Source organism: Vespula vulgaris, chromosome 10 (genome assembly GCF_905475345.1).
Source record: "Vespula vulgaris chromosome 10, iyVesVulg1.1, whole genome shotgun sequence".
Lineage (NCBI taxonomy): Eukaryota > Metazoa > Arthropoda > Insecta > Hymenoptera > Vespidae > Vespula > Vespula vulgaris.
Window position 1 is genome coordinate 3765 of NC_066595.1, and position 71576 is coordinate 75340.

Consider the following 71576-nt stretch of genomic DNA (forward strand, 5'->3'; position numbering starts at 1 on the left):
AGACGCAACCCAGACGCAACCCAGACGCAACCCAGACGCAACCCAGACGCAACCCAGACGCAACCCAGACGCAACCCAGACGCAACCCAGACGCAACCCAGACGCAACCCAGACGCAACCCAGACGCAACCCAGACGCAACCCAGACGCAACCCAGACGCAACCCAGACGCAACCCAGACGCAACCCAGACGCAACCCAGACGCAACCCAGACGCAACCCAGACGCAACCCAGACGCAACCCAGACGCAACCCAGACGCAACCCAGACGCAACCCAGACGCAACCCAGACGCAACCCAGACGCAACCCAGACGCAACCCAGACGCAACCCAGACGCAACCCAGACGCAACCCAGACGCAACCCAGACGCAACCCAGACGCAACCCAGACGCAACCCAGACGCAACCCAGACGCAACCCAGACGCAACCCAGACGCAACCCAGACGCAACCCAGACGCAACCCAGACGCAACCCAGACGCAACCCAGACGCAACCCAGACGCAACCCAGACGCAACCCAGACGCAACCCAGACGCAACCCAGACGCAACCCAGACGCAACCCAGACGCAACCCAGACGCAACCCAGACGCAACCTCGGACACAACTTTCAGACACAACCTTCAGACACAACCCCGGACACAACCTTTAGACACAACCTCGGACACAACCTTCAGACACAACCTCGGACTCAACCTTCAGACACAACCTGCAGACACAACCTTCAGACGCAACCTCGGACACAACCTTCAGACACAACCTGCAGACACAACCTTCAGACGCAACCTCAGACACAACCTTCGGACGCAACCTTCGGACACAACCTTCAGACGCAACCTCAGACCCAACCTTCAGACACTACCTTCAGACACAACCTGCAGACACAACCTCAGACCCAACCTTCGGACGCAACCTTCGGACACAACCTTCAGACGCAACCTCAGACCCAACCTTCAGACACTACCTTCAGACACAACCTGCAGACACAACCTCAGACCCAACCTTCAAACACAACCTTCAGACACAACCTCAGACACAACCTCAGACACAACCTTCAGATAATACTTTTTCTACAACTTTTATAGAATTTTCTCACAAGTTGTACGCACCTTTTATGTAAGTCTCACACAACTTTTACACACATTTTGGACATCTCACACAACTTTTGCACAACTCTCATACAGTTCTTAGACGTCTCTTTTACAATCTTTCCACAGCTTATGCCGCATAATTTAACATGAAACAAAAGGAAGTCTGATAGAATACTGAACGCAAATCAGACGTACTTCAGGCGGAATGTCATCGAAGCTCAGTCGTGTCTCTTATTCAATAAAGACGCAAGCTTGATGTAACCGTTTTCTTTTTAGACGATTATTCAAAGGCGTCGTATAAATGATCAATCACAAACATTCAAATTCTGATGTCTACTTATAGTTTCTCCTCTGTTTAATATTATATAATAAAATCACACAAATATCATGCAATAAAATTAAACAAATAGTATATATTAAAATGAGACAAATATTATACAATAAAATCAGGCAAATAGTATACAATAAAATGAAACAAATATTAGACACTAAAATCAGTCTGAGAGTGATTACACGGATATTACGGAGGCCTGCTACCTGTTTTAGAAAATGGCCGGTAGAGGCACTCTACGCTCTCATTCGTACGTACACACTTACGTTCACACCCATATGGCGGTGCCCCTGGGATTATGCAAATATGTTGTCATTTATCGATTCTACGTAATATTTAGAAAAATAAGCTGGGCATTACAGATAAACAGGAAAAACCAATCGATTACCTAAGAGAGAGGAACATAAGAAAAATAATTACTTCATATCACTGGATGGTTTTTATGCGATTACTGTGGAATTACGTCGAACCACTCTAAACCACCATAATACGTACTAGAATTTTTGCAAAATTTGTAAGGCTTACATAGAAACGAGCTTTATGGAAATGCTGGTGGTTACGCCGATTTTTCGATAATAACGCAAACGCCCCACGGACTATGCTAATTGCTGTTTATTAAATAACTACGTTAATATCTAGGATTAGTAAGTTGGTGGATGAAGATACCGTGGAAATTACACGGACATTTAGGAATTATGCAAAATCGACAAGCATTTTGACAAGCATTAGGTAAAAACAAATTTATTCGCTTATGCGGACACTATGACGTTACGCCTGACGCTCGGAGGACACCTAAATACGTTCTAGGATTGACGACAAATCTATGAGGATATACAGAAATGCTGCATTTTATGAAGACGCTGGTCGTTACTTGATTCGTAGGAAATAACGAATATGCCCCTGGGATTATGCAACGATGTTGTCGTTTAAGTAACCTCTCTAGAATCTAGGGAAATAAGATGGGTACTACGGATAACCTAGAAATTACGTCGGTATATTAGTAATTATTGAAGACAGATATTACATAAGAATAAAAAATAAAGCACAAATACTTACTTCAAATCGCCAGTCGGATAAGCCAAAATCTGTAAGGGTTACCCAGAAACGATGAGCTTTATAAAGATGCTGGTAGTTCGTATAGTCTACGTAAATAATGCAACCGCCTCAGGGACTATTCAAAAATGCTATCGACTAAATAACCTCGTTAATATCTAGAATTAATAAGCTGATCGTTACAGATATCCTGGAAATTACACGATCATCTAGGAGTTAGGAAAAATCGACATCCATTACGGAAAAACAATATACTTGAGCGAAATCACGAGATGGTTATGCGGAAAAAAATGAGATTACGGAGAAAGCTCGGAGGCCAAAAATGTCGTTTAAGTAACCTCGCTAGTATCTAAGAAAATAACCTGGGTATTGCTGATAAACCTAGGAACTACGTCGGTACGTTAGGAATTATTGAAAAACCGAGGGATTACCTAAAAAGAAAACGGACAAATACTTCTAATCACCGGATGGTAAAGCGAAGACAGTGGGGTTATGTCCCACGCTGTAGATTGCGTACTTAGATTTTTGTAAAATCTGTAGGTTACGCAGAAATGCCGGACTTTATGAAAATGCTAGTAGTTACGCAAATTCGTCGGATATAACGAGTGCCCCGCGGATTATGCAAAAAAAAAATGCAGTCGATAAAATAACCTCGGTAATATCTTCGATTAATAAGCCGACAGTTGTAAATACACGGGAACTACACGGTCATCTACGAGTTATCGAAAACCGACAGGAATTTACACAAGTATTACGTACAAAGGCAAGTACTTACGCGAAATCACAGGGTGGTAATGCGGAAAGAATCAGATTACGCCGCATTCTCGGAGGCCACCTAAATACGCCCTATTACCGACGCCAAATCTACAAGGATTACACAGAAACGCTGCATTTCCTGAAAACCCTAGTATTTACGCAGATTCGTCGGAAATAACGCGAGTGCCCCTCAGATTATGCAAAAAAAAAAAAATGCAGTCGATCATATAACATCGGTAATATCTTCGATTAATAAGCCGACAGTTGTAAATACACGGGAACTACACGGTCATCTACGAGTTATCGAAAACCGACAGGAATTTACACAAGTATTACGTACAAAGGCAAGTACTTACGCGAAATCACAGGGTGGTAATGCGGAAACAATCGGATTACGCCGCATTCTCCGAGGCTACCTAAATACGCCCTATTACCGACGCCAAATCTACAAGGATTACACAGAAACGCTGCATTTCCTGAAAACCCTAGTATTTACGCAGATTCTTCGGAAATAACGCGAGTGCCCCACAGATTATGCAAAAAAAATGCAGTCGATCATATAACCTCGGTAATATCTTCGATTAATAAGCCGACAGTTGTAAATACACGGGAACTACACGGTCATCCACGAGTTATCGAAAACCGACAGGAATTTACACAAGTATTACGTATAAATGCAAGTACTTACGCGAAATCACAGGGTGGTAACGCGGAAACAATCGGATTACGCCGCATTCTCGGAGGCTACCTAAATACGCCCTATTACCGACGCCAAATCTACAAGGATTACACAGAAACGCTGCATTTCCTGAAAACCCTAGTATTTACGCAGATTCTTCGGAAATAACGCGAGTGCCCCACAGATTATGCAAAAAAAAAATGCAGTCGATCATATAACCTCGGTAATATCTTCGATTAACAAGCCGACAGTTGTAAATACACGGGAACTACACGGTCATCCACGAGTTATCGAAAACCGACAGGAATTTACACAAGTATTACGTATAAATGCAAGTACTTACGCGAAATCACAGGGTGGTAACGCGGAAACAATCGGATTACGCCGCATTCTCGGAGGCTACCTAAATACGCCCTATTACCGACGCCAAATCTACAAGGATTACACAGAAACGCTGCATTTCCTGAAAACCCTAGTATTTACGCAGATTCTTCGGAAATAACGCGAGTGCCCCACAGATTACGCAAAATAAATGCAGTCGATCATATAACCTCGGTAATATCCTCGATTAATAAGCTGATAGTTGCAGATACACATGAAAGTACACGGTCATCTACGAGTAAAACCCTAGTATTTACGCAGATTCGTCGGATCTAACGAGTGCCCTACGAATTATAAAAAAGAAAAAAGAAAAATGCTGTCGTTTCAATAACCTAGCTAGTATCTACGAAAATAAGCTGCTTAGAGTATTCTACGAATAACGCAGCTGTTAAGAATGTCAAAAAGAAAAACCTCCGACAAGCATTATGAAAAAAGAAAAAAGTACTTTCGACAAATCTCGGGATCGTTATGTAAAAATACGTTACGCTACGTTACACTAGGGCTTTCAAATCGTGCAAAGGTTTCGCAAAATCGCTTGGCGTTGTAAAGAAGTTGGACATTGCAACGATTCATCGGAAGTACCCCTGGGACTATGCAAATATTCTGTCGCGTAAGTAACCCATCCAGTATCATGGAAAATAAGCTAGGGCTCTAAATACCCTCCAAATTACTATATACGCGAAGAATTACGGGACGAATAGAGATCACGTTAAAAAAAAAAAAATATGGTCGATAACTAAGTGATAATGTGGAAACGTTAGAGTTAAGTAGACACGCTAAAACGAAGCTAAATACACGCCATGGTTTACACAGAGACGTTAGGCTATATAAAAACGCGGATTCTTCGGATAAAACGAAAATATCCCGAACTATGAAAAAAAAAATGCCGCAGTTTAAATAACTTCGCTGGTACCTAGGAAAATGAGCTGCGGGTTGCAGATACTATGCAATTTACGCAACACGCGTAGAATTACGGAACGAACATAAAGGCATTAAGTGAGAAAAATACTTACTGCAAATCGTTGGGTCGCGTCTGGATTACACCGAAGTTAGACCACAGAAGTTCGGCTGAATACACGCAAAGGTTTACACAAAATTTGTAAGGATTATATAGATACGGTGGGCTTCATACAAAAAAAAAAAGAAACTACTGAAGACGCAACCCAGACGCAACCCAGACGCAATGCCCTTAACATTATGCAAAAAAAATACCATCGCTTCAGTAATCTCGATAGTATGTAGGTAAATAAATAACTCCGAGGTTGCAGATAACCTGAAAAAGACAAAACTCTGGGTGTCCACGTCGGACGTTGCGAAAAATCGATAGGACTTACGTGTAAAAAAAAACCATACCTTGCCAAATGGATACTTACGCCAAACCACGTAGTGGGCGAAATCGCTGCGTTGCGTCTGGCAGAGCCAGAGAATTTACCTAAATAAGGGTTAGGGGTTTACGCAATATTTCTAAGGGTTACGCCAATCTGTTCGGAATTACGCAACACGCTTAATTACGCACGAATGGATTCACGGTAGTTGAAACGCTCTACCATGCCCTAAAATTTCCGGTACACGCGTTGGACCGCGTTGAACCGCGCTAAACCTAGATCATTTTTATTTTTTGTCGTTTTACAATCATTTAAGCAATGTACGCTACATATGTACGCTCGGTAGTATCAAACTAATATTTACAGAATACAACCCCGCCGCTCAAGCTTTATACCGCTCGTAGTACGTAGAAAATAATTTTAATCGAACGTTTCGCAGAACAGAAATCTGCTTACATACTGCCTTCCTTTTTTTTCGACGCTTTCTTATTACAATGATAAAAATATTTTTTCTTTTTTAGTATATGAGCATTTCAATTATTCGCGAAGCTGGGGTCACGCGATATCCTAAGAATTGTCTAAAAAGATGTTTGTTGTTACGGATAAATACTGGACGACGGTTTTCGATACGCCCAACGGTGGTCTAAAATTCTCTTAACGCATCAAATTTATGTATGCTTTCTATCACTTTACAATTATTTAAACAATTTTACAATATACGTTTGTTCGGTATAAAATTATAATTAAACGATAATTCTCTCAACGCATCAGAATTTATGTATACTTTCTATTAGTTTAACTAATTATTTGAACATTCTATACTATACGTTTACTCGAGTTAAAATTATATTTAAATATTTTTCTCAACGCACCATTGTTTATATACGCTTCTTATCACTATACAATTATTTAAACGGTTTACAATATACGTTTGTTCGATATAAAATTATACTTAAATAATAGTTTTCTTAACGCACCCAAGTTTATGTATGCTTTCTATCACTTTACAATTATTTAAAGAATCTATAATATACGATTGGTCGATATAAAATAAGATTTAAACAATAATACAACCGCTTAAACGTTGCACCGCACGTAATATCTTGTGAAGTATAAAACAATTTTATGTTAACATTCCGGAAAGAAAAAATCAACTGATGTACTACCTTCCAATTGAAGTTTCATTTTTTCAACGCTCTATAAACTCCAACAATATTATAACAATGATTCTAACAAATTTGTTTCTATCTTGTAATTTTTCGTAAAACATCGCAATTATGCGCAAGACTAAAGCAGGGGAATCGTTTGAAATGCTGGTGGTTACGCAAAACGCTGAGAATTGAACAGAATACGACGTTAGGGATTGCACAGGTACGCTGAGGGTGTCGCAGAAACGCTCAGGGTATCATGCAAGATCGCTTAGGGTATCCAAGGTACGCTCAAGGTAGTGTCGCAGAAACGCTCGGGGTGTCGCAGAAACGCTCGGGGTGTCGCAGAAACGCTCGGGGTGTCGCAGAAACGCTCGGGGTGTCGCAGAAACGCTCGGGGTGTCGCAGAAACGCTCGGGGTGTCGCAGAAACGCTCAGGGTGTCGCAGAAACGCTCAGGGTGTCGCAGAAACGCTCAGGGTATCGCAGAAATGCTCAGGGTATCGCAGGATCGCTTAGGGTGTCACGCAGAAACGCTTAGGGGTGCGCAAAATCGCCGAGAATTACGTAGAACGTTGGAGCTTAAGCAGATTTAAAGAAGCAATACGCACGAAGGAGAGGCGAGTCTTCTTTCGGTTCGGTAAAATGAAGGAAGCGTTGTTTTCTTGCTGATTTTAACCCAATGGAAGATTCTTCAAGATTCCATCCTTCGTTATTGCTTCCATCGCATCTTCCTGGCTCCTTTTCTTTCCTCTCTCATCTTCATATTCATGATAGATCCTAGAGGAAGGAGGCTTTCCTATTTTAGGAAAATAATAAAAATGCAGTATTGAGACCTATAATAAAGTACATGGCGATAAAAAATACTAAAATATCATTAAACAATGCTAACCGTGAGTCGCAATTTTACAAAGACCATTTCCAACTAGAGCGTTGAATTGTTCTTTTATCCGTATCCAAACAGTAGAACGAAATTACAACATAGGCTTCCTAAAAGAAAAAAAAAAAAATTAACAAAGTTAATAAAAATAGTGTTATAATAAAAATATCAAAATGTTAAGTATTCCTCATCAGACAAGAGAATAAAGAACCATCTTGCTCTAACGAGCGTGATACTTCGGAACTGCTATCCGGGAATCCACGACCCAATTAACACATATATTTCGATTTAAGCAGTGTTCGTTCTGTCGTATACTATCGACGAAAAGCCTATCGTTTCTATTTCGCAGCGATATTTCAAGAGAGACCATATGATTCGTTGAAATAGTGTTATTTAAGACGCGTTCGCTTACATAGATTTTTTCATCGATTAAAGGAATGAAGTTACGATAACGTTATCCAACTTGAATAAACTTTGAATTATCAGCTACTCGATGTATATTAAATGAAAAATGTAATCGGAAGAAAAATATACTCCGATGTAAAAGTATCGTTAATAGAACACTGTTTAATCGAAGAATGAATGTGTAAACAGATGTCAATTCTGTTCGACTGTAACTAAATTCACCATGCTTATTTCAAGGAACACGGGCCACGATGCATTGTTAACAATAACGGACGAAATCGCAATGCCTATACCCTGAAAAAATAAATGTAGAATTAGCTAAACGTTATCGTAAAGGGTAACGTGAAAATAAATAATAATATATGTCAACTATTGCTTATCAGTTGTCGTCCTGTGTCCAATACCATTGCTTATCATAGATAAGTAAAACTGATGACGAAAATTTTGAACTTTATACTTCTTTCTTTCTATCATCGAAAATAATGATTCCTTAGCTGGTTGTTAGATCAAGGAACGCTTCCTTCCACGATTTAAGTAGCGTTCGTACTGTCAAGATGTCAATTCTGTTCGAATGTAACTAAATTCATCTTGCTTATTTTTAAGAAAACTAGCCACGATGTAATGTCAACAATAACGAAAGAAATCACGTCTACATCCTGAAAAAGTAGATATAGAATTAAGTAAACGTTCTCGAAAATATTATAGTGACAATAAATAACTATTTTTTTCAACTAACGCTTACCAGTCGTTGTTGTGTGTCGAACACCATTTATTATTGTAAATAAGTAAAATTGATGACGAAAATCTGGACGTCCTACCTCTTCCATTCTATAATTGAAAGTAACGATGACTTAGATGGTTATGTTACGTTAAGGAACGTAGTAAAATATGTTATATTTCGTAATTGAGCGTGATCGATGTTAATAAATTTACCAGCGAAAATTGTTTTCGATATTCTAGCGGTATATAACATAGGAGTGTACGTTAAATAAAATATTCTAATTACCTGCAATCAACGAGGATTCTGAGGCAGTAAGGGGGCTGTGGACCGCCGCGCTTGCGCATTACGTCACCTTTGCAATGGCTTCCCCACGTGCTTGTAACATTTCGATCCATTTGTACGAAAATATCGGAATATTAAAAATATGATATAAATTTTTCAATTTAATATCTCTCAAAATAAAGCTCCTAAGCGTGAAAACTATATTTTTAAGGAAAATGTACATAAGCCTGCATGCAATTACATATTTCTCCTAGATCATTTCTATATAATATCTTGTAGAATTTCTTCTAAGATCATATCTAAGTAGAACGCAGGTCTGCACTATTAATGGTCGAAAAAAAGAAAAAAAGAAAAAAAAAAGAATGAAATCAAGAAGATCGGTTTTCTGAGAAACCCACAATAAAATAAACTGCAGAATACAAAACGAAATATAGCTGCAGTAAAAGTATGAATAATTCAAAAATATCTTACGGCTAAAGAACTGTCAACCGCATTACAGCAATCAGGAAACGATCCGTCGAATGATACATCCACTCCGTGATTTAAGCAGTATTCGTTCTGTCATGTACTATCAACGAAAAGTCTACAATTTTTATTTCGCAGTGATATTCCAAGACGGACGACGACTCGTTAAAATAATGTAGATTAAGCGCGTTCGCGTACATAGATTTTCCCATCGATCGTCCTCGACGTGAGATCAATTAACGACATCTGAAGCAGGTCTAAAAAATAAGGAGGAGAGTAGAATGTCCTCGGTTATTTTATAATGCTGGACGAAGGCAGAGCAACCAGCGTAAATGCACAGAAAATGGTACGAGACAAATCTCGACCATAAACAAGTGCTCGATAAAAAGTGGGTTGCGTCTAGAAAGATTCAACTGCGCGGTGACGACCGTGCACAACTCCTCCCTATCCTGATGATGTCGATTATTAATCACATGACGACGATGAAGGTTGAAAGAATCCATGTAGAATCCACTAATGTAAAATTAAAGAAATAATGTTACATCAACGTTAATCAATTTGAATGAATTCCGAATTATCAACTATTCCACGTATATAAAACGCACTTCCCAAAAAATGTACAATCGAACAAAAAATATACTCTGACGGCAAATTACTAAAAGAAGTTTCGCTGAAAGAACACTGCTTAATCGAAGAATGAATGTATAAACTTAAACGGAAGACGTCTACTCTGTTGAACTCTAGCCAAATCAATCTTGCTTCTTTCTAGGAACATGGGCCACACTGTGTTGTTAACGCTGACGAACAAATTTACAGAATCTACGCCCTGAAAAGGTAAATATAGAATTAACTAAACGTTCCCAAAAAGATTACAGTGACAATAGCAATATTTTTTAACTACTGCGCACCACTCGTCGTCCTGTATCGAATATCACTTCTTATCGTACGTAAGTAAAATTGATAATCCGAACATCGTACCTCTTCCATCCTATAATCGACAGAACGATGGCTTAGATGATTATGTTAGGTTAAGGAACGCAGTAGAATAAGTTATATTTCGCAATTGAACGTGATCGATGTTAATAAATTCACTTGTGGAAATCGCGTTTTCGACATTCGATCGGTACATAAAATTAGAGCGTACGTTAGATAAAATATTCTAATTACCTGCAAGAAAAAAGCTTCGTCATAACACGTGCCAATCATTATTCAAAATGGTGGATTCTGAGGCAGCAAGGAGGCTGTGGACCGCTGCGCTTGCGCATTACGTCACCTTTGCAATGGCTTCCCCACGTGCTTGTAACATTTCGATCTATTTGTACGAAAATATCGGAACATTAAAAATATGATATACGAATTTAAAAACTATCTAAATTGATATCCGACTACTCCATACTATGAAAATTAATCGTTTCACTTTAATATCTCTCAAAATAAAGCTCCTAAGCGTGAAAACTATATTTTTAAGGAAAATGTACATAAGCCTGCATGCAATTACATATTTCTCCTAGATCATTTCTATATAATATCTTGTAGAATTTCTTCTAAGATCATATCTAAGTAGAGTGCAGGTGTGCACTATTAATGGTTGAAAAAAAGAAAAAAAAAATGAAATTAAGAGATCGGTTTTCTGAGAAACCCACAATAAAATAAACTGCAGAATACAAAACGAAATATAGCTGCAGTAAAAGTATGAATAATTCAAAAATATCTTACGGCTAAAGAACTGTCAACCGCATTACAGCAATCAGGAAACGATCCGTCGAATGATACATCCACTCCGTGATTTAAGCAGTATTCGTTCTGTCATGTACTATCAACGAAAAGTCTACAATTTTTATTTCGCAGTGATATTCCAAGACGGACGACGACTCGTTAAAATAATGTAGATTAAGCGCGTTCGCGTACATAGATTTTCCCATCGATCGTCCTCGACGTGAGATCAATTAACGACATCTGAAGCAGGTCTAAAAAATAAGGAGGAGAGTAGAATGTCCTCGGTTATTTTATAATGCTGGACGAAGGCAGAGCAACCAGCGTAAATGCACAGAAAATGGTACGAGACAAATCTCGACCATAAACAAGTGCTCGATAAAAAGTGGGTTGCGTCTAGAAAGATTCAACTGCGCGGTGACGACCGTGCACAACTCCTCCCTATCCTGATGATGTCGATTATTAATCACATGACGACGATGAAGGTTGAAAGAATCCATGTAGAATCCACTAATGTAAAATTAAAGAAATAATGTTACATCAACGTTAATCAATTTGAATGAATTCCGAATTATCAACTATTCCACGTATATAAAACGCACTTCCCAAAAAATGTACAATCGAACAAAAAATATACTCTGACGGCAAATTACTAAAAGAAGTTTCGCTGAAAGAACACTGCTTAATCGAAGAATGAATGTATAAACTTAAATGGAAGACGTCTACTCTGTTGAACTCTAGCCGAATCCATCTTGCTTCTTTCTAGGAACACAGGGCACACTGTATCGTTAACGCTCACGAACAAATTCACAGAATTTATGTCCTGAAAAGGTAAATATAGAATTAACTAAACTTTCCCGAAAAGATTAGTGACAATAGCAATATTTCTTAACTACTGCGCACCACTCGTCGTCCTGTTTCGAATATCACTTCTTATTGTACGTAAGTAAAATTGATAATCCGGACATCGTACCTCTTCCATTCTATAATCGAAAGAACGATGGCTTAGATGATTATGTTAGGTTAAGGAACGCAGTAGAATAAGTTATATTTCGCAATTGAGCGTGATCGTTATTAATAAATTCACTCGCGGAAATCGCATTTTTGGTATTCGTCGCTATATAAAATCTGAGTGAACGTTAGATAAAATATTCTAATTAACTAATAATTCTAATTAACGAGAGGACGAAGCTCGAGTGCAACGCTTGGCACGAGACAATTTAGAATGGCGGATTAAGCGGCAGGAAGGAAGCTATGGACCGTCGCGCGTACGCGTTACGTCATCATTCCAATGGCTTCCCCGCGTTTGTTGTTTCGATCTATTTGTATGAGAATATCGAAACGTTAAAAATATGATATACGAAATTAAAAACTATCTAAACGGATATCTTGTTACACCAAACTGTAAAAATTATTCGTTTCAATTTGACGCCTGTATAACTAAACGTTCATGTAGAGACTATTGCGACGATAAAAAATAATCTTTTTCAATTAACGCTTACCAGTCGTCGTTGTGTCGTACACCATTTATTATTGTAAATAAGTAAAATTGATGAGGAAAATGCGAACGTCGTAGCTCTTCCGTTGTACGATCGTAAATAATGATTGCTTACATGGTTATGTTAGGTTAAGGAACGCGGTACAATTTACGATTCGCAGTTGGGCGCGACCGATGTTAACAAATTTTATCGGAAAAATCGCGTTTTCGGCATTCGATCGGTATATAAAATAATGGTGCACGTTAAATAAAATATTTTCATTACCTGCAATTAACGAGAGGACGAAGCTTGGTTGGAACACGTGCCACGAACTGATTCAGAATGGCGGATTAAGCGGCAACAAGGAAGCTGTATCGTCGCGCATGCGCGTTACGTCAGCTTTGCAATGGCTTCCCCACGTGCTTGTTGTTTCGATCTATTTGTATAGAAATATCAAAACGTTAAAAATATGATATACGAAGTTAAAAACTATCGAAACGGATATCTTGCTACATAAAATTATGAAAATTAATCGTTACGATTTGATAAAATGTTCGAGTAAGGATTACAGCGATAATAAATAAGAACCTTTTTCGACTAATGCTTACCACTCGTCGTCGTGTGTCCAACACCATTTCTCATTGTAAATAAGTAAAATTGAAGACGAAAATCCAGACGTCGTACCTCTCCCATTCTATAATCAAAAGTAACGATGGCTTGTACGGTTGTTAGGTTAAGGAACGCGGTAGAATAAGTTATATTTCGTAGTCGAGCGTGATCGATGTTAATGAATTTACCCGCGGATATCGCTTTTTCGACGTTCGATCGGTATGTAAAATAATGGTACACGTTGAATAAACTATTCTAATTAACTACAATTAACGAACGGACGAAGCTCTGTTGCGACGCGTGCCACGAAACGATTTGGAATGGCGGATTAGGCGGCAGGAAGGAAGCTATGGACCGTCGCGCGTACGCGTTACGTCATCTTTCCAATGGCTTCCCCGCGTGTTCGTTGTTTCGATCTATTTGTATGAGAATATCGAAACGTTAAAAATATGATATACGAAGTTAAAAACTATCTAAACGGATATCTTGTTACACCAAACTGTAAAAATTATTCGTTTCAATTTGACGCCTGTATAACTAAACGTTCATGTAGCGACTATTGCGACGAGAAATAATAATCTTTTTCAACTAACGCTTACCAGTCGTCGTTATATGTCGAACACCATTTATTATTGTAAATAAGTAAAATTGATGACGAAAATCCGAAAGTCGTAGCTCTTCTATTGTATAACCGCAAAGAACGATTGTTTACACGTTTATGTTAGGTTAAGGAAGGTAGGACGATAATTTACAATTCGCAGTTGAGCGCGATCGGTGTTAACAAATTTTATCCGCTCAAATCGTGTTTTCTGCATTCAATCGCTATATAAAATAATGACGCACGTTAAATAAAATATTCTAATTACCTGCAGTCAACGAGAGGACGAAGCTGGCTTGCGACAAACGCCACGAAATAATTCAGAATGGCGGAGTAAGCGGCAGCAAGAAAGATGTGGACCGTCGTACGTACATATTGCGTCATCTTTCCAATGGCTTCCCCACGTGCTTGTAAAGTTTCGATCTATTTGTATGAAAATATCGGAACGTTAAAAATATGATATACGAAGTTAAAAACTATCTAAACGGATATCTTGCTATACCGTACTGTGAGAATTAATCATTTCGATTTGACGCCTGTATAACTAAACGTTCACGTAAAGATTGCAACGATAATAAATAACAATGTTTTTCAACTAATGCTTACCAGTCGTCGTTGTCGTGTGTCCAATATCATTTCTCATTGTAAATAAGTAAAATTGATGACGAAAATGCGAACGTCGTAGTTCTTCCATTGTATAATCGAAAATAACGATGGCTTGTATGGTTGTTAGGTTAAGGAACGCAGCAGAATATATTTCGTAGTTGAGCGTGATCGATGTTAATAAATTCACCCGTGGAAATAGCGTTTTCGACGTTCGATCGATATACAAAATTAGAGCGTACGTTGGATAAGATATTCTAATTAACTGCAATTAACGAGAGGACGAAGCTCGGTTGCGACGCGTGCCACGAACTAATTCGGAATGGCGGATTAAGCGGCAGGAAGGAAGCTATGGACCGTCCCGCGTACGCGTTACGTCATCTTTACAATGGCTTCCCCACGTGTTTGTTGTTTCGATCTGTTTGTATAATAATATGGAAACGTTAAAAATATGATGTACGAAATTAAAAACTATCTAAACGGATATCTTGCTGCATCAAATCAAATTTCGATTTGATATCTGTAGAAATAAAGCTCGTAAACGTGAAAATATATTTGTAAGGAAAATGTTCGTGCGCCCGCGTATGATTATTTTTCATATAAATGTATATTATTTTCGATGTTAGTATGCGGAAAGTATTAATTTTGAAGATTCTGCTTTTAGAAAGAGAGAGAGATAGTAACCATCCGATTCGTTCAAAGCTCCGTTTTTGTTGACAGTCCATTACTCGTTGTTTTATGTTGGTTTACGCCAACGATAAATACAGGTATAATTTTTTAACGATTTTGACGAACAAGATCGCTTTAAAGATGAATATTCGAGTGAGAATACGATTCTTCCGAACTTTCGAATATGCGCTTCGTTTTGTTTGAAAAAATCGTGTCAAAAAATGATGTTTTCTCGACGATAATTCATGCATAAAAATAAAGGATAAGGTTAATTTTAAAACATTTAAATGATCCTTATTGCAAAGTCTCGTTGCTTACGCACACGTAAATTTGTCTCTTTTTAAATACATAGAATCTTAATAGAAAGAGAAAGATAACATTAATATATAGACAATAGCTTATTGTTTCCAGCAAACAACGAAAGAAAAACTAGTCGAGAATGATGTATTGTTATTACTACGTGTGTATATATTGTATATATACACGTTGTACAATTCGGAGAATTTGGCAAGCTTGTAGGGAAAAGTATTTGTAAATAATCAAAGGACGACGGGAGAGATCGACTTTCCTCCATTCGTTGTCCTTACTAACGCGTCGTTAATACGCAGTATTCGTTCCTCTAAGCAGCTATCTGGACGTGTTTTATCTAGACAACGAATCATTCTAACAACGCTTGCATCGTGTAAGTATTATATTTCTTAAGTATTTCTCATAACTTAATTTACATTGATAATTCAATACTGGATTGTAAATTCAAGTTGCAAGAGACATTCATAACGCTTTAATATGGTTCTTTAAACTTTTCCCAGAGCTTCGGAATAATAATTTTTTTGTTATTGACGAATCTTATGGCGACAAATATATACTGCTGTTTCATATATCATCAAAAATTATAATATTAAAATATAACTATAAAATATGAGACTATAATATTAAAACGTAAAATAATTGTCTGCATATCGATATCCTAGGGCAGTTTTCTGTGTAATAATAAGCTTGATATGATGTAAAACTGCTAAGTATATATATCTATATACAATTATCTTCTCTGATGTTTATCGTTCTTTTTTAGCACGTACAATTTTTGGAAGCGTAAAATTAAGATTAATTAGTGGGACATAAAATTAATTGTGTGTGTTTATATATGGGATAACCTTATACGGAAGTATGAAAGATTGTGTGTGCGTGTATGTGTGTATGAAAATTGAGTATAATACGAAGTACCATATATGAAGTATAATTAATGGCAAATTATTAATTGATACATCGTTAAAAAGTGAAAGAAGTACCGATACCGCAAAAATAGAATAATTTGAAATAGAAAGCATCCACAAGAAACGTCGATTTTATTTTTGCAGATATTTTTAAAACGTAACGATCCCATGACTTGCGAACATTTACGTACGAAAATCGCGTTTTCGACAATCGATTGGTATATAAAATAAGATTGTACCATAGAAAATTCTAATTATCCGCAATTAACGAGACGACAAAGCTTGATTGCAATCTGTACCATAAAATAATTCAAAATGAAGTATTCAACTGCAACAAGGAGACTAAGTGGACCGTCGTGCAGGCTGCATTTAAATTCAATAAAAATTTACCATGTTCTATGATGATCTTTTTCATTTTTTCGTATTGTCCATTTCTTGTGTCTCAATGGAGATATAGATTATTTTATTATTTAATATATTCATTATTATATCTGTTTTGAAATTATATACATATATAAATTATATAAATTATTTCTTCAAAAAGAATTGTGTCATAAAATGTTGTTCTTTTTGAGAATAGTTCATCTATAGAAATAAAAATTTTCTAACAATTTGAGAAGTGATCTCTGTATGATATAGAACTATTATGTATACATACGTGCACATATATATATATATATATATATATATATATATTATGATGATGATGATGATGAATACAAATCCCAGGATAGAACAGAATAAGAAGGTATTAAATCACATTTATGGTGAGAATCCATTTATAAAGTATTACACAAAGTGTTGCAATATACTTCAATTCCATAAAAATGAATAGTTTATACAATAAGTAATTATGCATTTAGTAAATTAAAATTACGATATAAATAAAATTAATTCATGACATTTGTCATCGTTTGCTGTGAAAAGAGTTCCGATTGCACTGCGTTAAGAAACATAGGAACGCTGTGTTGTCTCTGTAAATGACGCTCGATAAAAGTACCAAGAGTCGCGGAGAAGGCAGTTTCCAGTAAGTCAACTCCTTCCTCGCCAACGTGAAAGAAGAGAAAGTCATCCGGCGATTCGGCGTATTGACTGGACAATTTGTAACGTCCTTCTTTAGTTCTATCGACTCTCCAACCAAATAATTGATAACACGCTTGCCTGTACTCTTGAGAAGACGCTTTAAAGGCTTCTTTCAGACGTGCAATCTTTATGTCATGAGTTTGTTTGAGTTCAGCAATTTCTAAATAACAATGTTTATAATGAAATTAAATGATACGTATACGTTTAATAGTAATAATTTATGCAATAATTTATAATACAATAATTACCTTGTATTTGTAATGAGGACGCTATCGTTCCTGCACCGCCTGCAGCGACTTTAGCTCTCAATTCTTCAAGCTCACGTAATAAGGCCTTTTGCTTCTCCTCGGCTTGCTGTTCCGCTATTGCAGCAGGATTCATAGTAAAATGTAATACCCTAGCATTACTGTTAAAATCACCTTTCAAAGTTCGGTGTTCTATTTCTCCTTTTAACCTTTCGATCTCTTCTCTTAACTTGTTGCATTCCTCCTTTTGATTATTACCTTCTACAGATTCCAGATCCGCTTCTAATTTGGCAATCAAATCCCTAATTAATCATAAAAGTAATCATTATTTTAGTTATTCCTAATACACTGCCATTGTACATATTGATAGGATAATTTCGAGTACCTGTATCCTTCGATAGTGCGTTCTAATGCAGGGACTCTCTCAAGCATCGCATTGCTACTGTCTACTGTCATTTCTTTTTCATACAAATCCAATTGTTGTCTATAACTGTCTCTTTCTCTTGTGACAAGCATCATTTTTTTTTGCAATCTGCTAACTAACTTATTTAATTTTTCTTTCGATGATGTCACATCTACGGCCAATTGTTTAGCCTGCTCGTAATTCTTTGACAAATTTTGACACTCCCTTTGTGCTGCATCCAGCTTGGATTTGAGCTGACCTTCTTCTGCCATTAAAACTGCTTCTGCTTGTTGAAGTCGATTTAATTCACGTTTTAACGTAGATGGTCCACCATTAATCCCTATAGATTCGTATTCCGAAAGACGAAGCAATAACTCTGATCGCTTCGTCTCAAGCATCGCAACTTGCTGCTCAATTTTTTCGGTGTGCTCTAACCTGTAATGTACATTAGAAAAAACGTATTAAAGTACATACACCCATACATATACATACATGCGTGTGTATATATATATGTATGATGTATATATAAATTATGTAATATTATTTTCAATAAAATTTACATACAATAACCATTTAAGGTTGATACCTTTTAGTTATGCTAGCCATTTGTTCCTCTAGAAGTAATTTTCCTCTAACCGATTCCCTTAAAACTGTTATTGTATCCCTAGCTACATTCAATTCTTTTTCGAGTTCACTCGCTTTTGCTGCTCTTGCAACTAATTGTTTACCCTCCTCCCAGAGTGCCTTTTCCGACTCTAACTTCTCCATTTTAATCTTCAAATTTTGAAGTTCTACGTTTTGTAACTCGTAGTCTTTCTGAGACGCCCTACATTCCCTTAATTTTTCTTCCAATTGAGTTATTCTGTCTTCGGCAGCTTGTAACTTCAATTGAGCATCCGCTTGAGCTATGTCATCCTTTGGTGGAGTAGTTTTCTCTTGTGCAGGCGCATTTCTAAGATCCTCCAAAAGTTTTGCATTTTCATTTAATAGCGTTACAGTTTTTTGTTCTAAATTTACTTTTACCTAATCATTAGAAATATAGAAAGACAAGGACAACATATATTGTGATTAAATTGAAAAGAATAATGAAGAAAACAAGTATGCTGAACTTTAAATCGACTTTACCTGAAATAGTTCTTTCTCCGACACAGCTTGTGCTTCACGTGCTTCTTGAATGGTTCTTCTAGCAACGTCTAACCGCACTTCTAGTTGTTTAATGGTCTGCTTTTCTTGTTCTACTTGCATTTCTAAAAGACTTTTTTCTTTTTCAAATACTTCTTCCATTTGTCTTCGTATTTTATGAAGTTGCTGAACTGCCGCTTCTTGATGCGACAGTCTTGTTTTTAAAGAAACTACCTAGAAATACATTCCAAACAACGTGTATATTTATTGAAATCAAGTATTATTACTTAATGTATAATTATATGACTGATATTCTTTATTATAATTACTTCTCCTTTTAATCTTCTCCATTCCCATGGACTACCAGGCATAGGATCATTATCGCTTTTATTTGATATGGAATTACTGGCAGCTGTATCGTCCAGTTTTTGACGTTTCGGAGAAATACTGCATGCATCGCTATTATTAAACATTGGTGGATTATATGCTGTACCAGAAAGACGGACGGAAACTCCACTATTCCGGCGATAAGCTTCTGATCCAGATCGAAGGTCCTTTATCATTTTTATTACACTTGTAGGATCTTTGTCATCCATCTACGTACACGTAAATTTAATTAAAAACGATATTTTATTCGTATTTTTCCTTTTCAATTAAAAATATTGCCGATCGCTTTTTCTAACCTAGCTTTAACGGACTATCTTTAGGGAGGCAGAAGAAGGGTAAAGATTTTTATTTCTTACTATGTCAAATTATAAAACGCACAACTTTATGAATGTATAAATACCCGCTATACCGTCATCTGGCGTTGGTTACAACGTTGATGACTTTTGAAAATCAATATATACTTACTATTTTTTTTACAAATTTTTGAGACTTTTGCAAAGCATTATTTTCTATCATCGCAAATAACTTTTCGTGTTGTATAGGTATATTATATACTCACCTTGCGGAACGAATATAGGTTATTCGTATCAACAGATTTAGTTAAAAGTTAAAAAAAAAGCAAAGTAATTTTCTATGTACGTAATGTCAGCCGTCGCTGTAACAATACGCGTAACTATCGCTGCTTTGATATTTCAGAAAAGCAAAATGTACGCGCTTGAGCAGACATTACATGTACGACTCCATTCTCTTTTACGACTGCGCGTGATAAATGTTACAGTATTTTTTATTATTTGCGCCCTCTGTTAACAATATAATATAATAATTATGTAATATACATGAACAAATATTTCAATATTTGTTGAATTTGTGTATCATTAAATTTTCACATTGAAAAATATATTTTCAGAGATGAGTGCAAGTCCCAATAATAAAATATTAAATAGTTGTAAAAATATGCCTATACGTGTTTTTACAAAAATGTATCACACATTGACGCCATCACGATTATGAGGGAGGATGGGGTGCACCATAAAAATTCAAATATTTCACCGCCAAAAATATCGACAATCGATGGAAAATATCGAGCATTCCTTTGATTTTATATTTAAATGACTAAACGTAGAGGGAGCATAGTATGCGTTCTAAATTAAGAAATATTTAAGTGTGCAAAGTATGTACTTATATTTAATACGGAGTAGGAGATAGATCGCTAGCGAATCGGAAAACTTTCAAAGTTGTTGGTCCATGAATACCCATATATTTGTAAACCGCGGACGTATATAGCCGAAATAATGACCCAGCTATTCAGTCTGTTTGTCTTTTTTGTATTCGTAAGAGCAGACACCCATGGATTTACAAACATTTATCCAAAATTGAAGAAATTTGTTCTTGATAAAAATGCAGATGTGGGTGAGCCTCTTTTTCTAACACCACTTATTGAAAGTGGAAAGATCGATGAGGCACGAAAGGAAGCTATTGTTGAACACAAGGAGATAGGTGCGGTTAGCAGCTACGCTGGCTACTTTACAGTGAATAAGGAATACAATTCTAATTTATTCTTCTGGTTTTTCCCTGCACAGGTAAGTTAAACATTTGATAGTAGTAAAACTGGAAAGAAAAGCAATATTTTTAATTTTCACTATTTTTATCGTATTTTAATTTTTAATTTTCACTATATTTATCGTAGCATAATCCGAAGGATGCACCAGTAGTATTGTGGTTACAAGGTGGTCCAGGAGCAACATCCTTGTTTGGTCTTTTCATGGAAAATGGACCATTTTTTGTTACTTCAAACATAACTCTTGCACCGCGTAAATATTCCTGGAGTATTTCTCATAACTTAATTTACATTGATAATCCAGTTGGCACCGGATATAGTTTTACTAAGAATGATAAAGGCTATGCTAGTAATGAAACTCAAGTTGGAAGAGACATTCATAACGTTTTAGTACAGTTCTTTAAACTTTTCCCAGAGCTTCAGAATAATGATTTTTTTGTTACTGGCGAATCTTATGGTGGCAAATATGTACCTGCTGTTTCTCATGCCATCAAAGACTATAATATTAAGGCAGAAACTAAAATAAATTTGAAGGGTTTGGCGATAGGAAATGGATTTACAGATCCCGAACATCAACTTTTATATGGCGATTATTTATATCAACTTGGTATAATAGATTTAAATGGAAAAAATTTGTTCCATCAATATGAGAAAAAAGCACATGATTTAATTGAGCAAAAAAAATATGTAGATGCTTTTGAGTTGTTTAACACATTACTCTCTGGTGATTACGATTCTCCATCTCTCTTTACAAATATAACTGGTTTTAATTATTACTTTAATTATTTACGGACAGAAGATACTAACGAATCTCAATGGATGTCAGAGTGGGTACAGAGAGACGACGTTAGGCGTGCGATACATGTAGGCAATTGTTCCTTTAATCTTGAAACTAAAAATGTTGAAGATCATTTAAAAGGAGATATCATGCAGTCTTTAGCAATACTGGTGTCAGATTTGGTACAACATTATAGGGTACTTATTTATAATGGCCAACTTGATATTATTGTAGCATATCCGCTCACTGTTAATTACTTGCAAAATTTGAAATGGCCTGGTGCAAAGAAATATAAAACTGTTGATCGGAAACAATGGTGGGTTCAAGACGAGTTAGCTGGTTACACAAAATCTGTCGATAATTTAACAGAAGTTCTTGTGCGAAATGCAGGTCATATGGTTCCATACGATCAACCTCGTTGGGCTCTTGATCTTATTACCCGCTTTACACATAACAAAAAATTCAAATAAGTTGCCGAATAAGGGCTTGCAGCGAAATGTATGTGATACTCTTTGTTATAGGCATTGAGGCTATTTTTATCACTTTTCATATAATAATATATAGATTTATATATAGATGTAGAGGAAAAAGTTAAACGAACAAATGTATACAAACTAGAATAAAGTTATGATTACATGAAAAGTGTTAAAAGGTGATAAACTTGAATTATTGTCAGACAATGATGAACAATAATAATAAACTTTTATTATTTCATAGGTTTGTACATAAGCATACTTATCAAAATTTTATATACCTCCAAAAAAAACAAAAAAAAAAAAAGAAAAAAAAAGAGAAAAAGAAAATCGAAGTTCAGAATTGTCAACGACATGCGAGCTTCAACAAATTGTTTAAGATTTCATAAACTTATATATTCTGTTTTGATCATTACGCTTTACAATATAACAGTGATGTATAAAAAGTACGAGCTTTTATTTATATTGTAATAAAACGTTAAAAATGGCGTATATTTATGATATAGACATTACGCATGAACACAATCAGTCGCGGTGACAAGCACCCTTTACTTAAAGATATTTAAAAATTTTATTAGATCGTTTTTAATTCAGGATCGACTTATTTCGATATTAATAAATGCAGACTTGTAAAAAATTTAATTAATTCTTTGGAAAATATCAATATATCATTTGATAGCTTATTTAATAGTTATACCAATGTAATAGACTATATAAATTGTCATCTATTAATTTAACTTTATTCGCAATATTTTACTTAATCTAAATATGGCAGTAGAAATTCATCTATTATTGATATATTTTTGTGCCATCCATAATGAGGTACTCCTGGCACAGTAATGATATCCAATTTTCCCTGTTTATCTAGAATTTTCAAACCAATGAGATCATCCTGATAAATAGATCTATCGCGCAATTCTAAAACCGTTTCATTTTTGTCATAATATCCAAATTGACTGCTTTGCCATGGAGTAATGACACCATCGTCTGGACCACCGATGAGTATCATACGATTTAATTTTGCAAGACCCGATTTGAAGATAGTTTTATTGGTTTTCTCATTATTCACGTATGGTAAAAATTTACTGTACTTAAAGTATAACTCCTAAAATAATAGTAATAATTTTGATTAGAGATAAAGTATGCAGAAATGTTGAAAAGTAAAGAAAAAAATGAAACCTGATGGTGAGGATCATTCCAGTAATTCCCTACGCTTGTAAGTTGTCCAACTTTTGAATAAAACAATTCATAAGCCGTTTCACATACCAAATTTGGAAAAAACAAATGTAGGAAACGAGCTATAAGAAATATCGGAACGATTAATGTCGCAACAGTTAACATTTGTTACGTTTTTTGAATAATATCATCTGCCTTACTTCCATACTGTCCCGCTTGAGGCGAACTTAAGGAAATAAAATTCCTTACATTATGTTCAGGAAATCTCTGTAAAATGGCTCTGGCAAGTAAACCTCCCTGACTATAGCCTATCAAATGTATTCCCTCGGGAAAAGCTGCACCTATAGATATAACATCCATTCCTATTTCCTCTACTTGACGCCACATAGGTTGTAAACTTTCCCAACCGGCGTACCTAATGGTATTATAAACCTGACTTCCAGGATGCATCTAGGAAGATAATTAAAAAATTTCATTTTATTGTATCATTATAAAAGGTGCGTCGAAAGGTTTTCGAACATTAGATAATGTCAAAAACAACCGTTCACATCCATCGAGCCATCATTTTTCCATGATTATCAACATAGTATAATAGCGACATCTAGATAATTTTTATATTATTTTTTTGTACAACTTACTTCTTCTATTCTGTTACTGATAAGCTCCATGCTATCACTACCTGTAAGTACCCCATGGATTACTACCACGGCGTGATAGGATTTAGCTCCGTTACCGCACAATATTAATGTTGAAAGGAAAATATTGAAGGTCCAGAGATATCGTACAATCGCCATGTTTCGATATATTAAATGATACTTCCTAACCAAGTGAGAATGTACTTTTTGAACTTTCAGTAGCGCCAAATTAAACGAAAAAAACGGTTGAACTGCATAACACGCGTTGGAATTTGATTTGTTTGATGTCGATAACGAGGTGATCCTATTTATCGGTACAGATAAATTATCAACGTCGGATAATTAAGTTGTAACATAAATCGGACGATGATAAGTTAATAAGAGAAATGTTTTGATCAAACTTACCATACTCATTTTTCCTCAAAAGTCGATTTTCCGAAAACGAAAAAAAAAAAAAAATAACTATCTTCTTCTATCAATTCGTTTAACGAGTGAAAGATCCTACATATCTTTTTTATATTATCGAATCTAATAGAAATCGCGTGCGCGAAACCGAATGTTAAACTTACAGAGATTATTATTGCTGTCTGCCCAACTAAGGACATTCTAATCGAGTAAGAAGTACATTTAATCGTATCGAGCGATATGTCAAAGGTGAATCTCCCGTTGACCGTTGTGTCAGAGGCATACCGGATCCGTATGCCTCGGTATGTGAATTGGAGCGCATATCCACTATCAACAACGATCATTGATCGCTTCCGCACGGTTTTCAAGAGTTTACGATGGGAGAGAACAAGGGAAAAAGAGAGAAAGAGAGAGCGCCGACATCCAAAGGAATCCAATTGCATACGGCAGTAGTGCGTTGGCGAATGTAGCGAGTCGCACCCTAATATTGTACTTATGGGAGAGTTTGTATGGTAGGTGGCGGGGCACGTGGCGTTTCCCGTGCTCTGTCTGACCATACATCACTCCGCTCTGACATCAACCCCCGCTTCGGAGAAGCTCGTGCAGGAGTAGCGCGATGTCGAGCGCATTGTTTCGAACGGCGTCATCCACGATTATCAGGCTTTTGCCCCTCGAACAACAACCCCTTTTCTCTCATAATACTCGATCCTCCTTTCACCCTCCTTCGCCACCCTTTCGATCACCCGCCTTTTCATAAACAGGAGAACATTATCAGCTATTTGTAAGAGCATTTCTGTCATTCTGTTATGAGCAAAGATTTTGCGTCAATGAATTTTGTCAATGAATTATTTACACGTGGATTAAACAATCTGCATTCAAGATTTCAAAACTATCGATGCGTCTTGCTATATGAATTCGAGCGAAAAGATGAGAGAGAAAAAGGAGAAGAGATAGAGGAAGGAGTTGAGAGCTAAAAAGCGAGAGAGAGTAGCCAACTAATTCAATTCTATGCTCAAACTCGATCGAAAAAACCACGCGCAGCCACAAGGTAGCGAGCAAGGCTATCGTCGCTCCATGTATCTTCTTTTTTTTGCATTTAATCAAGGATATTCGCGGTCGACTGGTTCGCTATTTTAGTTCACCATGTGCCAACCGAGGCGCACGACCACCGTCCCTGTCTATACCACGGTGATGTGGATGAAAGAATCTTCGTTCCTTAAGCTTCGTACGAGATCTCCCGAGTTTCTTTTCTACACCCTCGTACTAAAGAAATATGTTAGAATCGTGGAAGAGCTACGTCTCGATTGGTCACGCTCGTTCGGAGTTAATTCGTTTCGACGCTCGTCGAGTTCGTTTTACAAAGAAACTTTAATCCCGATCAAATGTAAGCATATTTGGGCATTAATTTTGCGAATTCAAATGTACATCTCGTGCGAACGAACGAGTAACGACGGTAATATTCGCAAAAATATTCAAAAACCTCGAATTATGATTAACCTTTCACCTGTGTGAAATATAATTTTTATTTTTATTTTTTTTTCTTGAATGAGCAAAGAAATTGGCAGAAAGAGTGTAATTAATTAACAATCGGACGTGTCTTAACATGATAGATAACGATTTTTTATTTATCGTTTAGAAATCTACATCTGAACCGAATTCGACATTTCGCTATAAGCATGTGAAAGTAAATTCAGAGATAAAAAAATAATGAATAAGAATAACAAATTAATATGAGTTTGCACATACTACTAAATGATAAATGGAGAGTAACGCTGAGTGCAGAACGTTAAACGCAATTGAAAGTTCGACAGGACAGGAACGTTAACGTCCGTCGTCCGAGGAAAGGATCGACTAACGGAGAGTCCATTTAAGCTACCGTCGTCAGTTCTTTGGTAAGTACAAAGACGCACGATGGCAAAGACGAAGTGGGTGGTACGATGTCGTAGAAACGACCTGGAGATTAGCGTTAATTACAGACTCGAGCCGTTCCGGGGTTGAGACGGGGCGTGAGGTATTTGTCACTCGGCACTGGCGCTCTTGGGTTCCTGCTCCTGCTCCAGCTCCGACTCCTCGTTTTGAATATTAATAACCTCGACGGTCCTTCGCCAGCACCCTTCCTCGCACCTTTCGCGACATCCGATGAATTGTGTGGCAGAAGACGCTACTCATTACGTTGACTGTCTGATTTCATCGTCGTCGTCGTCGTCGTCGTCGTCGTAAAAATTAATCGTCATCGTTATCGACGACAATTATTTCGGAAGATTTTCCATTAAATTTAATAAAAATGTCACGACGAAGCGCGAACTTCGATTATTTCATAGAGATTATTCATTTCGTCGAATCATTCGAGAATTACGTAGAACTCACCGAGTTGAATCATCCATTCAAACAGTCTATCTTTCTATGATTCATATATACGTTCATCTCGTTTCGAGTTATCTTTTCTCGTTGATAGGGGCCAAATAGCTTCATAGAATCTCAGCGAACGAAGCGAGAAACATTTCAGCTCGGTTCGTAGTAATAATAAAGAAAGAAAATACGAGAAAGAGAGAAGGAGAGGGACAGGGGCAGAGAGAGAGAGAGAGAGAGAGAGAGAGAGAACGAAGGAATTCTTTCTCCGTATATGGGGCTCTTATTGCACACATGGAAGTATATATAGGTACATACCATTTTACAAAAAGTTTGAAGAGTATCCCCGTGGTCGCCGTTATCTCGTTCACGAGAAGCGTCGATCAAATCGATATCATCCTCTCGTTCTCTCTCTCTCTCTCTCTCTCCCTCTCTCTCCCTCTTTTTCTCGTTCTCTTCTTTTTTGCAGCCGATCCCTCCGATGGTGGTCCCATTTCCGCGTAAAACGCTAAGATATTCAAAGTCGGGAAATAGTTTATTCATGGCTGGCTTGGAGAATTTAGAAAGATATTGGAAGTGGCCCAGGAGAGAGAGCGAGAGAATCGTGAAGGAGGAGAAGAAGAGCGGAGGTCTTGAGAAGGAGAAAGAGCGAGAGGAACGATATTGGTCGGACGGAAGTGTCCCCTCGGGGAAACGGGAAAACGGGAGGAGCGTCGTCTCTCCCCCCGATCCGATAAAGCGAAAAGAGGGACCCCCTGTGGCATGGCCACCACTCCTGCGCCATGGCATCACGTGACATCGGAGGCCACCAATAAAATTCAAATAAACTCCACCGTGCATACTAAATTATCACATCTTCCATTACCTGACGGCCCATGCCCATTGCCCATCCCCGAACGACTTTCCGTTCCATGGGAAACGCTTACCTATCGAAACTATCATATTTTTGGCTATTTTCCCCTGGCTTAGACGATCGCTTCCTAGGTATGTATGTAGTTCTCGTGACAGTAGTAAGAAAGTAATACCAAAGTATAGATACACCGTTTTAGGGTTTATCTCGCCCTATCGAGATGCCATCGCTTCGCGATCAGACTAGAGTTTGTATTTACAATATGAAATGTTTTTCGATGGTATCGCGTGCGTATAAAGTTTCATTATTTCTTAGATGACGCTACGTATGGTTTGTTTTCAACCACAAAGAAAATCCCAGGGTACGGCCAGCTGCTACGGTTAATAGATTTTATGATCCGTTGGATGATTTCATTCGGCTTACCGTGTTCCTTAGAACGTATGAAACGCGCGTACGCAAACGGAATGGGCTTCCATGGGCGTTAATTAATAACGAGCGTATCTCATGTTTTTGGTTTTTTCGATCGTTTGTTCCTTCGTTCGTTCTCCGTTCAATTAACTAAAGAGAGACGTGGACTCTTAAGTAGTCTTAAGTAAGTATGCTTACTAGCAATGCTTGCTTCTTTATGTTCGACAAAAGGAATTTCTTCTTTCTCGCGTTGATTGATGATCCAGACCAGAACGATCCTCATTTTTCTTAAGACGCGCCAAGGATCTCCGTTCGTTTCTATATAATCGCGCAAGATATTTCGGCAGGTAGGAGATGGTTAGGTCAATCTTTATTGTGTTACGCTCTAATTATGAACGAAAGAATGATAAATGAAATAGAAAGTACAGCGGATAGGTAAAGAGAATGTAATGCTCGACAAGTAGGTATTCTTAACGAAGCATCGTTTACAATACACACTTTGCTCGTACCGTAGTAGTAAACAATGTAAATAATCGATCTCATCGACGGAATCTCATTGCGATAATCGAACGTCGAACATTATTATTCTTGCTGTTTCGATTCGAAATGCAAACGGTAGCTACTCGTTCGAGAGGGTCCAGCGGCAATGATGGAAGGGAGCTGGAGATCAGGTGTCCTTTCCCAGGAACGCCCCAGATTTCAACATTACTCAACGAGGATCAACCTGCCAGAAGAGAGCCCATTGTTCGCTCTTACGCCTCCGGGTTTTCTTCCGCATCGGAGAGTACGCCGTCGTTCCGGTTTGGCCATTCGTGTATGTCGTACGATGTCGCGAGCATTTTTTGTGCTGGCACGTCCATCGTGCTCGTTAAACATCGTCCTTTGAAATATCTTCCAACGACACGACTCTGACGGACGACCCTGAACATACAAGATCTTAGTACGTACGTATACCTACCATCATCGTTATCTCTCGTATGCGAAAGTTACATGCCAAGCGTCATTCGGTATCTCATTCAGTTTCGTCATTCAACGTTCGTCAAACGTTCTTAGAATCAGAAAAGCGAAACAAAAAGGAAAAAAATTTCGTTGCTTTCCTTTTTTTTTCAGCTACACCCGGAAGAACGGAGTTTCTAATTTAAGTCTCATGAATATTGAAGCTCACTGGACTTTTCATTGGAGTAAACGGCTTAAGGCAGAGAAGAGAATCGTCTGAACCTCCGAACGAAGTTGCCGGCATGTAAAACAATTAGTAGCCCGACCGTGCCCTCTACCTTCTCCTCCTCCTCCTCCCATCCCTACCACCCTCTTCTATCAGCTTGTCTACGCCCCGACTATTAGTATAATCGCTGGAGGCTACGACCCTTAGCTACCCTCCAACGGTTCGCTTTAATTCTTACGGAGTTAAAGCGAGCCCTACCCCATCCCTTTTCTATTCGACGACGACGACGACGACGACGACTTTGTACTTTGCTTCGAATCCCTGGTTTCCTGTCGATTTTGCCTCCTTCATCGTCGTGATATAAACGTTATATAAAAGGATTAGATTTTTATTTTCCTGCAACGAAGGAAATCATAGTAAAAGAATATTCCTATTCGTACATCTCCCATATCTATTTTTATTATTGCTTAGAGATGCCGTTAGAGATGTATACGTGGAAACGCACATTTTCTACGGACCAATGAAAGGAAGAGAGCGACAATAAAGTTTCGCATGGTTTATGTTTTTCGATGAATCGTTATTAAATGTAACACCGTTTCGGTGCGTGACTAATTGATTTCGATGACGAGAAAGAGGGTTCGAGGAAATCGGTGCAACGACCGTATCGGGGGTTGCGATATCTACGGAGTACCCCTTTGCATTATGGATGCACCTGATTTTCACACTTGTTCGTTCTCGATACTGTGAACCGCACCACGGATATATCTACGATATACTACGATATACGTATGTAGGTATATTTAAGCTTTTCATCGCGGAGACCTCATAAATGGTCGACAATTTGCCGACCCATTGTAAAGCATTCCCCTTCGTTTCTATTTGCGTGCATAATCGGTCGTTTTATGCAATTCGCTGATGAAGTACTTGACTACATGTACATGCATTTACAAATTATATTTACCCTTAAACGTATCTTCCGTTCTGACTTGTTCGTATTTTTGTTTGTTTGGATAAATCTGGATGCGAGTTCGTCGCGACAGACAGAAGATAACGGCCAAATTGAGATTCACTCCTTTGAGTGGAACATTATTGGCCGGACGTCCGAAATTGGTCGTGTAAGGGGCGCGTAATCCCTGCCACGTGTCGACTACTATAAGTCTTGCGACTCGAGTATCAGTACGCCTAATCGTCCTGCCCGCGTCTCTCCTCCACCTTCTCTTTCTCCACCCTTCCTTCGCTTTCCTAAGCGACCTACGTGCGGCCGCAAAACCCACTTGAGCCGCCCGTTCGTTCGTTACTCGTCATTCAATACCAATTTGTCCATTTACCGAGATTAGAAAGCAACTTGAAAGCGATGCTAATTCGAACGCGGTGCCTTGCACTTTCTAATTTACGATTCACCCCTCCGCCGCGCCGTACCGTCGCTTATTGCTTTATATTCCGCTTTCATAGATTACCATAAGGAATATCAACCGAGTGTTGAACCGTGCCGAGTCTTCAGCAAAGTATTTTATTCTTCAGATATTTCAAGAGATTTAAAGTATCATCGTTTAAGGCTTTCTTCACTTATGTTTGGATCACGCATCGCTTTGCAACTTTTAACCTCAGTTTAGTCATTTCCATTGAACAGATTTCGATTTAATAATATCGTAAACGGGCTGAAAATAAAAAAGAAGGTACTTACCTCATTTATACGTAACAGGTAGTAGTTCTCGTAACTTACAAATATTTTTTTATTTATTTTTATTCATGTAAATTATATAGGTAGTAATAGGTGGTAAAAACTATTCTCGAGATATTTTCAAGTATACATAGGTGTAAATAAAAAATAAAAAAATAAAAAAATAAAAAAAAAGAAATCAATAAATTTTCATCTTAAAAGTGATCGTCCGATTTCTTCGATTAAGCGGCCAAAGGATCTTTGAGTGGAGCTCCCTCGTAACTAGATTCGCGAGTACGCGCGAGCACACCAAAAAGGACATCGGTGGTCTGACATATGGCTGGCAAATTTGCCGGTAGGGTGGTAGTAACAATATTTACAGAAGGCCGCGCCAGCCCCCGGTGTTTTGTTAAGACTACGTAGCGTGCACATCGACGTAGCTTCGGGGGCAAGGGTGTCACTTTACGGCGGGTAATCCCTCGTAATACTCTTTAGCGAATACCATGCCGCGAAGTGATATTAAGTCTCTTACATCCAATTTCTTTCTTTCTTCCTCTTTTTTTTTTTTTCTAGGGACTTACGCCTTGAAGTGATTAGCATTTTGATCGTGGTTTCTTTTTTTTCTTCGTTTCTTTTATGATCTCTACAATTCTAATTAAAAGGAAATTGAAAATTAACGAAGGAATTTATTCGTTTTTTTGTCGAACTATCTAAAGGAGAGAATCACAATTTTATATATCTATACATTGAAATTAACATCAACGAGTAGTATCTGTTGTAGTTAAACTGCAGTCAAGTGTTGTCTTAACATTGGGCCGATTTAGAAAAAGGTTTATGAAAAAAAGTTTTAAAAAAAGATTGTTAAAAGTGATATTATAGTCCACGATGATGTCGATAATTTTCATTCGTTTAACAAATCTGTGAGTTAACGAGTATATATTCGGAAATTCGGGATCGAGATATTGTAAGTATAACTCGTGAAATGCACCGTGAAACGGAGGGTGCGCGGTATAGCGCGGATCTATTTGCTTTAGAGCTTGGCAATCACGTCAGGGTGGTCCAAGCAACGTGGGCCACGGTCAAGATTAGCGGAATCATAATCAACCGATCACCGTTGGGTTGCAAATATATCAACCCTCTCTCTCTCTCTTTCTCCAAGTAGGAGGAAGAGGAAGGGGGGGTGTCAAATGACAGTTCCTATGGGACCAAGGGATCCGAATTGATTTTTTTCGCACATACATCAAGACACTCCTTGATCCTTCTCTCTCTCTCTCTCTTTCTCTCTCCCTCCCTTTCCCTCTTCCTCTATCTTTTTGAGAGCGACACGTGACCCTAACGAGATTATGGACCTGCGACACGGCTCTACAAATTGAATTCTAACGAACAGCTTTTGAATTTTCTAGCAAGAAATTAGGAGATCATCGTTTCTTTATAATATCATATACCATTATTCGATATATGAAAAATTTGACAGGCATTCCAGTTCGAAAAAGGAAAGGTAATTAAAAAATAAAAGTTTGTCTGGAAATTCTTGTGAATTTTGTTAGTAGAAAAGTACAGTAGAATCAAACCGAGCTCGGATAGATAGAAAGAATGAACGGAGGATGCTGAATGCTGTCCGGTCTCGATAGCCGTTTAAGATTTGCGCGAAGCGTGAATGAAAGAGGGCGTGGGAAACGACGAAGTGGCTACGTACGCGGATAGTGTGTGCTGACTTGCGACCGGTCTCTCGTAATTGCTGTAATTTTGCCGAGTGATTCACACATGAGGATCGGCGCTGCCCTTTCCGCAGTAACGTTCTCGTGTGCGTCGTTTGCGTGCATGCGCGAACGAATGCGTGCGGTGCGCGACGTCTCCGCAGCCGCCATTCGCGAGCGAGCAAAACCGAAGCGAGCGTGAGCGCGAGCGCATCTGCGCGGGATTTCGGAAACAATTGCCGACAATTCTCGCCACTTGACTCGCTGCCAGCGATTGACGTGAGAATCCGCTTAGATGCTCATATAAACTCCGCCGCGGAGCGTATGAGGTCATCTTCATTAAATCGTTCTCCGCTTAATGACAGATCTCATTTTTTTCTCTCTTCCCCCTCCCCTATCTTTTTCTTCCTACCTCCCTTACTCGCTTGCTCTTTACTCACCTTTTTTTTCGCCAACTAGCGCTCGCGTAAAGATTCCTTCCCACGTTGATTTCGTTCGAGCAATGAAATATGTATACCACTATACGTAACAGTTATCTGAGAAAGTACACGGAATAGCGGGAGGAATCGTGGTAAATAACGCTTAGGTTTCCACTTTGTGTTTGTACTAACGTCTTTGCTCCTTCGTAGAAGATGGATCGTTCTTTGGACGTTCCGCGAAATCGTTCGAGCGTCCTTCGTCGAACTTTGAAAATCCTTTATAGCAATATTATTGGTATATTATAATGTTTAAATTTAATAAATTCTAATAAGTTTAAAATGTCGTTATGATTAGAAACGAATTGTCGCTTGAATTAGAAGTCGTGTTGAATGCTATGTATGTGTAGCTTCGTGACATATTATTTTGTATCGCATACCATGACGTTTACTACTTTAATTATCTAAATTAAGTTAAACCGGAGTTAAAATGTGAATATACGTCAACTTTTTTATTTATCGAGAGGCTTTGTACCTGATAAGAAAATATGCTTGTCAGATAACATTGCGAGAGAAGTGCATATACATATAAAAATAATCGTGTATCGCGCTTGACAAATGTAAAAATATCTCTCGACATTGCAGACGGCATCGATGTTACTCGAGCTTGTTTGTAATTAACCGCTATTGTTTGTGACAGCGACAGCATTCAATCGATTTTCTTTTTTTTTCGGTTGAAGTGCGTACGCGCAAGTAAAATATACATAGCTGTAACTGATCTACGCCGACCTCCTTCTACGCCGGATTTCAATTCGTGTCATACGATGATTTGTTTGTTAATTTTTTAACTCTGAAGTAGCGTCAAAAAATGTATATACACGATTTAGTACTTAACATTGAGAAGAAAGATCTAAAGTATTTGAATTGATAAAATACAGACCCTTTTTTACAGATAGATAGATAGATAGATAGATAGATAGAGAGAGAGAGAGAGAGAGAGAGAGAGAGAGAGAGAGAGAGAGAGAGAGAGAGAGAGAGAGAGAGACAGACAGACAGACAGAGACAGAAACAGAGACAGAGAGATCGTCTGATTATGCATCTTTCGGTTATATTTGAACTAACAGTATATCGGTATTGCGGCGTACCACCGTGAAATACACGTACGCCGGACGATGCGGTGTGATGCGGATAGCTCGTAAGAGGGTTGATAAGGCTATCGCGCACATCGCCCCGCGCGTTTAGCATACATTTGAATAATGGGCAGGCCGGTAATCCTTTAAACTGGTGTGCCCTCATCCCGTAACTAGGTATCCTTTCATCTCTCGCTTCGAGCTCGTCCGAGAACCAACCTTCCCCTTCTCCCATCTCTGCCTCGCTTTTCTACTCGCTCTTTCAGTAGCATCAACCTCTCTCTCTCTCTCTCTCTCTTTTCCTCTCTTGCCAGAATGACTGGAGGGCTTCCTTCTTTCTCTCCTCTACTGAGTCTCTCTTTCTCTCTCTCTATTTTTCCCTACCATTTTGCATCTTTCTCCCTCCTTCTCCCTCTCTCTCTCTCTCTGTCTCTCTCTCTCCTCTCAGTAACGTTTAAAGATATTTCGTTAAAATAACATTCTCGGCTCAACTCAGTGCCCCCTGCACCCTTATACAACCCAATGGTCGCGGCAAAAAGGGGGTGGCATTTGCAATGCAGAGGTTAAATGGCTGCGGGGGTTGGTCTGGGATGGTCCGCAGGGTAAGAGAGGAGTATGGAGGGATGCCGCACAGCCACTGCACAGACTCGATTGGTTTTTTACTTGCCTCCTCGAAAGCGGGAGATCTTCCTACATCTCCTCTCTCGTTCTTCTCCCGTTTTCTTTCTTCTCCCTTTGCTCTTTTCACTGATCCTATCTCTCTCTTTCTATCTTGCGTGCTCGCTCGTTCGCAAAATCTTTCCTTTTGCGTCCTTTAACAAAAAAATGTTCTTTCTCTATCTCGTTTCATAGCGAATCGGTTGGACTTGTCGTGAAGCGTTCGTGGATAAAGATAGAAAAAGCGATAGCAGAAAGGAAGATGACAAAGGGAGCTGGAGAGATAAGAGCTGAGAAAAAGAGAGAGAGAGAGAGAGAGAGAGAGAGAAAAAGAGTTTCATAGTGCCCGAAGGTGGGCGAGATTAAACATTTATTTAAATGGTAGAAGCTTCCGAGCGCGACTACACACACATCTTCAAGTATGTAGCCACACTTAATATACGTTCTGATGTGTACGCGTGTGTAAGCGTGTTGGTGTACGAGTAGTGCCGTGGAACCCGATGCATTCGTAGAGAAAAGTACGGCGATAGTCGAGAAGAATCGCACGGTATTTGTTCGTAGAGAGGCAAAACACGCGTGCGTGCGAACTCGTGGGCGTGGATATGGATATTATGAGCAAAGCCGAGCGCGCGCAAGAGAGAGAGAGAGAGAGAGAGAGGGAGAGAGGGAGAGAGAGAGGAGATTAGTCTGGTGGTTTTCAATCCCATTTTCATCGCGCTTCTGTGCCACCCTATGCTACGATATCGTCGAAGCTTCATCGGCGCCTGTTATATGCGTAGCGCGTACCTATGTAGATAGGTATGCATGAAAAAAAAATGTGAAAATAAATCAAGGGTAATGGTCCTCCGAAGGCAACGTGACCAGAGATAAAACTCCCCGCAAGTATTTGCACGCGATTCGATAATTAACGGCACTCTCATGATTTTCTTCGAATACTCGGTCTCGCTAGGATCTGTCTATCCCATAAATGTAGCTAGATAAGTCTCGATGTTGGTGCAAAAAATGTATTTTTTTTTTTTTCAAGAAATATAAAAAAAGGATGTGTGTTCGAGTATATCAATCATATTATAAAATAGCTATAAAAGGTACGTAATATCATCCGAGTCGCACACAAGCGTGCGCGTGCACGCACGCACTCGCACATACACTCGATGGATTTTACGTGACTTTCCTCCTGTTACGTTCGACCTTGCCGAGAACGTATAGAAGGAACGTGTGTGCTTTCGTCGAGCAAGCAGAATGCTATCTAATTAGCCGTGGATTATATACGATCAGATTTTAAACAATTAGCTAGGAGAGTGGGTGTGGAGCCGAGAATCCCCTGGGAGAACGCGCGGTCGCGCCCATCTTCAAGTTCGCGCGTAGTCCCTTGAGACAAGCATGACTTTCCACGTGGCCTCGATACTCGCATGCACCACGTGCCTCGTTCGAGCACTGCCGCCGTCGCTTTATGCTCTTCGTCCTTTGTTTCCATTACTACCAAGAGGAAGGTCTCCAAAGACCTTTGGCCACGGTCCGCGTATGTATGCGGAACAAATATCCTTGGACGAACTGCCAACGAACACGCCAGCACCGTTGGTCCAATTCGATTCAATTCCACCTCTTCTTTTCTCTTTTCTCTTTCTAACTCTCTCCATCCATCTATCTATCTATCTTTTCTCCTTTTTCTCTCGGTCTTTCTCTTTTACTCGTTCTATCTCCGACCTGCACGATCCAGTTACTCCCCCGAGAACGATAGATCCTCGGTTGACTTTGCTCGGGGTGGTTTCTCTCAACTCGATCTGTTTTTTTTTTCTTCTTTCATCCGCGAGCACGACAAAGGGCTCCCTACGATCTACCTCCCTCCCTCCATCTATCTCTTTCTCATATAATGCAAACTCGCCGCGTAATTATGACACGACTATATCGTCTTCCTACCGATCATTCTCAAACGTACGAATATCAGTTTTCTTCCAGCCCATATACGAGCTAAAGAGAAGACAAGATTTCATTAACAAATTCCCGGAAATTTCATTACCATTCAATTAACGGATAACGTATAAGAGAGGAAACAGCCGACGATACGTTTGCATGCATCGTCGATAATTCGATCGAGCTCGAAGGGCAGCCGAGCATGGTTACTTGTTTGGACAGCGAGAACCTCGCTCGCAGTATTCACTCTGTTTGAAAGCGTGTTTCGTTCGGATAGTAGATGGTATGGCCGAGACTCCTGCCATCAATCCTTTCGGCAACACGATTCGCGAAAGGTGCGTATTCTATGTTCGCGTTTCCACGCTCAACCAACCGAGTCCCTGGTGTCTCGTTCATCCTGGTCAGTTAATAACCATCGGTGGTATGGGTATCGGGGTACATCGGTGGTAGGTCCAGCGGACGGTTTACGTTCGGCCACCGCTGACCACTCGGCTCGTGTCTGCTCGGGTTTTCCACCGAATTATGGAAACACGCAGTTATACGAGGCACTGGCCCGATGATACCTAAGTGAGCCCCGAGCGCCTCGTTTCTCGTTTTAATTAAGCTCCCCAACCCATCACCTACCTCTGTTTCAAGCCTCGAGGATATCACCTCTTCTACTCGTCGTATAGCTAATAGAGAATCCAGGTCTCCGCGTACCCAGCTTCTACGAGCTTCTTGCGCTTTCGCGCTTTTGCCATCTCATCCGCCGTTCTACCCGGGCTTTCGCCGTATTCGCTCGAGGTTCCAACAGCTTTACTCGCTCGGTTTATGAGCACGCAAAAAGCCTCCAATTCGAATTCCACCGGGGAAACCGTTACATGCTTTCGGATGGACCGACCGAAAGGACTAGCTCGCTCGTGCTCGACCAGCAGAATCGATGCGGCAGTTTGATTCTTCTTTCTCTTAACGAGAGTAAGATAAGCGTGCGAGTTACAACTTTTTCAATTATACAAATTCGATAGGAGTGCTCCTTCATTTTCTTCTTTTTTTTTCTTTTTTACTTTAACAGACAAATCAGTGCAAAGCTCGTCCCTGAATGAGAACAAGAACGGAATCGTATGCGATAAATTCTGTTCTTGTTTCTATCGTAATATTCTATCGAAATATCTTCCATTTTTCTTTCGTTCCACTAACGTTACTTTCTTGCAATTAAAGAAAATATGTAAAACGTTGGTGGACGTAACGCGTCCAATATTATAATAATGTCGTTCTCGCGCATGGATCGTATTTTTTATTACAATCTTCGGTCTCGGTAGCCGGCCAGAGTAATTAGTAAGTGAGAGGGGTTATGCGAAGTAGCGAACGAATCACGATTCGCTTAGGAAACATCTGGAGCGACAGGATGCATGCAGTTCCGTTTATTCCGGTAATTCCGTTTAAATTAGCCGAACGCGAATGTTTTTACGTTGACACCGAACGGTTCACACGTATTTTCCTCTTTCTTTGCGTTCCCGCGAGTAATCAACCAGATTCGTAAATTACTCGGTGGATCCAGTCGCCAGTGTACGCACGCAGAATCCACATTCTCGTTGTGTAAATTGGGTGAAATTTTCAATACGATAGTTGTCGGCCCCGTTCGCACGGAGATCCGTTAAAAATAAGGAATATCTATAGAACGTAGACACGTACGTTTAGAAAAATGCTAATCCTCCTGGACATGACAACTTTGCATTTAAGAAGTTGCCCCGTCAATCAGTGCGCCAGTTTTCCCCTTTATCTTCGAGGTTCTTAGATTATCTCCCTTCGAACCCTCCTTTGTCCAGATGCTAGCTTTTTAATTGGACATCCTTTGTACGCTGGGGAGACATCCGGATGGCGATAAAAAGGTAAGCTGGAAAAGTAAGGTTGAGTAAGGTGTAAGGGCTCGTCAAGCAGCGAATTACCGACCTTATTATTATCGTCCGCGGTTCTAACGCGCCATTTTTTCCTCTTCTTTTTTCTTCGAAAGTTAAAGAGGGAAAGGGAAAAAAGAAAAGAAAGTAGGGAGGAAAAGTACTTGGAATAATAATATTCGAGCCCCTTTTTTTCCGACCCAACAGAATATGTGGCAGTTGGAAAACGTCGGCGTTATTTATCCGGTAGAATTCCTCGTTTTTGGGGAACAATTGTTTTCCACTTACGCTGAGATATTTTTTCTCAGCGATTATTGTCCCCTTATTCTCGACCATCGTTTTCTTTCTGGCCTTTAAACACGGCCGACGTTGTCTGTCCGAAACCATCTTCGAGGCTACTAGTGCTGATCCCAACTAACCTGAGCATTCTGGAAGTACTGATTCGGAGTGTTTATTGGTCTCTGCTCCGAATATCCGATTCATCGTAGTCCAAGTTCCATAGGCTTCGTTCTCTTTATAATACAAGTTTTGCTTAGCATAGGTATACCTAAATTATATTTACATTTAATATTTCTTACCGAACAAGCCATATACATTTATTGTCTCTCATCCGATATCTCCGGTTTATATCGACGCGTTGTGCCGTTTGAAAACGACAAAATTGTTTCAATGTCCGCCTAAACGTACGGAGTTTGATATTTTACGCAATTATGGACCGCGGTACGAACAAGAAATTTAATTAATCTGGGTGAACTAGCGGTGCAAGAAGTGGGAGAACGCACGGATGAATTCCGCTAAGTGGTAACAGAAAGAGAAAGAGAGTTTGTGCGGGGAGAGGGAGGGAGGGAGGGAGAGAGAGAGACGAGAACGCGGGACACGAGCAAAGGCACGAGTTGAAAATATATCCGCTTCCTGTCGGTTAGAACACCCTCTTTCTTCTGAACTAATCAGAGGCCAACGGCTAATTGAATTATCGATCACGAGGAGAGTGCGGATAGGGCAGCGTTAGATGGATAAACGAGCTGTTCTCTCCTCTCTCTCTCTCTCTTCCTCCTCTTCCTCTTTCACCTCCTCCTCCTCCTCCACCTCATTCTCCTCCTGTTCGACTTATTCGTCGTTTCAGCTCGACGATTCGCCCGGAATCCCTGGTGTAACGCTCTATGTACCCCCGATAGGCATAACCGCACCCCTGTTTGCCACTCACTACCCCTGATTAGCTGGACTTCCTGTTCACGAGCCGCCGCTGCAACCGTACACGTATACACCCGCGTAAATATAAATACGTAGATATGTACGTATCTACCATGTAAGAGTAGGTACATTCGTGCCAGAAGAATGCGTATGTAGCTTCATACACACGTAGAAATACGGCCAAGTGTATCATCGCCGCGTACGCCCAGTTTATTCGCACAACGTGTAACGCGGTAACGTTCGATCCCGTCGGGCTTCTATGAACTTAATGATTGGGCTTGATTGCTCGACAAACATGGGCTAGTCTCGAATCACACCCCTTCGACCGTACGCTACGCCGTCAGCCTCGTGATCGTTTCAATTTTATCCGACACGTTCGAATAAATATCGACTATGACGGATATTTCGAACATTGTTGGAATATTGGAAATGCTTATGAAAGACTTTCGTTGTTTACTTTGAGATTTCATTCGCACAACTTGATTTCTATCATTATTTGACCGATTTTATATTTTACGCATTGTTAGAACATATACGAAATGAAAAAAAGTCGTGAAGAATAATTTTTTACCATGTGCAATTTACCATAAGCAAACTTGAAAGGCGGATTAAATTATCGACGAAGATGACGACGCCGCCGCCGCCGACGACGACGACGACGACGACGACGACGACGACGACGACGACGACGACGACAATGACGAGGATGAGTCAGAGTCGAGATTGAGAATAGCGCCGGGGTCAACTGACGAAGGAAGTCCGACTTGACCGGCGTCGTTTGACCCTTAGGATTAGTCGATCGTCCGGCGGCAAGGACCCATTGATCTGCGATCAATCGGATTCATTGACGCGATGATGCGTCGCTACCATTCTCATGATCAACGCCGATCAACAAAAATTTCTTTTCGATACTAATCATCGTTTCCTGCTCTTCGTTGTCATTCACATCTTTACCTGGATCCTTTGAAAAGTTGCATGCTCGAGCGAATTCAATTTCAATAAGTTCGCGCATAATCTCGCAAGAGGACGCTTTGTTATAATAATGGCAAAATAATTAACAAAACGTGGAGAGTACCGACGTTGAATAATAGCCCTATATATGTAAGACCCGCGATGCGTTTATGGATATAAATCGTAGTTCGTTAGCAAGTGCATTGAACTGGCTATGAGTCGAGGCAAAATGTTCTCTATCTTTTTGTCTCTCTTCTTCTCTCGTCCACGAGAATAGGGTGCAAGAGTAAATAGCACGGTGGATGTAAGTATTGACAGATTCATCGATCGATCGAACGATCATCATTTATAAATTCGCCACGTCGAAAGTGCGATCTTCGTCTATGAATCGGGAAAAAGTGGAAAATTTTCGATCGACGTTTCCAATAATCTTATGAATCATTTAACTCATAAATTGGAAGGGACAAAAATCTAAAGAGGATTCTTCCTAAAAGAGGAGGATATTATTTCGTGGTTTTACACGAAGGAGTAAATCTCGATTCTCCGGCTAGCGTTATAGCCGCTTCGGGACCGAAGCTTTTAGCGGCTCAGGTGGCTACGCCATCCGATAATATAACATTATTTTAGCGAAAGCATTCCACCAGGGAAGTGGCAGAGATTGTAATGCCTGATTGTGGACGCGAGTAAAGAGAAGTTCGAATAAAGCGACGATTCTCCAAGCATCTCGGATACTTTGATACATGGACACTGTTATCTCTTTTATGGATTTTACGTTATAACTGTACATGTATAATACACGATGTATATAATATGATGTCGAGGCTTTAGGAGTGATATCGACTTTGTTAGAAATAATACTTATCTTGCCTGAGAATGCATCCATTCGTAGAGAATCTTTCCCAAGGCAAATAACGGTAAGTCATACGTGTGTTATAACGAGAAACCTTTTCGCCGATCGTCCTGAGCCTCCGGCAAAAACTCGCGATCCCGCGACAAAGTCAAAGCGAAGTTCTCGATGACGTTCGTTCAGCCTCGGTGAACTTTTACCCCCGACGAGGGGATATACTGAAATATACGCTCGCAGGATGTCACGGTTCCCACGAGTTTGCGTATTCTCGAAAGGAATAAGAGCAACGTATTTGAATCTGCCGAGCGTGTATCTGTCTCATTCCTATACTTGTCCTTCTCTCTCTTACTCTTACAAAGTGTCTCCCTTTGCGGTCTCTCTCTCTCTCTCTCTTCTCTTTAAATACGTCGAATACGCCACGTTCGAGTTCTCTTGTCGTTGGTGTGCGTGCACAAAATGTGCGTATACGTGGATCGCACACAGCGATATGGGAGTAATGGTGAAAGTAGAGGGTAGTCTTTGATATGCTGACGTCGGTATTATCAATTCAGATGAGGCAGAGAGGTGCGGTCGCTCGGTAAAACTGCGTTTGATCTGTTTCACCCCATGCGTGTACCTATATACGTACGTGTACATACTCGTATATCTATGTGATACGTGCTTCCATGTAGGACGTACGAACGTACGAACGTTGGCTGGAGTTGGTGCCTCGGGCATCTTGACTCTTCCCGAGGAAATTGTGAATTGCTATTGTGAACAAAAATGATATTATTCGTGTTAGGCAAACGCGCTAGGCACAGCGGATATACTAGACACTCGCGTAATCGCCGTGTTACGCCGCGCTAGTCCGCGCCGCTCCGACTAAATATCTTCCAAATGATACTTCTTATTTATCGGACGATAGTCATCGCGCTCATTTCCTCGTTATAGGACTTTTCGGGTTTCTACGGGTTTCCGTTAGTCCGAGTAACGCTTAGAAAAAAAGAGAGAACGCGAGCTCTTATAAAAATTAATCGTTTTGCCCCAATTCTTGCGTCAAGGGAGGGCATTCGACTGCGTTAAATTGGTTTGTATGGGCACTGCTTGGGGCATGGTCCCGCAGTAAAGTGGACTTTTAGGTGGCAGACCGGCACATGCGGGTTTTACTTCTGCCTTCCTATACGGCATTTACCCCCTACCAAGTTCTCTTCTCTCTCCTTCTTCTCCTTCGTTCCCTCCTTTCCTTCTCAACCCATTCGAATGCCCATCGCCAGCTCTTATACGTTCCTCTCCTCCTTCGTGTTCCGACCAGCGCGTATATAACGCAATAATCATTTAATTCTGGCGGTCGTACGCGCAGCGCTTGGCGCCAAGTCAATCTAAGCCAACCGGATATGCCTCTCTCGTCTGCCTCGCTCGGCCACTGACGTAATCCCAAAGTTTAGAGGAGGTAGAGGAAAAAAGTAGAAGACGATTACCCTTTCGAAAGGAATAGCAAACATTTTTTGTTTCTCTTTTTCTTTTCTTTCTTTTCCTTTCTCTTTTATTGGAATAAGAAATAAGAAAAGGAAAGGAAAGAAAGGAATACGTAGAATTAGAGAAGTCTTTAAACACGGCCAGAGTCTTTAATGTCTCTTAATATCTCAATCTGGGCGAGCACTGAAGTAACCTGTACCAAAAGGAAAGTCCATAGATGTCACGTAAGTGGGTTAGAGGGACAAAGGAGTATCCTACAACAACCCTTCGACGAAGGATCATCATCGAGGTCGACAACGTCGAAGGCTGGTTCTAGCTTTCCGGCCGTCCTTCCTTTCCTCCTTCCTCTTCCTGCCTACGGCGCGGAGTTTCATCTGTCGGCGTGAAAGTGCTAATGAATATCGGCCCTAAATATCGGTCCACGGGGATGAAGGGTAGCACTGGGTGGGCTCGTTGGTGCATATGTCTATATATTATGGGGGATTACACGTCCAAGTTCCCTGTCGAAAGTCGTCACGAAAGGCAGACTCCATACGTTCGCGCCCGTGCCACTGTGCCCCACGTTCATGTGAGTACGCGCAAGCTAGACGGGATACGGGAGGCGAGAGTGTTTACGTAGAACGTACGTATGTATGCATGCATGTGTTTCAGGGCCCCGACCCTGGTCACGCTCGTTTGTTCCGCGTTAATTCTCTCTTCTCCGCTCACCCTCTTCTCGGTTTCTCTTTCGGTGGAAACTCTCCGGCGCGCGACACCATATGTCAACTCCCATCGTTTCGGAGTCAAGGCAAACGTTTTGGAGTCTATGGAGATACTGCTGCTTAGTAACGTTACTGTTCTTACCGTTACGTATCATCGATCGAGTTGCGATCGCTGATCGACGGACCACTTTATTTAACATCTCCACAAAATCTTATCGCACGCGTGCTGATTTTTTGCGCGTGATTGTTTTACACAGCGAATACATTTTGAGAGTCTCAACGAACGTCCATCCTCGTAGATTTTCTTATCGTTTTCGAGACGAGGATGCGACTATGACTAAACAATGATTTTGTCTCGCTCGAACCGGAATAACGGCTACCGAAACCAATAAGAGAGCGAGAGCGCTACTCTATTGTCGTCTGATGAAATCAGCCGCGGACTTGCCGGCTTGATCAACGACTCGAACTTCAGTCGATACTCGTACATCCACGTCACCGTCATCTAGATCCATCGATCTTCACGGGATTTAAATCGTACATTTCGACGATCTTGTGACCGATTAGATAAGCTCTCGATGCTTTTCGAGGAAAAAGCAACGATTAGGTTTGTTTTTGTTTTTATTGGTATTAGCCGCAAAGACCATCGCCTTATTGTCGAATTGCGACATTCGTCATAAAAATCCCGCGACGGTCGGAAATGAAATCGAAAAATAATCTAATAAATTGCGATGATCGATCGTCGGTCGAATTTCTTATCGAAGAACCGCGAATGAAACGTCTTGATCGAAAAGTTTGGAAAAAAGGAGAGAGCGGGTTATCATCGACGAAATTTTAACGATCCATTGTAGATCGATAAGTTCACGAGACTCGAGAAATTTTCTTAGATCTCCTCGAGTCAGGCTAATTGTGTTTCATTAAGTTCTCAGATAAGTCATACTCACGATTCGTTCGTTTACCCGCAGGCTTCCAACTGCGTTAGAACCCGTAGCTTCGCACAAGCGTCTCCGCTCCGCTTCAGCGTACGTGTGAAGGATCGTCGCTACGTCGTACGTGTCGCACGATATCGTTTTCTCCGATAACCATCACCCACATCCCCAATTGATAAAGACAATAGCTAATAGGTATGTTTTTTCCTTGATCGAGAGTGACTCACGTTTGTACGTACGTAGATCGTACCGTCTGGCTCGATACGAGAACGACGATCACGAGAATGTCTATACCAGGGTATATCGTCGAAACGGTAATTGTTTGACGGGACAATCAAGTATTAAATTCGTGGCGCCAACGGAAGCTTCGACCGGCGCGGCGCATTCAACTATTATAGTTTATCTAGGTAGACATGACGGATGAATCAAGATCATCGTTACAACGTTCATTTTTTAACCGATCTCGCTGACTTTTCTTATATTCGTAATTATTCGCAATTTTAAATGAGACGTAGTACATATACATCTAGAGAATAAAACTTTATAAATTCATTTTTAAGAAGACAGGAGACAATTATTTGCTTGTAGGCATTATTTTTTTTTAACATTGCGCGTGTGCGCGTGAGAGAGAGAGAGAGAGAGAGAGAGAGAGAGAGAGAGAGCACTTCTCCACTTATGCGTTCGAGTACAATATAAAACAACGATAATTACGTTTATCTATCGATTACAATTTAAGATTAACGATAATTGCGTTCAATCACCGACCCCAGTATCGGATGCTAATGAAGGATCCGAAACCGTTTCTATATCAGCAACAACCCAAGCGCAAACACGATAATGTAAAGCGATATTATTAATGATCATTATGATCGTTGGTAGACGGGCAATTGTGTATTCATTGGATTAAGATATCGTGAGACCTGTAAATCACGTCGTTATATACCATAGTTCTCTGTACAAACACAGTCCATGTGAAACTCTTAAAAGACGACGATCTAATGTCCGTGAGATCTAGCAAATATTGATTTCTCCATATGTAGCCGAAATGAGGGTACTTGTCACGATCGGTACGAGCATGCGATCCGGCAGGTCGCTTTATATCCCTTTAATCGGACTTTTTCGACGAAACAAAATACAAAGCCGGATCCGACGAATGAACAATGTTTCTGTTTTTTATTTATTTCCATTAAAGCCATCTATTTATTTTGTTACAACTTTCGTCGTCGCGGTGTTCTTTCTTAAATCTAAAAGCAGTTGGTGGCTGACTAACCGCATAATTTTCTCAAATCAGCATCCCTCTGATAAGCCAATCTGGGGAGATTTTACGTTCTTGGAATATGGTATGCCGTATTTCGGCATACCGTGAAAACTTTACGCTTCGAATCTAATCTCGAAGGATTATTTTAATATTTTGTTTGACCATGTAAAAAAACCTCCGGTCATAACAGGCTTTATTTTCCTCTACATTAGTCATCGAAGAATTTCTCTTGGAGAGAACGCAAAAGAGATTCTCTCTCGTGAAATAATTGCAAAAGAAACCGTTTCCCCATCTTCTATAATTTCGCACGGGACATTAGGTTCCTCGAAGTATCCTCTTACCCCTCCATCGTCGAGCTTTCACCCCTTATACATCTCCTGCAGCACCGCCATCAGCAGAACCACCACAGGCACAGCTACTACCTTTCTCATCTTCTTTCGGTCGGCATGTACATCCTCGTCTAGCAAACGGGCCACTCGAGAGTGTCGTCCTTGTCCCTCCTCGAGTTTTCCTATTTTCTGCGATAAGAGAGCCAAGCAATCTTCTCCAGCGAAGATAGAACGGCCCTGAGGCCCGCTGCCGGATGCTCCGGGGAACGAACGACGACGCGAGTGAGCGAGAATGATTGATGCGGTTTGTCGCTTTTGCCTGACGTCCAACATCTCGTCTCTACTCTTCGAATCGTGTATCGTCGCGATACACCATACCTACGTACCGCGAATAATCCTCCCCTTAAACTTATGCTCTTTTATTAGATAAATGCAAGTGTCTCGTGGACGACTTTATCGAAAGAAGATATCGGCTTTTGCGTCAAATTCAACATTTGCGATTACCTCAATGAAATCATTCTATGAACTTAATATATTATTTGCTCGTGGATGGATGTACGATTAACGTTGATCTGTTGTTTTTTCCTTTCTATTTAAATTTATCAGAGAAGAAAGGAAGGCGCTAGAATAAAGATGAAGAAAGCACGACGTATACGTGACGAAATATCGTCCGACCGAGGGACATTTTTCATAATCTATTCCACGAAAGTATCACGAGTAATAAAGGGTTAATACGGTAATCGTATAAGACGACAAACGGTTAGATCGGAGAGAATAGATTACGGTCTCGGTTGACGGTGCGTTTCAATTTCGTCGCGAATTAAGCCGGAATAGCGAGTAATTGACGCGGGTCTATGGATTTAAGGGAAATATTTTTCTGGCCATTTCCCAACGATCTTTGACAAGCGGATGTTTTACAACGTCTGCTCGTCGACCAACAGAGAGGGCACAGTAGGGATAGCGAGAGAGAGAGAGAGAGAGAAGAGATAAAAAGAAAATATATTGTGCACGACTGGTAGGTAATTGTCGAATAATTTAATACGCCTTAATCGCGTTGCGAGAAGTCGAGGAAGAATTGCGCATTCCTTTCAAGAAAATCAACACATTCCAGGGAAGTTTACGATCCGCGAGACATCGATAATCTCGTTTCGTTATCACCTACGCCAAAAATATGCTGCGAATTAACACAAAGCGATCGATTCAAAACGCGGCAAGCACACCGTAGGATATCTGCGACGTCATTTTTTTACGTCTTCTTTCAATTCAAACGCAATGAAAGCTTTTCGAATGAAAGCATTTTCAAAAAGTAAATGTCAATGCGTCGATTAGACGAAAATAAAACGTTCGCGTTAAGTCTGTTGTTACTTTGCTCGTGTATTATCGTTCGCGAATGTCGTTGCACCAAAAATTCAACCTTATCTATCGACTCTCGTTATCGCCGATAAATGGAACGGATTTAATTCCTCTTGAAAACACATGATCTCTCTCTCTCTCTCTCTCTCTCTCTCACTTCCTTTTTTTTCCTTATCGCAGTATCTGTAGTAAAGAGATGTGGTGAAAATGTAAGAACCATTATAGAGATTGAAAGACCGTTCGTTCGGCGAAGTCACAAATGAGAAAAAGGCGGTGGATGGTAGTCCAGAAAAATCAAAAAGGTAGTAGAACTTTCTCGTCTTAGCAATCGAAAAACACGCGCGTGAGATCGCGCGTAAAACGCGCGTGTATCGCTGATACACGGTGGATCTCATACGCGTAGTACGTCGGACGTGCGCGCGCGTTTTCTAACTCTCTCTCTCTCTCGTTTGCTCATTCGCTCGCGTGGGAGGGCCGAGCACAAATATCAATCAGTGGAGTCAAGAGAGGAATCAGGGTGGCCGAGTGGTTCCACATAATGCTGGTGAGCGCGGAGAGATGAGAGCGAGCGTGAGAGAGAGAGAGAGAGAGAGAGAGAGAGAGAGAGGGAGGGGGTGGGAGAGAGAAAGGTGAAGAAGGAGCCTCGGTCACGCGTTACTCTACAACGAGAGAGTAAGAGAGAAAGAGACGGAATAGAGATAGATTGAACGTACGTACATTCGAGAAACACACCCAACTGTACCACCCCCGCACAGAGTCTCTCATCCGGGTGAATCGCGAGAATAAGCACGTAGCGAGTAGCTTCAAAGTACTCGAACGTTGCTTGTGGGAGTGCTTCGAGTGCTTGTGTGTGTGTGCGGGGGTGGAGTAGGGAAGAAGGAGGCGTGTCAGGGAGGCGGAGCCAACTTTGAAAATCCCAGCTAGCATCCAACGTTTCTCTCTCTCTCTCTCTCTCTCTCTCTGTGTCTCTCCCCTTTCTCTTTCTTTACTCATTCGTCTCCCACCTCCATTCTCTCTCTAGAGAGAGAAAGATAGATAGATAGATAGATAGATAGATAGATAGAAATATAGATAGATAGATAGAGAGAGAGAGAGAGAGAGAGAGAGAGAGAGGCTGATAAGCCGTAGAGCCGTGTGCGTGAATCCACATTCGCTCTCCCCTCTGAACCGCGTGCGCGCACTTACATATATCCGTCTCACTCTTCGCCGCGACTTTCGTCCATCGTCGTCGCATGGGAGTCCCTCGGCACTATCGGATCCCGTTAACGGCAGTCGCCGTCGAGACACCCGCTATAACGTCTCTCGCATCTCCGACACACACATCAAACCGGTGTGTCCTTATTTCCTCTTGTTCTTTCGCACCTTCTTCATCGGCTACTGTTACAATCAAGGACCCTTGCGATCGACGATCGACGACGCAAAAGATCCTTCTCGACGAATGATTTTACACTTTGTGCTCGCTCGGGAATAATCGTTGTAACATCCGCGAAAATAATTGCGATGACATCGTCTTTCGATTCGATCGAGTTTCGAGGGTGAAAGATTGGAAGGCTCGTTCCGGGTGTTTGTTCTCGTATTTGAGGAAAGAAATGAAAAATTTCGAAGAGGACTCGTATCGAGTAGACATCATGCGGTAAAGATCATTCATCGAAACGGTGCATCAACAACGACTTATCCGCTTTTCATCCGTTCGAAATTACTTGGTCGGATATACCAAAGAAGCCGTCAAGTACGCGGATGTTGGGCGCAGCGAGGAGAAAAAGAAAGTTTCCGTAAGTAGAAGGGAAAGACGAAAAAGTGAATCAGGATGATGGAAGTGCAGCAGCAACACTCGCCTGTTGGGGTCGGTCCGTTGGATTTTTCGCGAAGAGGGGTAGCCGAGACGTCGGCCTTCCGGGTCGTCAAACCGAAACAACCGACCTCGTCGCTCGTGCATCAGCAGGCTGTGTCGTCGCCGGAAACGAATAACAATGAGAATCTTCAGGAGAATTCACAGGTTTCCCTCGAATCCGAAGGTAAGATCTTGCTAGATCTAATTGTAAAAATATGCACTGGAAAATGCACTGGTACGACGTATCGAGACGTTAGGAGAATAATAGACGGTAAACATTCGAGGCCGGTAGGAAATTTCTAAGTACCGTCCGCGTATATCAACGTGGTCGAACGCTTCGGGAGATATTCGCAACATTGTCATCGAGCTATCCGTTAGCTGGCTATTATTTACGGGACGCAATTACGCGCGCGTGTTTCCGTCGTTCTCGCGAAACGTCGATCGCCACGATTGGCCACGTCACGGCTATTGGTTATTCGTACACGAACGCATGCACGCACTTTGATCGTACGCGCGAACGTACAAGCGTGTGCGTTGATGCGTGCAGGTGCGTAAGAGAGTCGAGTCGGCACGATGGCCGTTCAACAGGTGAAGGGATGGATTAGACGGCGTGCCTATACTAATACTCCGCTGCTAATCAGGGTAATAGGCTAACGTAATAATATCATCATCCCACGCAGAGCCGGGCTAAACGGTTTAAGCCGTAATTGCCAGGTGATGGGCAGATCATGGAGAGGGTTGACGCCTTCCGTTCGAATCAAGACGCGGAATCTTCTGCTAAGCTGACGATTTCGGTTTCGATTTTGTCAAATCGAATCTTTTTACGAATCTCTTTGCGATAGCACAACGATTCGTTCGCATCGATTTGCATCGGATCTCTACCATTTGAAATCCCTGCGCGTTAGTCAAATATATCTCATGGATATATCGGGATGGAAGATAAGGAGTATCAACCAGTTCCGGGACTAAACCTGTAGATAATGCGTGCTCACGAGGCTCGAAGGCTTTTGTCATATTCGATTGTGTTTCGAGTTACGAGTCGAAGCTTCGGCCTCTGCGCCTCGTTCATCGATTGGCTTACGAGTATATCGATACAATCGCCTATTATTATTTTCGCCTGTATATCATCGGAGATTTAACGAGAATTCTTTTTAGCGAGCTATCTCGCAAAGTACACTAGCGTCAACAAAAGAAGATTCCATCTTTAGAACGGTCGTTGTTCGATATCCTTCGAAGAACTTCTCACATCTTTCGACTTTTACCGTAGATCTCGGCGAACAGAAAATCACGATGGATTTACGTTTATAGATTTACGATGGAACGATAGCGTGGTATGCAGGATAAGCGTCGTGCACGGAACGAAGAGCGATATCATCGATGCTCGTTCCCTCTCTTTCCCTCTTTTAACGACGAACACTGCATTACCTGCAGCGTGTGTACACGCTCGGTATCGACGTTGTGTACACCGAAACGCTGCGGTCATCTTATCTCGCCGCGTGGTGCCTTCGCCATATAGGAAAATATGATTTATTTCTGATAATCCTGCGAGAATGAGATAGCCTTTGCGGCAGAGCCGCGGCGCAGCTAATCTCCTCGCGCTATCTCGGATTATCCCGGTCGTTACTATATTGCCCGGATTACGGATTCCTTTTTTTTTGCGCCGATTCCTTTCGTATTCGTCAGCCGTGTTCCATCGAAGCGTCATCCGTCGGGATCTTTCGAATGCCTCGATTTCACCCTCAAAAATGGCTATCTATAATAGAACGTTACCTTTTTGATATCACGTCAAGTTCATACGAGGCTGCCAGATAGAGCGATCGGTTGGAAACGGATGAAGAGAAAAAAACAAAAAAAAAGGAAAGGAATAAAATAGAAAAGAAAAGAAAAGAGAAGAAGAGAAGAGAAGAGAAGAGAAGAGAAGAGAAAAGAAAAGAAAAGAAAAGTAAAGAAAAGAAAAGAGAGGAAGGAGAACAAAATTGTAATTCCATGCGATCGAGCTAAGGGATGCGGGCAAAGTCGTGGAGGCACCCTTTACGGTGTAAAGTTTGGTATTCGTAAAGGTGCCAGGATGCCGATCAAAGAAACCAAGACGATGGATGGTGAATGTTCGTGGATAGGAATGCAGTTTCGAAGAAAGAGAGGGAGTAATAGTCGAGACAAGGTTGATAAATAGAGGAGGGTCTCCCTTCTTTCTAATAAAGACGCTCTTGTCGAGGGGTTGATCTTTCCTACGAACCGGGAATACCAAATTTGTCAGGACTTGAGACGTTACAGACGTACCAGACGTATTCGTAGCTTTGGTGTAACGCGCAACGAGAAACGCATGAACGATCTCGACAATTTTCTTCCTTCGACTCGTTGTTATATAGAAACGAAAAAGTAAAAACTTTGAAGAAATTCGTCGACCGTATTCGTCGGCAATTCTTGTATTTGTCACTAAACGACGAATTAAACTAACGGATTCTTTCCTCCTGCTACGTAACGCGCGATATTACTTATTCGTCTCTTTCCTTTACTTTTTAGGAGGATGCAACGTCCGTTTAATGTTCCCAAGACTGTGGGCACCATTTGGAAACGCAACCGAGGTTACGAATCTTCCACCCCTACCAAAAAGTCACTCAGGTACGTTGGCATTACGTCTGGGTTGCGTGCGTGAACGAAAAGGTTCGTTTCTCGACGATCTCTCGGCGATCTCTCGGCTCCGTTCGACTTCCACCTCCGCCATGGCGGCTAGTTTTTATTTGCCAATCGTTAATAACGACCGGTCGGGATGATGATTGGGATAAATGGTAGCACGCGTCATACCGCGGACGGACATGGGCTCTTCTAACTCTTACCATCCCAATTGGAGCAGATTAGAGGCGCAGCTTAGGGATTCGGACGCGTCGGTCCCTTTGTACTCGTACGACGTCGGTCTCTCTATCTCTCTTTCTCTCTCGGCCGTACCTACCCTAAATTAGTAACGTCTTGTCATGTTAAACGCATATACTCTCCTACTTCTCTCTTCCTACTTCTTCCTATGCGTACACGTGGCTCCTCTTATCTCCGGCTCATCGAGATCAATCGAGACTCCTATCAGAATCGTACGCGATACGTTTCTCCCCGTTCTTCAATCGCGTAGCATCTTTGTTCGTTTTATTTTAACGCGTTGAAATCGGATTGAATCGGTCAAGTAGGAAAAGAAAGAGGAAAGGAGGGAGGGAGAGAGAGAGAGAGAGAGAGAGAGAGAGAGAGAAACGCTCTCTCGTTTATAAATTTTTTTTTCTCAACGATTATGAGCTCGTTGAACGAGTAATTGTCAAAGAAATCGATAGCGCGATCATAAGTAAGTAATCTCACGAGTACCGTCGGTATCTACTTGATTTTGTCTCGTTCTAACGAAGAAGATCGTCGAAAGGTCGTAAGGAAAGTATCAAGCTTAAATAGGTACTGACGGCTAGATGAAAAATCCTTTTTTGAAAACCCACATCTCCCTGTCGGTCGGTCTATTGACGCCGTCGTTGATCGTCGTACGTACTCCTTTCCACGAACGAGCAGGACGGAAGGAGTTTGAGGATTTGTAGCGTGTTGGAGGTTTAATAGCGGCAGATCGCTACGCAGTAAACGACTGACGGACGACAGAAGATTAAAGTTGCCCGTTAACTCGATCTAATTGTCCCCCCGGCTTGGCCTTCCTTTATTAATCTACGTTCACAACCATCTTCGGCATCGCCGTCGTCGTCCCCGTCGCCACCTCGTTCTCCTTCCTCGTTATTCGACCCCAACTCCCCTCCCCTCCCTCGTCGCGCTACGTTCCTTCCTTGGCTCGATCCTTCTCGTGCCTTTCGAAAAGTTTACATCATAAATCTGATAGATGTTCGCCTCGAGAAGAAGCAAATCGTCCTCCCTCTCGATTGTACCAAATTCGAATTAGTTTTAACGATCTAAGAAGTGCAAATTGCATCCTAGTGCAACTTGCATTTGAACGCAACGTGCCATATGCAGGAGCACGTTCGTCGCGCTGCAATATACGCGCGCAGTCCTTCGTACGCAAGCTCTGCCAAAGGGCGGAGCGAGGTAAACCATCTGCCGGACGGTCGCTACGATGACGACTGTTTTTTCATGACTCTTTGCACTTTGCACCGTATGCTTTTTACCGCATTCCACTATATCCCAGATGTGGCATTTGCGTAAGCAGTTCTTCCTAACTCGTCCCGAGTCACATCTGTCCGGACTTCCTCTTTCTTCTTGTCATATTTTTATTTCGTTCCACTCTCTTCTTCTTCTTCTTCTCTTCTTCGCAAAGATCCATTCCCTTTTTATCTTTCTTACGTTTCTTTTTTATCTCCTTCCTTTGTCACGTACCTTCGGACGGATTCGCTCCGATTTTTTAAATCCACGACTTTGTTTCTCCGATTCATCTTCTTTTTGATCCGACAGCGATAAATTTTTAAACCACGGATATGTTCTTTAATTCAGTAAATACAATCTTTATAATTCTACGATATCGAATAGATACGTCCTTACGTATTTCTCTCCAAATTATATCGTACCGCAAACAATAACATTTTTTATCGTGCCCCGTCGACGCATCGGGGATCGATTCTTGCTTTTCCTTGCTTTTAATGCACTTGGCGGATATTAATGCGCCGCGAGAAAAAATCTATATTCATCGATCTTTTACCGACTACGGAAGTCTGTCTATACATTTATCTTGGGATAGAAATTGTTGGTATCTTTAGATCTACATCTGTCTCTTTCTCTCTCGAGCATAGTATTCTTTCGTCATTTCTCTTCGCCCTTGTCCTCTCTCTCTCTCTCTCTCTCTCTCTCTCTTTCTCTCTCGCTTTTGTACATATTCATTTTTCTCGAACGCGCAGAGTACCGGGCGTGAGCGTTTCTCATTACATTAGGCCGCTCTCACCGAGACTCACTCCTGCCTTATTTTGATTCGATTGCAAAGCCACCAGGAGTCACGATAATAATCGGCCCTTCGACGATGCAGGGGGCCGGCGTAGAGTCCTTTAAATGCGATTATCCGAACACGGCTGCGCTATACGCGCCAGCACGTGACCGCGTGTCGCGTGCACGGATTATAAATATAATATACTCGGGGTGTCCCGTGCATACGTACTTAGTTATATAGACGTTCCTGGATGCATAGCAATATCAATCTTTCGAAATTGCGGTATCGCATATACGAGGAAAGATATCGAAATAAAAGGAGAGGGAGTTGCCGAAGACGCTCCAACGGCGAAGCTAACCATTCAGACCCTACTACCTTCCTTTCGATTAATTCACCATTTTCCGATTCGTCGTTGGTTCGATCCCATCGTAAATCACGACGGCGCTTTCGAGAGGATGGCCATCGACGATTATTAGAAATACCTACCCCAAATAATCGTGACGCGCACCTCGTCACATTCGCATCAATTACGACGGCGTATCGACCGAATATGTTCCACCACGTTATCGTCGCCTACGAATGAGCTGTCCGACTTCGCACTGATTTCTATCTTTTTGACACTCGAGTTAATCGAGTTAATCGATAAATAAAGAAGAACGACTTTGCGAATCGTCCTATCGAGAGCTCTTATCGGAGCGAAGACACGTCGCGACGGAAGGAATTACTCTTTAATCGTAGGAGCGTTCGTCGCGGTCGCGGGACGTTCGGAAGGAAAGATTTCATCGGTCAGAGATCGGTGAAAGAGCTTTTATCCCTTCCTCGGGTGCTCCTCGACGATTCTCAGGGCGATGTCTCGTTAGAGAGACTCGCGTGTACCCTCACGATCCCCACCTCTCGCTCCTTTGACCGAACTTGGAAGAAAGACTCGGTACGCGAGTCAAATCTCGTTCCTTTCGGAGCCTAGGAAGAGTATTCAGTTTCCATCTTCCTCCGATTTCCGATCAAATATCCAAGACGTAAGATTTTACGTAAGATTGGACTAGTACGTTATTGAAAGACAATCAAACGAAATAACGAACGTGCGAAAGTAGAAATGTAGGGAAATGATTGTATTCGCAGAACGGCTGTCGTTCGGTGTTGGTCGTTTGGTTGGTTCACCGGCGACAACGAGTCCCTCGCCATCGCATTCGCCGTGCCCGGAATCACCGGCGCACGATCGTCGGGACTGCACCGAGGTGGACGTGGACGTCGAAGAGGAAGAGGTCGACGTGGATGTCGAAGAGGTCGGCGAGGAGGACGATCGCGACGCAGCATCGAGTCCGCATCGTTCTTCCTCGACGCCATCGCCTACCGGTACGATTGCCTCCGCGACCTCCCACTCGCATCCACCGAAAAGATCGGGCGACACGTTCAGCGTGTCGGCACTCCTCAGGCCCGATCCACCGTCGGCTCACCTTCAAAACGCCTCTCCTCATCGAGAGGCAGCCTCGATCGGTGCTCATCCGGCAACACCGGGCTCCTCCATCCTCTATCCACCTCTCCATCTTCAGGGCGGACTTTTACCGCCTCATCCTCACCATCCTCTCTCGTATCTCCATCCTCAGTTGTTGCCCCATCATCTTTTGCCGCCTCACTTGCACCCGCTCCTACGTGGGGTTCATCCTGGACACCCGGCTCTACACTCGACTCACACGGCTCACGGGCTACATCATCCCCATCCGCTCGCAGACGTCTACAGCTGCGTCAAGTGCGACAAGATGTTCAGCACGCCTCACGGCCTCGAGGTACGTAAACGCGATCGTCGTTTCTCTCGTTTATGGTGAATACGGTGAATTGCCGGAGCAATCGTCGGTCGGAACGTCTGACATGAAAATTGCGATGTCGTCGTTGCGACGCCGATGCTCGACGTCAGATAACAGATCTATTATCTGTCAGATTTCGCGATTAGACGTTTTAATTGATGCGTTTAATCGATACGAGTTAGAAATCGAAATTCGCCGACAGGTGCACGCGAGGAGATCTCACAACGGGAAGAGGCCGTTCGCTTGCGAGCTCTGCAACAAAACCTTCGGCCACGAGATAAGTTTGACGCAGCATAGGGCGGTACACTCCGCGGAGAAGGTCTTTGAGTGTAAGCAGTGCGGAAAAGCGTTCAAACGATCCAGCACCCTGAGCACGCACCTGTTAATACACTCCGATACCAGGCCGTACCCGTGTCAGTTCTGCGGAAAACGTTTTCATCAGAAGAGCGACATGAAGAAGCACACATACATTCACACAGGTAGGTGATCCAACGCGCTCTCTTTTTTTGGATTTTTTGCTCGGAGAGCATTTTTGCGTACGAGATAAATTTTTCGATAATCGAGCGAAAACTCAGCGAGCAAAATCTCGCGAGTATAAACGTCTCTCCGAGACGAGGCATAGTCTCGTACAAATTTATCGGACCGTTGCTGGACGGAGTTGGGAGGAATTAATTAACGAAGCGACTTTCTACGATAAATAATGCATCCAACCGTCTGGATGAAGTCAGTATTGTGCGCGAGACGATTCGCTCGAGTTCAGGCACATGTGGCCGGTTGGTTTCTGCTCGATGAATGGACGGGGTGGGGGCAGAGGGAAGGGAAAAAGGAGGAAGGGGGATTGGTCTGCCGAGCCCCACATTGCGAGTTTCGTTCGGTAATAATCGTAATGTCTTTCGGGGTGATTCCCCTGATCCTCCAGTCTTCCGTTTACCCCTCAGGTTCTTCACTCCCACGACTGGCCCCCAATTCCCGATCTTCGAATAGAATTTTACCGCGGCGATTATCGTCCGTGGGAAAAATGGAACAGGTTCGTTCTTCCTAATCCCAGAGAAAGAATTTTCTGCGCTGCGCGATTTACGTCGAGCGAATTCGTCGTTTGTATCCTCTTCTCGGATGGACGATGTCGCGGCATCTCCTTCGAGATCGATTTCGATTTTTCGTCCGACGTGTACTTCGATTCGATAATTCGTCTCTCGACGGTTTACGTTTTTTATCGATACCGAATTCGTCCGATAGCGAAGACCGAGAGTGTGGCGAGGGCGAGCAACGAGAAAGCGCTTCCCTCTCTCTCTTTCTCTCTCTTCGGTTCTTCGAAAGTGCGGAAGGGGTGGCGCTGGGACACTTGACACTTTGGTGTCTCGAAGCTGACGGAGCGACGGTCCTGAAGGAGTAGGTTCTCGCAAAGACGGGGAAGAGGAAGCAGCGAAGAAGAGGAGGTAAAGCGGGAGGGTTCCGTTGGTGGGTCTGGGCTTTGTATCGTCTCCATGGCAACCCTCCCAATGTCTTATCAAATTATCACCTTGTCCTCCCCCGCACTCCTCCCCCTTCTTCTTATCCTCCACGTTGCTTCCGTCGCTCGGCTACCACCTCCTTATTCACCCTCTTCAACCCAGGCGAAACGGCCTCGGAAGGACTCGCTGAAAGAGGATACAAAGCGATGGTCACTTGCGCGGGCCCGCTAACAACCTATGGGACCACAAGGACAAGGGCTCGTGCGCTCGCGCGCGTGTCCACTTCGTTTATTTAGCGACCGGGTCTCTCTCTCTCCCCTCTCCTCCCTTCTTTCTCGCTCTTACTATCCAGCGTGAGGGTCGCAGCGGAACATTTAATTCATTATTCAGAGGGATGAAAAATTCAGCGACTCGACGTCCGATGCCGTTCACGAGCAACGCGTCGCAATTGCTTCGTGAAATGACGATGCTCGGTCAGTTATTTTTTTTTGTCGACGTTTCCACCCTTCTCTTCTTCCATCACGTTTCTATTTCGACGAAATTACTTTTCGATAGGATCAACGGGATTCTCTCTCTCTCTCTCTCTCCCCCTCCCTCTCTTTCTCTTCAAGCGACCATGATTTCGAGGGTCTCTTGTCCATTCACAAACGCGAGTTATTTCTATTGACCAGCTTTCAGTTTCTACAGCATAAAATATAAAAGGATCCTTGTTACGTAAAAACGACGTAAAGAAAAGACCGTCATTCCCGATTTCTAAAGGAATCTTTAGGATTTTTAGGAATCTTTACGTTCATCTTGTTAGACTCGTAAGATTAATCGGTCGGCCGCAATTCATGCGTTCTTCGATCGGGCTAGTTCCGACGTGTAGAGTTCGAAAAGCAGTTTTTTTTTCGACGACTCAGTCGGAGGTCGCGAGGTCCGGGTGCGTACGTGCGTGAGGCAGCCAGGCAGGCAGGCAGGCAGATCGGGGGTATTCTGGGATTCGAGACTAATGATAATCAGTCCTCGCTGTCTCTCCCTTTCTTTCTCTTCCACTTTCGATCTCTTCTCCTCGTCGTTCTTTTTTGCCGTCCCTCTGCAACCACATTCCCTTCGTCGTGAACACGGGCCATGTGCAATAAGGGTGCGGCACCGTCGGATTCCCCGGGGACCGGCATGGCGTAACGTAAAATCATTATTAGGTAGGTAGGTAGGTAGGTAGGTAGGTAGGTAGGTAGGTAGGTAGGTAGGTAGGTAGGTAGTTGCTGGTGCACATGAGGGCAGGCTAGAGAGAAAGGGAAACGGTGGCTTGGATGGTTCGGTGAAGAGAGGAAGGGGGTGAAAGGGAGAGAGTCGGCCGCTTTAGGGGGTTGGGAATAAGAGCTCTGCAAATATTGTTCGTGCGCGAGTCGGCAAGCGGAGTAGCGAATCGAGGGGAAAGCCGAAGCGTTGCTTCGCGTTACCTTCGTCATTAGGTGGGCTCTACGTTGCTGCTGCTGCTGCTGCTGCCGCTGCTGCTGCCGCTGCTACTACTACTACTACTATTGCTACTTGTACCGTGAGCAAGGGGGTAGTGGAGGGGGTATGTTGAGGCGGCAGCGTATGAAGAGTCAAGTGCACGGTGGCTGCGAGCTCGCACAGAAGACCGACTGGGGCTTCGCCGATTGGATAACGTCGCGTGATGGGTATCGAGAAGGCGACAGACCGACAAGTGGTCAAGCACCCTCTTGCGAAAACACTGCGGCTCCATCGGGAAAACGTTTTTCTTTGGGGCGATGCCTGAATGGCGCTCTCGATGATCGCGACCAAGGTCTGCTCGCTCGGTTAAATTTGATTTTTTTCTTCTTCTTTTTCTTTTACGATAATGCAATAGGATGACAGAGTTATTCGACAACGAAAGAATTCTTCTCTACCTTTGTCATTTGAAATTAAGTATTACGTCGAAATCGATTGGATTTCTAATTAATCATTTAGTTCGAGAAATCGCTAATGTTCGAACGCTACGTACTTTGGCGATTTGTGATTATAAGAAAATGTTATCGATTTGATCCCACCTCGGCCCGTTCGTGTCGATATCTCGGGACAATAGGGAGACACCACACCCTTAAACTGTGCGCTGATCGCCCGACACATGACCGTGCCGTCTTTTGTTTTTACAATAAACACAACCTGTCCGCTCTCTGGGTGCTAAGCAAAGTTGCAAGGGGCAAAGGGAAAGAGATGAATGTCGGTTGTGTACTTTTCCTTTTCACAAGCACATTTTCGATTTCGTTTCGTTTCGTTTCGTTTCGTTTCCTCTACGTGCCGACGAGCTTCCCGACAAATGGATCATTTTTGTGCGAATGATCTTTCTTTTGTCGTTAAAACGATCATTCGTTGTTAGGAGCGTTAGCGTTACATGCTCAGTCCTTCTTTTTTCTTTTTTCGTTTTTTTCTTCTTTGTTCTCGATTGGATGCAGAGAAACGTAATCGCGAATCGTCGCGGTCACACGTTGACGTAGAACTAATTAATGCAATTTCGTTCTCGTCGGCGTAACGCGATACCCGTTAAAACAGTCATAAAAGAGAGTTAATTGAAAAAAATTATTCTGCCAAGGACACGTTCTATCTACACGTCAACAATTTCTACATTGTAGGTGTAAATTACGATTACGCTCTCACGCTATTTCTAAATCATTCGTAAAATTCGTAAAATTCGTAAAATTCTCCTTGCGGGTCTAATGAACGTATTCGCGTTCGATTTCTGAAATGGAACAGAAGCGTTCGGCCAAGAGCCAAAGAAGAGTCGTAGTGGCTTTAACGAATGACGAGTACTCTAAGGCTCTAACGCGTAAGTACCTTGTCTCCCCGAAATTTGCCTCGAGGGTGCGGTTATCGCGTACTCGCTTGGATACAAACCGTTTGAGAGCTTTGTGGGCGCGTTCACGGTGTACCTGTGCCTCTCTCTCTCCCTCCCTCCTTAGTGCGTTAGAGAGGACGGGACTATTAGAGGTTTCCGGCTGACTTGGCGCCCTTAACGTCGGGAGCGCCGCAACATCCCTCTAAGCTGTTTAAACTTTGCGACATGGTCGAAGGGACCGCCCTAGATGCTACCCTTTCTTCTTCCTCTTCTTCTTGTTTCATCCCTCCTTCTCTTTCCTTTGCCTTGCCCCCGAGTCGAACGTTTCGTCTTTACGGCTCGTTAGTGACGCCAACGTAAAGTCGTGCTTAGAAATATCGGTATGAGCGCACACGTAAGAGTTCCATTTTCTCGCGGTCTGTACGCACGCAAACTAAATTTTCAACGGACACAAGCGGGCGAGCGGTTAACCGTCGATTATTTGCCTCTACTTCCGGTGGAAGACCGTGCAAAGAACGAACCGAGTAATTCCAAGCGCGCATCCTTATCGCGTCGATTCTTCAATCGTTCCCACGAATCGACGAACGTTCAAGTTTTTCTTACGTGGTAAAACTAGAAACGATCACGGAGTATCGTTAAAATTTGCACGTGGAGGAAGAAAATTTGCAGGACGGTCAACGACCGTACTATCGGTAAAACGATCGTATCGACGAGCGAACCGCGTAAGAGAAACTCTCTCGCTTTATCGCTACTGGCTTCGTTGCGTTAGACAAAGACAATCGCGTGCTGGATGTTGAGGACGTTACGTTTAATGTCACGATGGTAAGCCGGTACGAGCATCCGATGCGGCATCAAACATGCAAATTCGTTGATATAACGTTACACGGATACCTCGGTGCGATCCGTTATCATGACGATCCGCCGAGCGTTAGCACCGACATAGTGTTCCTAGTAGTATAGGAGCATGATTAAATTTCCAAGGATATCGACACGACGGGAACACGTAAATCCTCCTTTCCCCCCGCCCCGATCTCTCTCTCTCTCTCTCTCTCTCCCTCTACGCATCTATCTACGTTGTTACTTACCTACGTGTGTATTCTCGTATCCACGTCCTCGTTTCATCCCTTCCTCTTTCGCCGCTATTCGCGCTCGAGCGACCGAAGCAGCTCGGGCCAGAGGCTTGAAATTAACCATCAGAGGCTCTATTCGAGATGCGAAACGTCGTTACACCATCTACGGCATCATCGATAACGCCTCTTCATCCTTCCGAGACTTTGCTTTTCAAAGGGAGGGTGAAAGAGAGAGAGAGAGAGAGAGAAAGTAAACGCGATAGAAAGATGGATGAAGGATATTAGTCTTATATCGTGTTCTAGGAAAGCGAAGAAAAAGAGCGTTTTATATTTATTCATCCTTCTGGGATCGTTCGAGATCGGTCGACTCTTACGACGTCTAAAGAGCACGCGTTCGTGTCATCCGTTAATGGACGGTAATCGTAAGATGTGAAATGTAAGGCGATCGAGGATAATTACGGCGAGTAGAGAAAACGTAGCGGCGGGATCCTTCGCGCCGATGGCACAGATCGGATTTGTCACGATTCCTAATGTTGATCGACGCCTTAATAATTTAATAGCCATACGTCCGCCGTGATCGTCCGGGAGAGGATTATTACCGCGGATCCCTCCGCTAGATCGAAAGCACTAAGGAGCTAACAGACTTAGCCGCGGTATCACGTTTCCTCCTTCGCTTCGCTTCGGCCTTCCCTCTACGGGAAATATATCGTGACGGTACCGTCTTACGCTCTCCTTCCGTCTCTCGAGAGACGATAATTGCCATCAATCCAGCCTCTCTCGGCAAAAATATCATTGAAAAACGTGCGTTCGTCTACGCGTCCGAATGTAGCACGTTTTCTCTTTTCGTTTCCCTCTATTCGTACGTCTCTTTTTTCGTCGTTTCGCCGTAAACGAACGTATTCCCTTAACTATAGCCATCCTTTTTTTCCCTTTCCGTTGCCTCAAAATCCGCCCATTTCGCGATACAAGGATCAGAGGAAAAGCGAGTAAAACGCGCGTTGCAAACACGGCGAACGTGACTATCGGCTGGCGTCCGTGCAGCCGTGAAATAGTAAATACAAAGCTCTCGTTGAATCGGCGCGCGATTCGCCGCGCGATTCCGGCCCTCCGATCCCCCCGAGAGACTGCTAACATTCGCTGACACACCGGTATTTCGATAGCCGCGCACGGACACGCCCGTGAAATATACGGACCGCTATAGCCGAGTGTTAACCCGCATTTTCGAGCGTTTGTCGGCACGACGATCGATGACAAGAAATTCAAATTGCACCAGGGACTACGTTTTAGCTTGCGTTCGGCTATTTGGAATTACTTTCGATCCTTGTTTTCCCTGTTTTCAATGTTTAGTTTTCCCGTTTCAATTTTTAGAGAGTATATCTATACCTGTCCAAGATTTCAATCATTTCTTTCAAAGGTAAGAGATATTTAGGCCGGGCGAGGGGGAGGGAGGAAAACTTTTTGTTTTTTTGTCCAAATAAATTCTTAACCGATATTGTGGATTAGCTATGCGTTCTCGACGATCGTCATCGATGCTCTGCGATTAATATCGCCTGACGATATTTAGACGAACTTTGAAGGATACGGAAGAAATCCATGCTGTCCTCGATATAAAATATGAGACTCGTTGGCACGTTCGATTCCTATTTTTCTCCTGGCTCTCTCTCTCTCTCTCTCTCTCCCTCGCGGGCAAGCGTTTCGTTTGGAAAAAGTAAGCTGGAGTGAGATGGAAAGAAAAGAGGCCCGCCCCCAGAGACGCAACCCGCAGAGTCGAGACGTGGTCGATGGAGACGAGAAGAAATCAATGCCTCGGCCAGAGTCCGCTTCACCTTCGTCTCTCCTCTCCACTCGTTTCCTCTCACTCCGCCCATTCGCTCTTAACCGGCCGTCTCATTTTCCTTCCCTTACTCCTTTTACCTCTTCCACGACTTACTCCGTATTTCTCCGCGGCTCCGATAAAATTCCAAAATTTCGATTATTTCGTCGATACGTTTGAAAATATCTACGTTCGTTTTTTGTTCAAAAGACATTTTAAACGGCGCAAGTATTATTAGGTATCCGCGTGAATTTCATGGTTAAATGGAAAAAGGCACAACCCATTACGGATAAAACGCGTCTAGACGATAGTATCTTTGGAAAGTTTGCGGATCGTTTGGGAGAAGCGATCAAACTGCCATCTTGGTTTTCCACGTTCGAGCAGAGTTATCGGAGGGTGTAAGCGTAGAAAAAGAACGCTTTTGTTTTGTGAATTCGAAAAGCAATACGTACATATGGAAAAGGACAAGGCGATAATAGAGAAAGGAAAAAGAAAAAGGCAGAGAGGAGAGAGGGAGAATTAGCGGAGGAAAGGACCCTCGCAAGATTTCCAGGAGTTTAATATAGTTTTAGGGGCGTCGGCTGAAAGAGAGAGACAGGACGGGGGTGTAATGGTGTCTTAAACCGCAGTGACTCTCAACCACGGCTCCAAGTTTCCGTTACCTTTCGGTTCGCTCAGAAGAAATAAGAGTAACCAACCTCAACGACGTTGCGATTGAATATTCTAATCGAAAATATTATACGTCTGTTATTCCTTCTATCGAAAATACCGAACGTATCGCTTTTAAAAGGGAGCTAGGAATAATTATGATCCGTCGAATAGGATTCGAGTTCGAAAGCATTGCGCTCGAACGACTAACCAAGATACGTACTTACCTATACGCGTAGAACGCATTCTCGCGTAAATTCGAGAGCGCGAGCACCGAGAGGTAGATACGTATCCATATAAGAGATCGTAACGCACGGTTCTTGCTTTTTCCAGCGAAGATAAAGACGAAAAGGGCAACCTCGGTGCGAGAGAGCCCCGACGGTTCTTGATTTTTACGAGCGCGTAAATTCCAGAGGGCAACTTCCTTCGTACTCCCTCTCTATCTCTTCTCTCTTTCGCTCCTCTCTCTCTCTCCCTCCCTCTCTCTCCTTCACCTCTTTCTCCTCACCATTTCGTACTCGAAATACATAGAATTCTAGGAGACTCGCACCGTGTGCTCCGCTGTGAATTCCATAGCATGGAATTTCAGGCCGCCATTAACTCTGAATCCCCTCGAATCACGATTTGAAAGAGCTCGCGATACTATTGCGAATCCTCGCCGAGTCTCCGACGTCTTTCAATAAAATTACCCGCGTTTTCTCCCAAGGATTTCCAAACGTACACGTTTAAGGGATGTTTTCCTCTAATTACGTCAACAGAATCCTTTGTTATTTTTTTCTTGGACCTATCGAATCTTTATAAGTAATCTCTCATTGAAATTCGATGATCACCGACGACCATCGAAAACGACACGTCGATTTACGAAAAGGCAGTCGATGCTGTTACTCGAACGATTCTCAATTTTTATGAGATCGTAAATCTACTCCGGAAACTTTTCCCCCCGCTCCTTCCGAAACTTCCATCTTCACTTTCTGTCGTTTTATACCCCATTCGAGCCTCGTGGAATTTCGTCGGATACTCCATCGCAGTCGACGAATTTCTCGGAGCTCGCTATGCTGGTGTCAAGAAATCTAGACGAAACGTTTTCCATCGTTTCTCTATCGATGATTTCGCGAAGAAGTTCCTTCAACGAAATGGATATATTTATTTCTGTCAAAATCTTGAAATCGTAGAAATCGTACAATAGAAATCTATCGGTATTTCGAATTGTTCATGGAACAATCGGTACGAGGGAAGGCGCTAAAGAACCGAAACGTAAATAGTTTGACTCGTCGAATATAAGCTAGACGGGTAACGAATCCGCGAGTACTTTGGACGTTGGAAAGATAGAGGAGAGTCCATTAACATCCCTCGGCTGGTCACTCGGAGCATAGTTCGAATCGTTGCTACTCTGTTGCTTCCCTCTCTTCTGTCAGAGGGTGGGAGCGCGCGCGCGCGCGCACACGTGCGTTCCTCATCCCTCTTTCTTCTTTCCATCGGTCTTCTTTCTCTCCCTCTCTCTCTCTCTCTCCGTCTAGTTCGGCTTATCCCGGTGGTAGTCATGGAAACACAGGGGTCGGAGCCGCCCCTGGCCGCCAATCAGAGCTCGCGGCCAGGAGGAGAGAAACGAGCGGTGAGCCTTCCTCGCTTCTACCCCCGCCCTATCGGCCGTCCATCCCTTCTCTCCTCTCCGTCCCTTGCCTCCGGCTTGGCTGAGATTCTCGCTTGGGAGGAAATCTTGACCGGGCGTGCCCTGCATCTCTGATACCACCTCTCCTCTCTCTCTCTCGCTCTCTCTACCTCTATCTCCGTATCGTACGTCCTTTTCCCACCTTTCTCCCCGCTCCAGGCCCTTCGACGAAAAATCCTCCGGTCGTCTCGGCACGGCAAGTCCGTCTATGTGTTCGTGGCTTTCTATTGCTTTTGGACCAAGGATCGCTACTTTCGAATTAACCTTTCTGCTTGTTCGGGTAGATAAAGAGAGTGGGGGAGGGTAAAGGGGAAGGTTGCTTCGGGGGATGGAAAGATTCGTTCGCTCGGAAAGAGTTAGATTCTCTTAGAAAAAAAACTTGCAGACTTGGGGATATTGCGTTGAGAAAGAGCATAATAACGGGAGACGAATAAAACAAAAAACTGATGCGTAATACTTGATGACGATAATGTTATTTGATTATATCCATTGATAATATTCATTTTTTCAACTTTGTCGCAGGTGAAAAGCCGCACAAGTGTCAGGTATGTGGCAAGGCGTTCTCGCAGAGTAGCAATTTGATAACGCACTCGAGGAAGCACACGGGATTCAAGCCGTTCGCATGCGAGCTGTGCGGACGAGCTTTCCAGAGGAAGGTCGACCTGAGGAGGCACCGCGAGACTCAGCACGCCGATCTCGGCACGTCGCATCGGCCGGCTATGGCCGCGATTCCACCTCAAAATACTTTGCCAACCGGAAATCCGTCGATAATGCAATGAAAAGCGTAGCCGTTCTAGCGAGAGATTTCTCAGCGTACGAGGACGTACGTAAATATCGATAGCGAAAACGATCGACTTCGGAAACGACTGCTAGACGACTAATTGCCGGAAGAGTGCAATCGAAGGACGGAGGATCCGAAGGAGGATAAGGGAACAAAAAGTTGTTTTTGATTTCGATGCGTATATTTGCTCCGCTGATGTTATCGAAAAGATACGGCCGTTATCGCGAGCCGCGTAAAGATTCGTTGGCTCGTGATGGGACGATCGTTAAGATAATCGTTGAGAGATGATCGTTAGAGAGCAAGGTCCGCGTAACGTTGCACAATCGAAATCAAATCCTTCGCTTCCGTCTCGAGGGAATATTAAATAAATTTTATTTCGATCGGCCATTACCTTATCGCGCGATCGATCGTCGATCCTCATCTTACTTCTCTTCTCGCTTTTTCCTAGATATTCGCGTGGTATCGAATCGAACGATCGGAACGGATCTGATATCGGCCGATGAGAGTCGACATTCCTTCGAAATGGTAGTATCGAGCATCGCGAGACGAATGGACATAAAAGAAAATAAAAAAAAAAAAACGAGAAAAGAAAGAGAAAAGTGTAAAATAACGTTGTTCTTATAAATTATCTGTTGTTTTAATACCTCATGCGAGGTGGGGGTTAAAAACGTAAGTACGTAGGCGCATTTTAACGCATACGTTGTCGTTGTCGTTCTTTGTTCGTTCGTCGATTTTGAAAAAAAAATTTGTTTAGCGAATAACAGACGAACACACACTGACACACACACTTTGCATATCTCTTTCGCGAAGAGGAAACGTCACCCCTACCTCTGGATCGCAACTGTGACCAAACTTGTAAATAACACCGTAGACCGTATCTCTTTTTAGTATAAGCGTTTACTCGTGCGTACGTGCGCGTACATACATATGAATGTGGATATAAAATGACTCGAATCTATAAATATAAATAGAGAAGCGCGTCGCTCCGATCTAACCTGACGACGGTATTTGTTCGCACTAAACTCACCCTCCTCGACGAGAAAAACTATATTATGTACATTCGATTCTTTCTCCTCCCTCTTGTCCTTATGAAACTTTTCATTGTTGTACCATTGATACCATTATGTAATTACTGTAATTAGAACTCGCTATTAATACTATTAGAATCATTATTATTATTATTATTATTATTATTATTATTATTATTATTATTAATTATCATCATCATCATCATCATTATCGTTATTATCATTATTATCATTATTATCATCATCGTCATCGTCATCATCATCTTCGTCGTCGTCGTCGTCGTCGTCGTCGTCGTCGTCGTCGTCGTCGTCGTCGTCGTCGTTGTCGTCGTTGTCGTCATCATATTATTTTTTATTATTATTATTATTATTATTATTATTAATTATTATTATTATTACCAATAAAAGCTGTTACCATTTGTAAATTGTTCGTGAGCGATGAACGAAGCAACGCGACTCGTTTCGGTGTCGAAAGCATTTCTCCCATTTTGCCTTAGACAATGTTGAGAACGATTAATCGAGATCGTCGAATCTGACGAAGCAAAAGATCACGGTCATTTTGACTAGTGTAATTCATGGTTAAAGGGCCGATGCCAATTAAGCGGGGTGCTCCGGAGAAGAACCCCTTAACGGTCTCAATATGTTTTCCGTCGAGTTTCCCTAAACTTCTACATCGGTTCCTCTTTATTTATCTCTCTTCTCGTACGATCCTCTTCACTTTCTGCCTCTTTCTCTTCTCTACGTCAGACTCGTAAAAAACAAGATTTGGCGAAGACGTTTTTGAGGAATGATTTGCTTCGCATGAAGGACGTTTCGAAGTTGGAAAATGAGAGGAGATTGAGAGAGAGAGAGAGAGAGAGAGAGAGAGAGAGAGAAAAAGAGAGAGGAAAAGGTAGACAAAGGGCGAGAGAAGACGGAGGGAGAGAGAACATTACGGCACTGACTGCACGACACCATGACGCAGCCACGGGAGCAGATTGGACAGTTATTGCATTCTGGGTAAGATTAATTGATATGGGACTCGGGCCTGCGGGGTGAGACGTACGGGGCTACGCTCGCCGCTTAAACCGTGTCTCAGGGACTGGCTTGGGATGAGAGAGCGGTGATTAACCAATTGCACCGTTGAACGAACTGGAACCGAAAGCCACCCCTCTCCATTTTCCTTTCACTCTCTCTCGCACACATATTCTCTCTCTCTCTCTCTCTCCCCTCTCTCTCTCTCTCTCTCTCTATCTTACCAACCCTCGTCGCTGCTCTCGACGCCGTGCTCGCTCTAATAGCCATTGAGTAATGGAGAGGCTCTCATTATTAAATAGCACAGGATAAATGCGCGCTTGCGTAGCTATGCGCTCGTAGACGCGCGCCCAGCGACGTGATTATCCTTGATATCGCTGTTGGAACGAAGGAATCCTCATTAACCGCCAACACCCATTTCAAGATATCGCCTACTCGATCTATCCGATTACGCTTTCGACGGATTTCTTTTGACGCAAAGTTTTTTGTATCATTCGGCTGCGATTATTATCTCAAGATGGTTGCAACAATTTGACAAGATATTTATCATGCAATTTACAATATTTTCTATATCCGTAGAAAGGTAAGCTCAATCGTCGAACGAACAAAGTTTATTAAATATTTGGACGTTTGCCTATCGTAGAAAAATAATTAAATATTGATATCTACGAAGCTATGCTTGGGCGGATCGTTGTTGTTCAATACCGGAATAAGAAATTGGTTCCATGAGGCGATATTTTCAGAAGAGCATCGCCGATCGATCCAAGCTTATTTTCGATAAGCTACAACAATTTTGAGTTTGAGTCAATGTTCGAACGAGAAACGAGCACCCAGGGCGTCGTACTCGTTTCCTTTTCGTCGTCCTCTTGGAATCGTCGTTCGAAACTCTTGCGAATAACTTCGAAAGGATAAGTATTGCATATTCCCGACCGCGAGAGGATACACCTTATGACTATTAAGATATTCACGGCTCCACGGAGGACACCCTACTTTGAAATATGGCCCAACGGGTCAACGTGAATATACCCCGAAGCAGAAAGCACCCTTCTTCTCCCGTCTTGCCATCTCTCTCTGTCTCTCTCTCTCTCTCTCTCTCTATCTCTTTCGCTCACTGGCTCGCTTCCTCTTTCTTTCTCACCCGTGCACTTCTACCTTTGCATTACGAAAAGCAGGGGAAGCGTGGCTTTGGAGGACATCGTAGATTCGGCTGAGAGAGAGAGAGAGAGAGATGGTGTCCGAAGCAACCCTCTTTACCAGCTTCTCGTGGTTTTCCATATTATTTACAGCCTCGTCCTACGCGTTACGCCGCAATAACTCGAGCAAGCGGGTCCACGAATGCGACCATGTCGGCAAATTGGTGGAAACCGAGGATGTCGTAACGCGTTCTCCTGCCTTGACTCTACACGTACACAGATACGTATGTACATACGTACGCGTACGGAGGTATCCATGCCCTTCCGAGGCTGATGTATTAACTGTGCGGTACGATGCGAACAACGTAAATACGTATGTTACGGATAATCTTGCTTTCGCCTTGCTGCCGACCACGATATCTTCGACTCGCACAAGGTGACTTTTATTTTTCTCTCTGGCATTTTTATTGCCTCTTCATATTCCGTATATACCTGCGTATTTAGTGGTATAGGATATACATATAGGTATCCATCTATCATTTTCGAGAGATCGCTTTAAAAGGAAGGTAAAATCGCGAGTGTCGTATCGGTCGATTATTCGAGCCGACCGTACGATATCGCGTACATACCATGTTAACGCGTTATATTGTAATTTATGTTATACGTTCGCGTTTGCGTTAAGATTAATCAACTTAATTACCCAAAGGCGACAATGTACCCACTTTATTAAATTTCTCTATCGAAGCGGACAATTGCACTTAACTTAATTAAACTATTATCTTAAATCGTAGAGCGGGAGCCACAGGCGAGGAAGGACGTTCGCAATGGGTCCTTGGCGATTGGCATCGGCGATAGTCGAAACGCGAGTAAGCTTCTTCGGTTAGGTGGCTGACGATAAGTTTATCGTGGAAAAAGCATACGTTGGGCGTACGCGAGTGCGCGCAGGCAAATCTCATTTCCGCGAAGCTGCGCGAGCCCCGTATTATGGGGATTTTCCTGTCACGGGAGTAACCGGAATGGGCGAGGATTAAAAAATGTCAATTTCCAATTATCGTCAGCCCGGTGTTGCGCGGACATACGGGTAATGGAATTTTTGAAAAGGAGATTATATTTTACTCTTTATCCAATTTTCACTTTGGCTGGTATCACCCTGTCCGCTTCCCGTTATCCACCTTCGATTCCTGTATGTCGCACATTTAGCAGCTACCTCGGTCGAAGAAGAACGACTGAATTTTGTCTTGGTCGAAACTAGCACGCTTCCTTCGTCGAATTCGCGACGACGAACGTTCCTTTAATTAATTGAAAATGAATTACGAGATGCCTCGTAATATTCGAGAGGTTCACCGGTCGTTACTCTTTTCTTTCGCACATAACGAGGCCGCCATTGTTGTCTCTCTTTCTCTCTCTCTCTCTCTCTCTCTCTCTCTAACTAATCAACTTTCGTAAGATCGAGGTTGCGACAAGCTGACGCGGGAGTTGTCATTTGTCAGTAGGCTTTTCTAATAACGAGCCGAGTCTTGAACGAGTTTAAACAAATAGCTCGGCGCAAGGCACGAAGAATAAAACAAATGGTTGCTACCGCATTCGGGAAAAGAAAGGAAGAACCGACGGCACGCTTCGGTACGATCAATCAGTCGTCTTTGACCGGACCGACTTAATACAGTCAAGAATCGATCGAATTCCGAGTTCGGTCTCTTGAAATATTCCACGATGCGTCCTTCGGGATCGGACCTTTGATCGAAACGTTTCATCGAAGCGTTCGTTGAAACTTTCATCTCTTCTTTTTCTTTTTCTATTACGAAACGCGTGTACGGAAAATTTTAGATAAATAAAACGTTGGACAAATA

General features: G+C 42.1%; 4 protein-coding genes and 1 long non-coding RNA gene across 27 annotated transcripts; 2 read left to right on the plus strand and 3 right to left on the minus strand.

The window, feature by feature from the left end:
• Positions 1 to 2143: 2143 nt before the first annotated feature.
• LOC127067348 (uncharacterized) lies at positions 2144 to 14743 on the minus strand. Of its 21 annotated transcripts, none has more exons than XR_007782606.1 (14): positions 14517 to 14743; positions 14179 to 14333; positions 13312 to 13397; positions 12989 to 13139; positions 11229 to 12048; positions 10680 to 10824; positions 10421 to 10500; positions 9519 to 10338; positions 9051 to 9140; positions 8787 to 8872; positions 8449 to 8700; positions 7652 to 8338; positions 4458 to 7558; positions 2144 to 3791 (listed from the first exon to the last, which is right to left on the minus strand). It is a non-coding gene; the product is annotated as an uncharacterized LOC127067348 (long non-coding RNA). The 21 variants fall into 21 exon arrangements; XR_007782593.1 differs by having other exon boundaries at positions 8415 to 8700; XR_007782595.1 differs by having other exon boundaries at positions 2144 to 3306; positions 3644 to 3791; positions 7652 to 8700.
• Positions 14744 to 17194: 2451 nt separating this feature from the next.
• On the minus strand, positions 17195 to 20408 carry LOC127067369 (mitotic spindle assembly checkpoint protein MAD1-like). Of its 3 annotated transcripts, none has more exons than XM_051002212.1 (7): positions 20196 to 20408; positions 19579 to 19845; positions 19253 to 19483; positions 18714 to 19150; positions 18110 to 18562; positions 17728 to 18026; positions 17195 to 17639 (listed from the first exon to the last, which is right to left on the minus strand). In XM_051002212.1, exons 2-7 carry the CDS (start codon positions 19843 to 19845, stop codon positions 17287 to 17289), a joined length of 2040 nt encoding a protein of 679 aa, XP_050858169.1. In that variant the 5' UTR covers positions 20196 to 20408; the 3' UTR covers positions 17195 to 17286. The 3 variants fall into 3 exon arrangements, with proteins under 3 accessions (XP_050858169.1, XP_050858168.1, XP_050858170.1); XM_051002211.1 differs by having other exon boundaries at positions 20102 to 20201; XM_051002213.1 differs by lacking the exon at positions 20196 to 20408 and adding an exon at positions 19933 to 20065.
• Positions 20409 to 20646: 238 nt separating this feature from the next.
• On the plus strand, positions 20647 to 22688 carry LOC127067370 (venom serine carboxypeptidase). The gene is made up of 2 exons (XM_051002214.1): positions 20647 to 21216; positions 21324 to 22688. Exons 1-2 carry the CDS (start codon positions 20929 to 20931, stop codon positions 22440 to 22442), a joined length of 1407 nt encoding a protein of 468 aa, XP_050858171.1. The 5' UTR covers positions 20647 to 20928; the 3' UTR covers positions 22443 to 22688.
• Positions 22656 to 24481, minus strand: LOC127067372 (lysosomal thioesterase PPT2 homolog). Its single transcript, XM_051002215.1, has 4 exons — positions 24260 to 24481; positions 23822 to 24071; positions 23625 to 23743; positions 22656 to 23550 (listed from the first exon to the last, which is right to left on the minus strand). Exons 1-4 carry the CDS (start codon positions 24413 to 24415, stop codon positions 23203 to 23205), a joined length of 873 nt encoding a protein of 290 aa, XP_050858172.1. The 5' UTR covers positions 24416 to 24481; the 3' UTR covers positions 22656 to 23202.
• Positions 24482 to 48368: 23887 nt separating this feature from the next.
• LOC127066668 (zinc finger protein 205-like) lies at positions 48369 to 70737 on the plus strand. The gene is made up of 5 exons (XM_051000657.1): positions 48369 to 49801; positions 52141 to 52239; positions 55622 to 56286; positions 56507 to 56783; positions 66296 to 70737. Exons 1-5 carry the CDS (start codon positions 49594 to 49596, stop codon positions 66550 to 66552), a joined length of 1506 nt encoding a protein of 501 aa, XP_050856614.1. The 5' UTR covers positions 48369 to 49593; the 3' UTR covers positions 66553 to 70737.
• Positions 70738 to 71576: the final 839 nt, after the last annotated feature.

What these genes read in the sequence shown, in the direction of transcription:
- LOC127067369 (XM_051002211.1), bottom strand. Translation starts at nt 20,152, where the DNA reads ATGATAGAAAATAATGCTTTGCAAAAGTCTCAAAAATTTGTAAAAAAA. An exon ending in AAAAATTTGTAAAAAAAATA is followed by an intron (nt 19,846 to 20,101) that starts GTAAGTATATAT and finishes ACGTGTACGTAG; the next exon opens with ATGGATGACAAAGATCCTAC. An exon ending in CGCACTATCGAAGGATACAG is followed by an intron (nt 18,027 to 18,109) that starts GTACTCGAAATT and finishes ATGATTAATTAG; the next exon opens with GGATTTGATTGCCAAATTAG.
- LOC127067370 (XM_051002214.1), top strand. Translation starts at nt 20,929, where the DNA reads ATGACCCAGCTATTCAGTCTGTTTGTCTTTTTTGTATTCGTAAGAGCA. An exon ending in TCTGGTTTTTCCCTGCACAG is followed by an intron (nt 21,217 to 21,323) that starts GTAAGTTAAACA and finishes TATTTATCGTAG; the next exon opens with CATAATCCGAAGGATGCACC.
- LOC127067372 (XM_051002215.1), bottom strand. Translation starts at nt 24,415, where the DNA reads ATGGCGATTGTACGATATCTCTGGACCTTCAATATTTTCCTTTCAACA. An exon ending in TCAGTAACAGAATAGAAGAA is followed by an intron (nt 24,072 to 24,259) that starts GTAAGTTGTACA and finishes TTATCTTCCTAG; the next exon opens with ATGCATCCTGGAAGTCAGGT. An exon ending in GGAATGATCCTCACCATCAG is followed by an intron (nt 23,551 to 23,624) that starts GTTTCATTTTTT and finishes CTATTATTTTAG; the next exon opens with GAGTTATACTTTAAGTACAG.
- LOC127066668 (XM_051000657.1), top strand. Translation starts at nt 49,594, where the DNA reads ATGATGGAAGTGCAGCAGCAACACTCGCCTGTTGGGGTCGGTCCGTTG. An exon ending in CCTACCAAAAAGTCACTCAG is followed by an intron (nt 52,240 to 55,621) that starts GTACGTTGGCAT and finishes TTGTATTCGCAG; the next exon opens with AACGGCTGTCGTTCGGTGTT. An exon ending in GCACGCCTCACGGCCTCGAG is followed by an intron (nt 56,287 to 56,506) that starts GTACGTAAACGC and finishes ATTCGCCGACAG; the next exon opens with GTGCACGCGAGGAGATCTCA.